This window comes from Echiichthys vipera, assembly GCF_963691815.1.
Source record: "Echiichthys vipera genome assembly, chromosome: 12".
NCBI lineage: Eukaryota > Metazoa > Chordata > Actinopteri > Perciformes > Trachinidae > Echiichthys > Echiichthys vipera.
The window spans coordinates 2,865,330-2,936,529 of NC_139837.1; the positions used below are offsets into that span (position 1 = coordinate 2,865,330).

Genomic DNA, 71,200 nt, shown 5'->3' on the forward strand with positions numbered 1-71,200 from the left:
TGTTGTGTTTTCATCAAATGAGGAGACGAGGCACTCGAGTCATCGTGTCTCGAGTCAAATCACGAGTCTTTAGCTTCCAAGTGGCGTCTCAAGTCATTTATTTTCTGTCAAGTCAAGTTGAAAGTCATCAAAACAGCGACTCGTGTCGACACGAGTCCAAGTCACAAAGTCTCACGTCAACATCTCTGAATACTTGGGCCTGGGAAACATCATGTTACAGTGTGATACGATCTCTGTGTCAAAAACAGGAAGAGGAAAAGAGGATGTGTTCACTGATCTGCATGCAGCAATTGACTCCAACCACCCACAGAGCTCAACCAGAGGTCTAGAAATGTGGGAGGGTGGGGTTGGTGGTTAACAACACCATGCTGTATCTGAAACCTAACATGGTTGAGCCTTACAGCGCTCTGTGCACTCACATAGAGGGGCTTCGGTTAAGGCACTGTGTTGCTCCCAGCTTGTAGTAAGATCAAAATCATACCTTGTGTCGTGTGCATCATTCATTCATCTTCAGCCTCTTGTCCCTGTCGGGGTCGCAGGGGTGCTGGAGCCGATCCCAGCTGACATCGGGCGTGAGGCGGGGTCCACCCTGGACAGGACGCCAGTCTATCACAGGACACATAGAGACGAACAGAGACAGACAACCATTCACACCTACGGGTGATTTAGAGTCATCAATGAACCGAACACCTGCACGTCTTTGGACTGTGGGAGGAAACCGGAGAACCCGGAGAAAACCCACGCAGACACGGGGACAACATGCAAACTCCACACAGAAGGGCCCCAGCCGGGATTCAAACCAGGAACCCTTATGCTGTGAGGCGACAGTGCTAACCACCATTCCACCGTGTCGCCCTGTCGTGTCGCCCTGTCGAGTGCATGCAAATGGTTAATATCGTTGCACGAGTGCGCTACAGCGTGTGGTGATGGAGCACGATACTAAGGTTTAACAACTTCTGTATATAAGTGTGATTAATGTTGTTGTTCCTGTTGCCGTGTCTCTACCACCTCTACGTGACCGATGAGGCACGGCAGGGTCAGCATCAGTGTGTCAGCATCATAAAGTTTGACAGTGAAGACACAGAGTTCTGTTCTGCTCTGATGCTTCGGGTCGGGCTGTGGCTCCACGTACGTTGAGCTCAATGGAGAGCAAAGGTAAATTCTTTGAAACACATGAAAGCCAACAAAGAGCTGCTTCCTGTCTCTTTTCATGCAGCCACTAAGCTCAGCCACGCACACACACACGCACGCACGCGCACACACGCATGCACACACACACACACACACACACACACGATGTTTCAGAGAAATTGAAACTTGACTCGATGACGACGGTTGGTTTACTAAAAAACAATTAGGCAGCCGGAGTGGGACATGACTGTGTGTATAACTTATAAAATCATCACAGGGTCTTTTTCTGCAAATACTCAAGAAACAAGTCACAGAGACGTTTTTTTTCATGTAACAACTGTAAACGGAGAAATCCCAGAGAGTCGCTAACAGTCAGTCACACCGGTTAGCTCGGGGCAGCGCGCTGAACGCACTAAAACACCCCCCAAAGGCACTGCACAACACTAATATGTCCCCTAAAGCGTAAGCATGGACTAAAATCCAGTCCGGCACAACGATCCGACTAAAACCAGAATTTAAAAGTTTACCTCAATGAAAGCCAAAATACAGTTTTCCCCGAATACCTTGCGGACAAAAAGTGACTTTGCATACGTAGAAAACCAGAGTCGCTAACAAATGTGTATCACAGAACGTAGCTACACAGGAGTTCACAGCATTTACATAAAACAAAAGTCAACCCAGTGAATAAAAGCCACTTGACCCTAGGCATAAAATGTTCAGTAGGAGGCTGCAGCATGGTGTCAGTGAAGTGGGCTCCAGCTCCAGCAGTCCCAGCAACCAGACATGTGCCTTTGAGCATCCAACCGTCTTTAACCACTAATGCTGCTGAAAATAACAGCAAACCTCCGCACCAGCACGAGAAGACTCTATAATTATTCATAAACTTTAACCTTCAATAAAATAAAAACTACAGTCAGCCGTAGTATTAGCTATTTGAAGCCTTTATTAAATGTTTCTGCATTTGAAGGCATTTAAAACTATGAGATCAGCCGAGTTTAGCTCGTTGTTTGGATGCCGTTGGGTTCAAGTAGCAAAGACTGTCTAAAAAATGGACGTAGCGTCTCCGTCGAGGTCCGTTATCTCAATTTGATCCAATCGTCCTCGCCTACGGGAGTCTCCATCTTGACTTTGACTCCGCCTCATTTCCTCTGACCAAAAAAGGGCATGTATGTGACGTTGGGGGGAGGGGCGTACGTCCATCTGGCTGATGTTTACCTCCGAGGAGAAGTGAGGGCCAGGGCTAGCTGTCACTCAAGAGGCCACGCCCCTAATTATTCATGAACTTTAACCTCCCATAAAATAAAAACTAGCCCCTCCCCCTCAGTGTTGTCATGGAGATATGAGCTAAACACACAGACTAGAATGTTCTTTTGTCCTTAAACAGGTTTAATGATGCTGTGTAAACGGCCTGTTTAACATGGGGCTCAATGAGAAACTGCTCTGTTATGAAACCTGCCCCTAGTGGACACTCAGAGAACTGACGCTGACGGAGCTTCCTGATTGGATCAAACAGGAAGTTACTGTCGTTAGGGGCTTGTAAGTGACCAAGACAAGTGCGAAACCTAAAAAAAAAAGTGTGGACTTAAGTTCTACAGCCTTGCAAAGCCGTATGGAGCTGGTGCCAAATGCAGACATCTGTTTGGGAAAGACTAAAATATGCGCTGTTCGCCTCATTGATGAGGGCTTTGGAGTGCCCTTCACCCGTCCCTGATCCCCCCCCTCTCCTGTCACTGATCCCCCCCCTCTCCTGTCCCTGATCCCCCCCCTCTCCTGTCCCTGATCCCCCCCCTCTCTTCCTTCTTTTTGTATTTGCTCCCTCGCCCCCTCTCCACCAGCAGACAAACACCTAAACTCAGGTTTCTCCTTACATTTTGAGGTGGGCGGGGGGAGTGGCTGGAGGACTGCCTTAAGTGGTCACACTCTGGCGGTCGACTAAAGGAGAACTCTCCTCTCATCACCTGACCGCACTCCAACGGCGTTAGAGTTACACTGCCGCGCCGCAGGAATGCGCTCTGTCAGGCCTCTTTAGGATTATGAAGTAGAGAGGGAAAGAGAGACAAACAGGGAAGATGGAGATCCACATCTACAACAGATGCATGTTCATGAGGAAGAAGCTGGGGTACCTGGAGGGGGGCTGGCTGTGGAGCAGATAAGGTACGGACAATGCAGCCATTGTTGTGTAATTAGGGTGGAATGCAACTCCCACACAGAGGAGTGGGTGCACGGGGGAGGGTGGGGGGAAACAGGTGAATTCCAGCAGTCATTCACAGATAGAGGGGCCTTTTGATGGAACAGCCCCTGCACCAGGTGGAGGAGGTGGTCTGGCCTTCCACCTTTAAATCACCCGTCCCTCTGTCAATTATTAAAGCACCCTTTTATCTGGTGCTCACATCCTTCCTTTGTGTGGGGAGAGAGTATTTACCCTGAAGACCCTGCAGCTCGAATGATGCGTTCGGTTTGAACTGAAGGGGGAATAAACTCGTAAGGTTTTAAGAGTCTGGTTCCCACAACAAAGCTTCACTTAGTCCTAAAACTGCAGCTCACATGCAAATGGAAAGGAATCCAAACATGCATGTGGACATTACTTGACACAAGCTCCCACTGTTCTCTGGATGCACATCACAACTAGTTTGGAATACAAGTATGATTTGAAGGCATTAAATTAGATGTGAGAGCTGAAATTTCCTCTCAGATGGAGCAAGAGACGACGTTGAGTGTTGGGTTCAAAGACAATACGAGGACTTCTCTACAAACCGTCAGTGACGCGACCTTGAATTTGTTCAAGGTGACGAAACTATTGATGGGAGGCTTTAAGTTATACCAGGTTGTCTGAAAATGAACCGTTCCCAGTAAGAGACAAGACCGTGCACGCACAAGCTGAAAGCATCAAATGTGGAGCATGTTCACGATAGTTGCAGCAGAAAGCCTGGACCCATTAGAGCGGCAGCTGCTAAAACATGATAGTTCCTCATGTGCAGACGGCAGGGATGCTTCCCAAACAGTGCATTATTCTGGGTTTACACCAGTGTTGGTTCCCTTGTGTCAGCACTGACATACGAGATCAGGAGCCTTAAGCGTTTGAAGCAGAGCCAGATGCAACCACAGCCAACCCACTTTGCGTAGCCTTCCTCTGGGAGGTGCTAAAAAATAAAAATCCCCTTTTAAGGTTTAACGGTTTCTAAAATCCAGCCTGAGTTTCAAACCATCTCATGTTACACACCTGCAGCAAGAGGGTAAAAATATACAAAAGCACGTTTATCACTTACAATCCAAAGCTTTATTGAAATTACAAAATTTAAGATTAAAACATTACTTCAAACTTTCACCTTACAAAACTCTATAGAACTTGTTTACAATCACTGTTAGGCCTTATATCGAGTATTAACAAGATGTGTGGGAGAGGCCTGAACCAAGCGGGGGTCTTCCTGGACATGGAGCGTTTTCATTTAGTCCTGGCACAGAACAGCAGGACGGCAGGGCGCGTCCCCGCTCCGTGCGTAAAGGGGAAACGGAGAGCGCGCTCCGGGCTCGGGAAGTGCGCGCTCCTCCGAACATGACGTGAAGTATTTGAAATCCAAAATGTGTTGATAGAAGGGGCTTAAAAAAAGAACTGCTCTGTAAAACGTCGTGTCCAGTTCAGCTTTTAGTCCGGTCCGGTCGTTAGTGCCAGCCGAGGAGGAGGGAGGCAGCGGCCGCCAGCGGGAGCAGCAGCAGCGCGGAGGCGTGCAGGCTCCCGGCGCCGCTCTCTTTGCCCGTCTCGTTCACGGTGGGAGCCATGCTGTAGTTGGACGCGCTCCCGGGGGCGGCTGTGGTGTTCAGGGCCAGGGCCACCTGCACAAACACATTACAGTGTGTTAGAGTGTGGAGAGGAAAGGAGAATTAAAAAGACCCGGGGAAAGAGAGGGGGGAGGGGGCGTTTCCAGAAAACAAGAGTCGCAGATTTGAGATTAGAGGCTAATCTACGAAAATAGTCAGAATTATGACATTTTAACGTTCTTTCTTTCTAAACTGTGTTTTTCAGTTGGATGCAGACAGGAGCACACATGGCACAGCAGCGTCGGGCCATACTGCAGCGATGGAGTTCAACAGGAGTGTAAAACACAATCAATCAATCTCATAAATCTGCAACTTCCCCCCCCGGGTGCATATTTGAATGTTTCCCATACGTGGCCCTGATGCATGAGTGCCCCGGACACGTGCGTAAATGTCATGGACGCCAGTAGAGAGCAGGTGAAACGAGCCTGGAAACAAACTCCGCCTCAAACTCACGATGCTTTTCGGATAAGCTCATGTTTTAATGCTTTGTTATAAAATTACACTTACTCCTCCAATGTCTGAACATAAAGGGAGACAATTGGGTGCACTGGGAAATACAGATTTTATAGTTAAACCTAAGTTTTTCTAAGCTTTCCCTTACTAGAAATTGATATAATGTACAGACTCAGCCGAACGGGCCCTTTTTACGCACCAGTCAGAAGCTTAAACATGCAACTTTTCCATTTAATGAGACATTTTCCAGGAAGTTTCACATCAACTACCGGTGTGTCACCCCTGAGGAGTCGGCCCCGTGTGGAACATCTGACAAATCACCGTAATTTCAGCGATCAGGGGTCACTTTAAAGACATTGTAAACGGGGGCTGATGTAATCCAGAGTGGACGGTCTATACGAAATTACAGATTACAGTTTTCAAAGAGTTCAAAGTCGGAGAAGTCACCTCCTGTGAGCATGGACTTACTTTTGGAGAATAAAAAAGATTTTTTTAAATTAAAATAGGCTAATAAACATGCCAAATGTTGAGACCCAGACCCACTTGAGCTGATTGAAACATGGAAAATATAAAAAACTGTCGATTTAGGAGCAGATTTGCAGCTTCAAGATAAATCAAACATGTGCCCAGACTGTTGAACTTCCTTCTATACCATGATGATGGATCAGTAACACGACATATGTGAAGCAAACACAGAAAAATAACAGGCCTATCGTGGAGAATTACGCGTAAAGTTCTCCAAAAGTCAGTGTACTACCTTCCCCATCACAGCTGAAACACACCAAACCAAGCCACTTCACGCCTTTACGCACTAAAAACCAAAGGTTAACATGGAAAGAAGTGAAAGCAGGACCCAAACGAACCTGTGATGAGAGGTGCAGAGCCAGCAGGAGCGCTCCCAGGTACGCTACACACACGCTGTTCATCTTGGTTCGGTTCGGTTCGGTTCGGTTCTGGTGACGGTCGGGCCTCTGCTCTGCTCTCCTCGGGTCGGTCAGCGGATGAATGAATGACTGAAGCGCCGCAGCCGTGCGCTTTATACCCGCCGGTGACATCATCAGCCACTCAATACCACCTGCTGGAGCCCGCGTCATGGTGCGTTCAAGGACCGTGGCATTTAATGTTTATCATCTCTAAATACATGGTTGATATATATATATTTTTATTCATATTTGATGACTTTTCCTAAGTTAAAGGGGACAACTGGGGAAATCTAAAATCCACATGATTATATGTTCAGTGTCCTTTCTGTCAATTTGATCCTTTTCAGTGGTTTAATCGATAGAAAATATTTAGAAATGTTTGAAATTGTTGGTTTTTCCTGAAGTCAAATACTTTAGTAATACATGTTAGTGTCCTTGGATTACTTTCAGATATTATACACAACATAAATCAGTACTTAAAAACAATATACATACCTGAGAAAATGTCACTTTGTCACTTTAGATCATCACTGCATCACTTTATATCACTTTGTATCATCACTGCATCACTTTATATCATCACTGCATCACTTTATATCATCCCTGCATCACTTTATATCACTTTGTATCATCACTGCATCACTTTATATCATCACTGCATCACTTTATATCACTTTGTATCATCACTGCATCACTTTATATCACTTTATATCATCACTGCATCACTTAAGATCATCACTGCATCACTTAAGATCATCACTGCATCACTTTATATCATCACTGCATCACTTTATATCATCACTGCATCACTTTATATCATCACTGCATCACTTTATATCACTTTAGATCATCGCTGCATCACTTTATATCATCACTGCATCACTTAAGATCATCACTGCATCACTTAAGATCATCACTGCATCACTTAAGATCATCACTGCATCACTTAAGATCATCGCTGCATCACTTAAGATCATCGCTGCATCACTTTATATCATCACTGCATCACTTTATATCATCACTGCATCACTTTATATCATCACTGCATCACTTTATATCATCACTGCATCACTTTACATCATCACTGCATCACTTTACATCATCACTGCATCACTTTACATCATCACTGCATCACTTTACATCATCACTGCATCACTTAAGATCATCACTGCATCACTTAAGATCATCACTGCATCACTTAAGATCATCGCTGCATCACTTAAGATCATCGCTGCATCACTTTATATCATCGCTGCATCACTTTATATCATCACTGCATCACTTTATATCATCACTGCATCACTTTATATCATCACTGCATCACTTTACATCATCACTGCATCACTTTACATCATCACTGCATCACTTTACATCATCACTGCATCACTTAAGATCATCACTGCATCACTTTATATCATCACTGCATCACTTTATATCATCACTGCATCACTTAAGATCATCACTGCATCACTTAAGATCATCACTGCATCACTTTATATCATCACTGCATCACTTTATTCAGTTGTACTGTCACTTATTACAGTACAACAGTGTTAAAGTGCTGCTACACTTTAACACTGTTATCACTGATCGCTCCTTATCACTTATTTAGTTTGTACTTATTTTATTTAACATGCTGATAAAGTGCACGCTGTGTGTTGTTGTATATTGTATAAACCTGCGTTTAACCACAATGTCTGTGACATTTAGTTATTGTTTGATTTATTTTACGTTTTATGCTTTAAATAAAACTTTAAAATTGTTGGTTTTTCCTGAGGTTAGTGTCCTTGAATTACTTTCAGATATTATACATAACATAAAACAGTACTTACAAACAATATACTTAATTTAAAACACACACACAAACATCCCTTGATCCAATTTTAGGTCAATCTGTAAGATATTTGATTTATTTCTGTATATTTCAGTCATGTCATACGTGACTGGAGGTATTCTGGGGGTATAAGCAGGTGTTTATGGTGCTGGGTTGGATTTAAAATGTTATTTAGGTATTTAACAAATCCATAAAAGACATAAAATAACTATAAAACAACTTTAATTCAAACTGACCCCGAGGATAAACTGTGTTAGAGAAATATGAGGGTAACAGGAGGGTTAAATGTACCACATGCAATGTACTGAAAGGCACGTCCAGCTGGGAGGAGGCCTCGGGGAAGACCCAGGACCAGGTGGAGAGATTAGATCTCCACACTGGCCTGGGAACGCCTCAGGATCCCCCAGTTAGAGCTGGTTAATGTGGCCCGGGAAAGGGAAGTTTGGGGTCCCCTGCTGGAGCTGCTGCGCCCGAGACCCGACCCCGGATAAGAGGCTGAAGATGAGATGAGATGAGATAAATTTAAAAAAAAACTTGATTAAATGATTGGTTTGAACCTGATATAAGTGCACTTCCGGTTACACTTTCAAAGTAAAACAACTGAAACCGGATATTACTATATTTTACGTAATATCCATATTTTAGGTAACATCCATTAGTGTCAGCACCCTCATGGAAAAGCCTAAACACAACAATATTCTCATTATTATCACCTTTAATGCATATTTCCATACAGACGTAAAACGCGATTCAATCAGAAACGGACGCATATTGACCCAGCCGTGTTTCCGTACTTGTCCGCGCTTTAATTTCTTCCGGAAGAAACAGGATTTCTCGAAAGGCGGAATATAACACCGCGGTAACTACGTGGTCCTAACCCCGACACGACCCGATAGTTTCCCGGTTCTGTGGTTCTCCTCGGTCCCGGAGTGCCTCGCCTCTCTCTCCATGCTGCTGTGCCGGGTCCCGGCCCTGAGCCAAGCGTTAGCGGGATGGGGACGGAGGTCACACCGGGCAGGCGGCCTCCTCCTCCTCCGCCGAGCTCTCTCCTTCAGCTCCACCCGCTGTCAAGGTGTCAGCTCAGGAGAGGAGGCCGGCTCTGCTCAGGGGCTGTACCGGGGCACGGTGCTCCTTCCCCGGACTGAGTTCCCCGTGAAACTGACCGGACAGAAGCTGCTGGACCGAGAGCTCCAGATACAGCAGGTACATGAAACAGGAAGTAGAGTTAAGTTAGTGTCCCCTGCTTGTTGACATCTGGGCACATTGTAGTTTAAGGGTCAGTCTTCAGGTCGACATGAGTCAGAAGCAGGGGCGCAGATCCGATGTCAGGGATTAGGGGCGGGGGGGGGGGGGGGGCAAAAATATATATTTTTGCAGCTCATACCATGCCACCATAAATCACTTGGTAGAGGCTCACCATATCATTCAAAAAAGTACTGCACATGGAGTGTGGTGGTTAGCGCTGTCGCCTCATAGAGAGAGGGTTCCTGGTTCGAATCCCGGCTGGGGCCCTTCTGTGTGGAGTTTGCATGTTGTCCCCGTGTCTGCGTGGGTTTTCTCCGGGTTCTCCGGTTTCCTCCCACAGTCCAAAGACGTGCAGGTGTTCGGTTCATTGATGACTCTAAATCACCCGTAGGTGTGAATGGTTGTCTGTCTCTGTTCGTCTCTATGTGTCCTGTGATAGACTGGCGTCCTGTCCAGGGTGGACCCCGCCTCACGCCCGATGTCAGCTGGGATCGGCTCCAGATGAAGATGAATGAATGAACCTTTCTTGTTTAAACTACCAACATATCACTGCTTTCTTAAGTTGTATATTAGTAAATCACCATTTTAAGGGTCTCGGGTGGGTAACGTCTACTCCCCCTCACTTCCTCTCACCATCTTCCTTTCCTCCCGGTGTATGTGACGACTTTATGCACGATTTACTGATAAGTCTCCTAACCAAGTTGTGTAAACTACGTGAACATGTGTAAATTATGAATACTGTACTTCTTCAGGAGTGTGGATTTGCAGATTTGTACTCGTGGCAAAGAGAGAGGAAGGCCAAGAAGGAGTTCTGCCTCCATGACGGACCCCCGTACGCCAACGGAGACCCTCATGTGGGACACGCACTCAATAAGGTGATCAGCCGACAGCATGCTTGTCATTTTCAGTTATTTCCTATTATTTGGTGGATTAGAACAAATAATAGTCATTATAGACTTATTATTTGACTGCCAGTACCATTGTAGTCGGGACGCCAAAGTCTCAAACGCTCAATAAAATGGGTTGAACCTGACATGGTCTGCCAAAATCTTTGTGTTTTTTCTGTTAACTTTGACCATAAGAGCCAATAATTGGAGGGTCTGCGCAGCCATTTTAGTGTATGCATCCATTATTTTCACGAAAAAGAGAGCTGAGGAAGGCAAAGCTCTGGATCTACCGCTCAGTCCTGGTTCCTACCCTCACCTGTGGTCATGAAAGCTGGGTCAGGACCCAAAGAACAAGGTTGCGGGTACAAGCGTGTGAAATGTGTTTCCTCAGGAGGGGGGCTGGAGTCTCCCTTAGAGAGAGGGGGAGAAGTTCAGCATCCGTGAGGAACTCGGAGTAGAGCCGCTGCTCCTTTGCGTTGAAAGGAGCCAGTTGAGGTGGTTCAGGATCATCTGGTAAGGATGAACCCTGGGCGCCTCCCTAGGGAGGTGTTCCAGGCACGTCCAGCTGGGAGGAGGCCTCGGGGAAGACCCAGGACCAGGTGGAGAGATTAGATCTCCACACTGGCCTGGGAACGCCTCAGGATCCCCCAGTTAGAGCTGGTTAATGTGGCCCGGGAAAGGGAAGTTTGGGGTCCCCTGCTGGAGCTGCTTCCCCCCCGACCCCGGATAAGAGGATGAAGAAGAGATGAGATGACGTCAGAACGTTGTGTGAATAGTTTTTACCGATGAAGTAAAGATGAAAATATTGGAAAAAAGTGAGAAACACCTCATTTTTCTGCATGAAAATTAAAGGATGCATTCACTAAAATAACCACAATTTGTTTTGTGGGCGGCAGTAGCTCAGTCCATAGGTGACTCGGCTGGGTCGCAGATTTGAGTCCCTGTGTGGACCATGACTGGAGTGTGGACTGGTGGCTGGAGAGGTGCCATTTTATCTCCTGGGCACTGCGGAGGTGCTGCTGAGCAAGGCACCGAGCCCCCAACTGCTCAGGGCGCCAATCCATTGGCAGCCCCCTCGCTCTGACATCTCTCCATTAACTGCATGTATATAGGTCCTGTCTGTTACGGCGGACGATGTCCGGTTCAACCCCTTTCTGCGACTTTGCCTCCCTGACTATTGTAGAAGTTCTACGCTCTCTGATGGTGATGATCGCTCCAACACTGTCAGAATAACGTACCTTGTTCGGTCCAGATCCTGAAAGATATCCGTAACCGTTTTGAGATGCTGAGGGGGCGGCAGGTCCACTACATCCCGGGGTGGGACTGCCACGGCCTGCCCATCGAACTGAAGGCTCTCGGGGAGTTGGGGACCAGCGGCCTCAGCCCCCTCCAGATCCGACAGAAAGGTAAAAAGGGACACAGATCTGGATGAATGTGACTGTGATTAGATTTGCAGCTGCGGTAACGTTTTCATCTCATCCAGCGCGGGAGTTCGCGGAGGGCGCCATAGCTCGTCAGAAAGCTGCGTTCCAGCGCTGGGGGGTGATGGCTGACTGGGACCAGTGCTACTACACGTACGACGGGGCCTATGAGGCGGCTCAGCTGAAGGTCTTTCAAGAGATGCACGGCAAGGTGAGCAAGAATGTGCTATTTAGAAACATGTTTGGCACGGGCTCTGTCAGACTGAGGCGCACTCACACTGTCCTTCTGCACCGGGCCAAAACCGTTTTTTCGGGTCAAGCCTAGTGCGTTTGACCAGTGTGAGTGCGCCCCCTCTGCACATAACTGCGGCCAGCTGGCCGTCCACGGACCGTTTGGGAGAGGTGGGCTTTAGTAAAGCGCGTTTGCACGTGTACTAGCACGAGCGTGCGCACGTGTACGAGCACGAGGCCTACGGCGGTTCTGAGGTCATTTCCTGTGCGCCTGTTGGGACGTAGAAAAAAGAAGGAGGGACCATGCGCGGACATTTCAAACAATGGCGGTGAAAGGTTCACGTTGGTGTGATGCGGAGGTGGAGTGTTTACTGCAGATTTGGTCGATGAAAAGATTCAAAAACAGTCGACAAGACGCACAAAAACTCAGAGGTCTACGGAAAGATCTGGAAACAAAGCCACGCATCGCCATGACGTCATCAATGCGTGTGACGTGTTACGGCGTGATGACGTATAGGCAGCAAGAAGCATTCTCCGAGGCCCAGGTAGTGTGAGTACAAACGGGCCTGGAGGGGGGGGACAAGGACCCTAAAGCACGGGGCACGGTGCGGAAGGACAGTGTGAGTGCGCCCTGAAAGGCTCAATAACTGCTAACCTAAACACATTAGTAGTTATTGCAACAGTGTAAATGTGTAGTAAGCGCAGCACAGGGGCTGAAACTGAAGTCTGTCTCTCAGTGGTTGTATATAATCAGGTATAATTAGTTTCTCTCCTGATAATCTAATATATATATTTAATAAAGGTCTTGTTTGTTCTCCAGGGGCTCATCTACCAGGACTACAAGCCGGTCTTCTGGTCTCCTTCTTCGAGGTACGGAGTTTGTATGCTTCTGCAGAGGTTGCTGCACAAAGGCATCGATATTTTTAATCTATTCAAGATCAACACATGACATGAGATGAGACGGGGCCTTGAGATTTGGTGACTTGGACTTGTGTCGAGTCAAGTCAAGTCGAGTCACTGTTTGGATGAATTACAACTTGACAGAAAATAAACGCCTCGAGACTTAAGAGACTTAAGAGTTAGAGACTTTTGAGTTAGAGACTTGTGAGATTTTTCAAAACAATTGTAACTTGTGTGTGTGTGCGAGAGCTGATGTTAGCAAACATAACCCAGATCCAGCCTGTTCCCTCACACACTCTGCGCCCCGTCTCCGTGCCCCTGTAGAACGGCCCTGGCGGAGGCAGAGCTGGAGTACAACCCCGAGCACGTGAGCAGATCCATCTACGCCACATTCCCCCTCAGCACTGTGCCACCGGAGATAGCCTCCAAAGGTAGCATGCATGCACACACACTAACACACAGTTAATTCAGGTCGTTAAATATATTCTACCTCTGACTGGATGAGAAATCTCCTAACAGTAAACGGGTGCGTGTGTGTGTGCGGTTTGTGTGCCTCAGCAGGTTTGGAAAGCATCTCTGTGCTGGTGTGGACCACCCAGCCCTGGACCATTCCTGCCAACCAGGCCGTCTGCTACATGCCCAACACCCAGTGAGTACCAACACCGCAGAACGACATTTATACAGAGGCCATTTTAGAACATCTCAGACTCTCTACGGACGAGGATCAGCTCTCATTCATCTATTTTAGTTTTTTTAAAGCATCTTTTTGGCTTTTTTCATGCCTTTATTGGGATGGTATAGATCAGGGGTGTCAAAGTGATCCAGTAAAGGGCCGTGTGGCTGCAGGTTTTCATTCCAGCCACACCTGACTCGACTTACTCAATCACCTGAACTGTCTTCACACAGTTGATTTGTTGGACCAGGTGTGTTTTTGATTGGTTGGAATGAAAACCTGCAGCCACACGGCCCTTTACTGGATCAGTTTGACACCCCTGGTATAGATGGAGAGTGACAGGAAATGGGAGAGAGAGAGGGGGCGACATGTCGGAGTCGAACTTGCGGCCACTGCAGCTCTCGTTAACCTAAGCTGTACCTTGGCTTAGCTAAACATTCACGTGCTTCAGGTGTCCTTTGTCTCCTTTTCATCGGCTTCATCAGCTCCTCTGTGCAGCTGGAACTCAACTAAATGATTTTCAGCTGCTGGATATTTTTCAGATTGTTTGATTTAATCCTTTATTCTCTAAACATCAGACGTTAACGACACAGATCACCTTCAAATGTCTAGTTCTGTCCAACCACCAGACGAAAACCAAAAAGATTCAATTTATCATCATTCAAGAGGAAGAAACTTGAGGGCAATCATTTCATTTAACTGCTAATTTCTGCTAATGTCTTTTATCAACTGAATAACACAATGTCAACAAACAGTCCTATATGTTATCTCCATTTATCCTCTTTGCCGTTCTCTACACTTCACGTATTTTATTTCATTTCCGTTTAATTGTATTTAACTTGTATTCTTATCTCTACTTCACATATATTTAGCGTAAGAGTTTGTTTATCTTATACTGTATTTTTTCTATACCTCCTTATTTTCTATACAAGTGTTTTGTAAGCTGCGGTAAATCCAATTTCCCTGCGGGACTCATCCCAAAGGGATTGATAGAGAAAAGTCTAAGTCTCGAAAACGAGCGATAATCCTTTACATCAGTGTTGTTTACTGTTGTCCCTGAAACATGAACGTTTGCTGTCATCATTCATGATAATGAAATCCTCATTCTTAAAAAGCCAGTGGTAAAAAGTATGAATGGACCGACACTACAGATCGCGTCTGTGGTATAAACGTGATGTGGTGCGTGTGACGTGCAGTGAAGGCTTCAGCGAGGGCCTTGTGCTCTGTTTGCAGGTACTCTGTGGTGAAGAGGGCGGACCACGCTCAGCTGCTGCTGGTGGCCACTGAACGGGTGCCCAGCACGGCAGCGCTGCTGGGCACAGAGCTGGAGAGTGTAGGCACTTTTACAGGTAGTGCTCACACACACGCACACTAACACACACACACACACACACACACACACGCTGTATACTTTGTTTATAAAAGGGAAACTAGAGTGCCAACGGCTGGCCTGGTTGTTACAGTGTCCTCACTTCTTAAATAAACCTTAAGGAAACGCGTTAAGTAATTCCTTTTATATTGAAAGTCCCCACACACACACACACACACACTAACACACAGGCACACAGGCGCACACACGCACACACACACACACACACACGGACACACACGCCTGTCTTGTCAGTTGCAAACATAACCACGCTCCTGTCCCCTCCCCGTTCTGTTCTAAGGCGCCCAGCTCGAGGGCGGGATCTGCAAACATCCCACCATTCCCGACAAGGAAGTGCCGCTCTTGCCGGCCAATCACGTGACCATGGCAAAGGGAACAGGATTGGTCCACACAGCGCCAGCTCATGGCATGGACGATTACAGTGTGGCTTCACAGTTTAAACTGTCCGTGGTACGTTCTGTCTTTAAAATGTCGACCTTTCGTGAAACTAGACGAGTTGTTGTTCTTGCCAAGCGGGACGACAATTGTGATAATTGGTGAATTAGTCGTTTAACAAGGATGTTTTTCTCCCGCCACAGGAGTGTATGGTGGACGAGGACGGGAGGTTCACTGAACTGGCCGGCCCCGAGCTACAGAATCTGTCTGTGATGAGGGAAGGCACGGACAAAGGTACAGCAAAATCTATGAACAGGGGACACTTAGAGGCACTGACGTGGCCCATGTGGACGTGTGACCCCACGTGTTGTTCATATGTGTGTTTTGTCCTCTTTCACGTTTGTGTTTGTGGATCGGCTGCTCGGCGTGTGTGTGTGTGTGTGTGTTAGTGATCTCCATGCTGAAGGAGTGCGGGGCTCTGGTAAAGGAGGAGCAGTGCGTCCACAGTTACCCGTATGACTGGAGGACGAAGCAGCCCGTCGTCATCAGGCCCAGTAAACAGTGGTTCATCAACACGGCGTCACTTAAAGACAAGGCCATGGTATGAGAACAGGCTCACACTGGTTTTTGTTCAGCGCCGTTTTAATGTGCGGGGAACATGTTTCGTCTGTGCCCGCTGCACTAAAGTGATGCATTGTGCTCTTCCAGGAAGGGACGTGGTTTGTGTTTCAATGTAATAGAAACCTGTGTGTGTGTGTGTGTGTGTGTGTGTGTGTGTGTGTGTGTGTGTGTGTGTGTGTGTGTGTGTGTGTGTGTGTGTGTGTGTGTGTGTGTGTGTGTGTGTGTGTGTGTGTGTGTGTGTGTGTGTGTGTGTGTGTGTGTGTGTGTGTGTGTGTGTGTGTGTGTGTTCAGGAGGCGCTGCAGAAGGTGCGTGTTTTGCCAGAGTCGGCGAGGGCCAGCCTGTTGTCCATGCTGGACAGACGGACGTACTGGTGCATCTCCAGACAGCGTAGCTGGGGCGTCCCCATCCCAGTGTTCTACCACAGAGAGACGGGAGAGGCTCTCATCAACAAGTGAGCGGACACACAACACGCGTGCAGACAAACGGGTCGGGCCACATGCTTGGACAAACACACAAACACTACGTGCACACACATTTTTAGAGCTATTGCAGAGTTACTTTTGTAACTTTGTTGTGAAAAGTGCGGTATAAATAGAGTTTATTATTGTTTCTTCACTTACATCTCCCCGTCTCTTCAGGCACACCGTGTCCCATGTCGCAGAGCTCTTTAAAGAAAAGGGCAGCAACTGTTGGTGGGAGCTTCCCATCGAGACGTTGCTGCCAGAGAAGGTGCTCAAAAAGGTGAGTGAGTGTCAACGCGAGGGTGAAGTTAAGTCACGGCCGAGCTGTGGGTTTGAACCGGCCTCAGATGATGCTGGTCCTTCTCTAATATGATGAATATTATAATTATTAATGCTTTTTAGCACGAGTACAGACACTGATCACTTAGAGCTGTTTGACTTTAATGAGGTCAAAGTAGGGCAGGGTTATAATTCAATATGATCTTTTATTATTTAATGGATTCATGATAAAATCATTTATCGATATATTGTGATAAACAATCATGTCGTCTAAATGAACAATAACAATCACATATTAACTCAAGATTTTCATTAAATCTGATGTGAAATATTCATATATTAGTTCTGATAACATGAGAAAATACTATATATATAAAAAAATATATATATATATATATATATTCACTCTCTCAGAGTAAAGCAGGTGCAGTGACTGACTACGTCCGCGGAGAAGACGTCTTGGACATCTGGTTTGACAGCGGAGCTTCATGGGCCGCTGTACTAGAAGGTAAACCTGACATTTCATCTGACTCAACAGATCATACGAAGCACAAACAGACAAATAGAGTTCATTTAATGAACCCTAACACTGATACAAGTTTTACTTTCCTATATCGCTGATGATGTTTTCTGTCAGAGAAGATGCGATTGTTGAAAAATGCATTGCCTGATGATCTCATCTTCAGCCTCTTATCCGGGGTCAGGTCTCGGGGGCAGCAGCTTTAGCAGGGGACCCCAAACTTCCCTTTCCAGGGCCACATTAACCAGCTCTAACTGGGGGATCCTGAGGCGTTCCCAGGCCAGTGTGGAGATCTAATCTCTCCACCTGGTCCTGGGTCTTCCCCGAGGCCTCCTCCCAGCTGGACGTGCCTGGAACACCTCCCTAGGGAGGCGCCCAGGGTTCATCCTTACCAGATGATCCTGAACCACCTCAACTGGCTCCTTTCAACACAAAGGAGCAGCGGCTTTACTCCAAGTTCCTCACGGATGCTGAACTTCTCCCCCTCTCTCTAAGGGAGACTCCAGACCCCCTCCTGAGGAAACACATTTCGGCCGCTTGTACCCATGACCTGGTTCTTTGGGTCCTGACCCAGCTTTCATGACCACAGGTGAGGGTAGGAACCAGGACTGAGCGGTAGACCCAGAGCTTTGCCTTCCTCAGCTCTCTTTTCATCACAACGGTGCGGTAGAGCGACTGCAGCTCCGCCCCCGCTGCTCCGATTCTCCGGCCAAACTCACGCTCCATCGTCCCCTCACTCGTGAACATGATCCCGAGGTCCTTGAACTCCTTCACTTGGGGTAAGGACTCATTCCCGACCTGGAGTAACAATCCACCTCGCCTGAGACCACTTTGCCATGGGAGACCCTACCAGGAGCACTAGGCTCCAGACAACACAGCCCTCAGGTTCACACAAACCTCTCCACCACGATAAGGTGATGGTTCCCGGAGAGGTGCCTGATGATTACTAATATAAAAACAATATGCTTTCTTAGTTTCCTAGTTGATATTGTACACTGATACGGTATTGTTGCTCCTTCACACTTGGACAGTCATCTACGTTGCACTCAGAGCAGCAGCAGTTAATTCGATGAGCGCCGGCTTTCAAAAGGCCTTTAATCAACTCTCCTTTCATTAGTTTAGTGTGGAGAAAAGCTCCTTAGACAGGCTGCTAATTAAGGCGCTTTACAGAGTGTGTTGTAAGCAGCGGGTTGCTGAGCACAAACGCGGATTAGAGGGAAGTGCGGCCTCAGCACTCGAACAACAGCACACGGTAACATCAGTGAACACATGTGTATCACTGATCCAGAGATCCACCTTCACCTAATCTGGCAGTAAAACCGCACACAAGGTCTCCACAGGTCCCCACAGGTCCCCACGGGTCCTCACAGGTCCCCACAGGTCCTTACAGGTCCCCACGGGTCCTCACAGGTCCTCACAGGTCCCCATGGGTCCTCACAGGTCCCCACGGGTCCTCACAGGTCCCAACTGGTCCTCACAGATCCCCACAGGTCCTCACAGGTCCCCACAGGTCCTCACAGGTCCCCACAGGTCCTCACAGGTCCCCACAGGTCCCCACAGGTCCTCACAGGTCCCCACGGGTCCTCACAGGTCCCCACGGGTCCTCACAGGTCCTCACAGGTCCTCACAGGTCCTCACAGGTGCTCCAAACCCTTGAACCTTTGTGAATTTGAGGGGGAACAAAATCAAGAACGTTTTTGAAAATAGACAAAAATATGTCATTTTTATTTTGTGCAAGAATAGAAGTTTAAGTTCTTTTGTTATTTTTTAATGTAACATAAATATTCTCAGTGTTTGAACACTAATTAACTCTGATCACCGTCTCAAACTATGCAATGTTGGTCCTTGAATTTGAGGGAATTGGAAAGTCCTTGAAAGAAGGCGTGGGAACCCTGCATACCTGCAGTGTGCCAGTGCAGGAAGAAAAACTGTGTTTTAAAATCTACAGCAACAAAGAAACTGTTCCTGTCAGTTTGTCTCGTAGCCTTTTAAACTCTGACGCAAACTGTGGAAAATTCACTTGTGTTTCCCTGTTTAGGTGGAATTTCCTAGACACTAGTGCATGTTAGCGGTTTCTGAAAATGACTTAGATGAAGATAAGGAATGCACCGATGGTTAAAATAAGAATTTGTCCCATTGCTGATGCAGACTCTGATGTTTTTGTTGTTCTCAATCTCCTCTTTTGGACCACGGAAACAAAGGAAAGTCAGTCAGCCCTTCATCACACCATCTTTAAATAAGCACACATCCACTCATGCAAACAAGCTTTAACAGAACTTTCTATGAAAAATATGAATTTACTGAACGATAACTGCTTCAAAAGCCTTTCTACCCTTTTAAGGAAACATTTAACCAGTTCAGAATAGATTCAACAGAGCAGATAAATTGCAATCAGTGAACATCGTCGTATTTGCCGCACGGCCGATGGCAGTAAACACGATGACTATTCCGATGTTCAACAGATAAATGAGTGCGTCCCTAAATGAAGGGAATGAGAGTACAAGACCGGATGAGTTGCTAACTGGACCTGTTAAATGTGGCTGTTTGGTTGTGTTGTCCTTTCCAGAGGAGACGGAGGGAGACACTGAGGAGCCTGAGTCACGTCTCAGCTGGCTCCCCGCTCCGCTCCGCAAACCTCTGGTCCCAGGTTATTTGATCCTCCACCTACTGGCCGACACGACTGCCTCTGTCCTCTCTGTGCTTACTCCTGTTGTCACTTTCTTCCAATACCAATGTTAGCTAAAGGTTGAATATGGAGAATGAGCAGAACACTGCCATCTAGTGTCCAAAGATCGTAGTCGCAACAACAAAAAAGAAGTCCAGCAGTGGGGTTGCCAGGTTGGTCAGACCCGGCCCAGTTGCCTCAGGAGACCGGAGTCTGTTTGAGCCTGTTTGAACCCGTCCCCTCCAGAAAATCACAGCATCAAAACAAGGATTAGAGGAGTTTGACTGACAGTTAGCGTTAGCCGTTAGCGTTAGCCGTTCCAGCTAAGTGCAGATGAAAGTGATGTTAGCATCAAGGAGAAGCGTAGCCATGTGGGCGTGCGTTTGAATGGCGTTCCTCTCCTTTCTCTCAGTCCATGGAGTGAATGCTCGGCCTATATTGACTCTGGTTGTTGCCCGTCTCCGCTCACTCAGCTGCTGGGACAAAGAACCATTTCACCCAGTGCCAGCCTACAGTAGCTGCACCCAACAACAGTCAACCCTGGCAACCATCAACGCCCAACGCTACTGGGACAGAAAGTCATTGTCAAACCCGTCAAAATTAAAAACATATATAAATTCAGACTAAATATATATTTTTAAATCTAGCTTTTACAAAAGATTCTACATATTCAACCTTTAAGACGTCTGTTGCGTGCATCCTGACTGCTCCTCCTCAGTATCTTCTTATTTCAGAAGCATTTCTAAACTGCGTCCTATCTTATCTCAGATCTCACCTGAACTTTCTAACAACACCTGTAAATCTTCAGTGGGCTCTCGTCACGTCATGAATCTGTGTTGAGAATGTACCGCTAAGCTACTCAAGACGGACACAGGCAGATATCAACAGCTCTCACTTATCACTAACAAGCACGGACAAAAAAAGACAGGTGTTTAAAGTGAGATGTGAGACGTGGGAGGTACTAATCATGTCAAGTATTGGCCCAGGACCACATTCAAATGAAGTGTAAACAAGATTAATTAGTTAAAATGAGGCGTAAATAAGATTAATAACACAAAGTGCATTTTAATTATCATGAATTCACTAAAGAATCAATTAAAATAATCCGCTATATAATTACAGCAGCCACTTTATACCGATTAACACATTAAATCATGGGTGTCAAAGTCGAGGCCCGCGGGTCAGATCCGGCCCGCAATTGAATGATCTTGGCCCCCGGGATGATATTTGATTAGTATTAGAACCGGCCCGCACGCCACAGCCGCCTGCTGGTGTTTTTCACGCACCAAAACTACATTACCCACAATGCAACGGTAGCCCACAAACTCACTGCAGCGCCGCAAGTGGGTTCATTATTCATCAGCATTCAGGGCAGATGTCAACTTTCAACCCAATTCCTGACAGAGCCGTACAAAAATATTGGATTATTCATTTAATCATTAAATAAAATACAGTACACTGTGTTAGGTCTTGGTTCAACAGGTTAAATGCAACATTTTAATGTGTTTTAATAAACATTGAACCAGTCCGGCCCTCGGCTTGTAGCAAATTTGTTTTTTTGGCCCTCTGATGTACTTGACTTTGACATCCCTGCTTTAAATAGTCATCGTAGGGTTTAAGAAGCCTTTAAATGATGTTGCAGCGTTCATGTTGTTTTCCATATTACTGTCATTTCCATACAGACCCAACAACACAGCTGCTGCCATTATGAGCAGGTGTTTTGAAGTTTGGACAGAGTCTGTGGCGTCCTAATGTAGGATTCCTAACCTAACGTTTCCCTAAGTTAGGAAGGTCATGTAACGGCTAAATTCATTAATACTCTTGACGGCACAGTTGGCATTGCCGTGGGACTCTGACAGCATGAATCTCAGCCCCTCCCTTTCATCCTCCTCTCTTTCTCTCTGTTGCAGTTTGTTTCTTTTTCCAGGAATGTCCCAAACTCTGCGCTTCTTTGCCGCCTCTTGTGTCTCTGGATAGATTCAGGGTAGAGACGGACGAGGCTGAAAGTTCTCTGTGCCCTGTCTGTCAGACGTCTGTAACCGTATTAGAAAAGTGCGGTCACTGCACACACATGAGAAAGCGTCTCTCCACTAACACTGGCTGGTCTCCCTCGTCTCTGCTAGACTTTTCTCTCCTCTGGGACAGTCTTCATAAACACTAACTATACTATACTACAAATAATACTAGAAATAACTGATTTACCCCTGTGTTCTCTGCAACCCGCCCTCGTCCACTCCTCCTCCTCCTCCTCCTCCAGAGTCCGACTCCAGAGCAGATGCATACGTGGAAGGGAAAGACCAGATTGGAGGCTGGTTTCAGTCGTCTCTGCTCACCAGCGTAGCCATCAGGAACAAGGCCCCTTACAAGTGAGTGCCTCGTTCACCTGCTGCGGCGTGAGCTGTGGACGTGTCTACCTCATGTATAGAGAAAAATACATTCAACTCAGAATCAGAATCCGGTTTATTGCCAAGGAATTGGGGGTACAGAGACGCAGAAGACCCAGAAACACTGACCAATCAGGGCACACTGAGCTTTTTCAGGAGGGACTCTTAAAGAGACAGGCGCTAAAACGGTTCAGACAGAGGGTGAATACAGGTTTATATTCAGACAGAAGGGAAAAAGGTGTTTTTTAACGTTAACGCATGAAAATATATTCTCGTAAAAACCCAAAATACAAGAATGAACCTGACCTATGAGCATAATATGGGACCTTTTTAAAACAAATGTTTTTTGTGTTTACAAAAATATGCTTTACCACTAAATGGTTAAAAATGACCCTTCTAGCCATTTTAAAAATTCAAAATCTTCAGTATACAGTATCTTTATTACCGTGTATGTGTGCGTGTGCGTGTGTGTGTGTGTGCAGGTCTCTGGTGGTCCACGGCTTTGCTGTCAGTGAGAAAGGAGAGAAGATGTCCAAGTCTGTGGGAAACGTGGTGGACCCTGATGTAGTCATTAATGGAGGGAAGGTACGGTCAGAGGAGAGCGGGTGAAATGTCCCCAACAAATACTGCCCCGCAAAGCCTCAGTACAGAAACTACGAAATCACTAATAACATGATTTTTGAACAATTTTGGGCCTGAAGGTATGGATGTTAGGCCTGAAGGTATGGATGTTAGGCCTGAAAGTATGGATGGGGGGGGACAAGTACCCAAAGCACGGGACGGTTGCACAGTGTGCACCCCGCACCTTAGATACTAAGTCTAGAAACGAGTGCTGTCTTTTTCAGGACCCCAGTACGCCAGCCTACGGGGCGGATGTGCTGCGCTGGTGGGTGGCAGAGTCGAACATCTTCTCTGAGGTTCAGATTGGACCCTCCGCGCTCAACTCAGCAAGAGACAGCATCAACAAGGTACCAGTGCAGTACGGCCACGGTTCAAGTGACTGGTTATTTTCTAGGAATGATTCTCACTGCTTTCACACTCCGTCTCTATTTCTATTTCTCTACCAGTTGAGGAACACTCTGAAGTTCCTGCTCGGCAACCTGCAGGGCTTTGACCCGCGCGTACAGGCTGTGGACCCCAAAGAGATGCACTACATCGACCAGTACATGCTGCACAATCTCCGCGAGTACAGCATTAAGGTGCGTTAATGTGTGTAACCGGTTCACCCCGGTCCAAACGGTACCAGCTGCAGAGTCAAACGAGGGAGCCTGTGAAAGCCACTGAAGTGTGTGTGTGTGTGTGTGTGTGTGTGTGTGTGTGTGTGTGTGTGTGTGTGTGTGTGTGTGTGTGTGTGTGTGTGTGTGTGTGTGTGTGTGTGTGTGTGTGTGTGTGTGTGTGTGTGTGTGTGTGTGTGTGTGTGTGCAGGTGACAGACGCCTACAGTGAGTTCGATGCCGGCAGGGCCATCCGTGTCCTGCAAGCCTTCATCAGCCGAGAGCTCTCCAGCTTTTACTTCAGCATCATCAAAGACAGGTAAAGTCTTGCCGCAACACGAAAACCACAATGGTTGTAGCTGCGCTTGTGGCTTTACTGTTTCTTTAAGGGCGCACTCCCTCTGTCCGTCCGTACCGTGCCCCGTGCTTTAGGGTACTTGCCCCCCTTGTGCCATCACACATCTGTCTGTCCCTCGCTCCATCTATTCCTGCACCATAAGCGCAGTCCCCACTAGAACCACAGAGACTTTTTAAACTGCAAATTAGAAGTTAATTACTGGTCAAGTAAACATGAATTATGCCGAACTAGGCTTTGTTTTGTTCAAGGCGAACAATAGCACGTGCATTATTCATAAACTGGTCATTAACCATTTAAAGGTTAATCAACTTTGAACTAAGAAACACGTAAAGAGCATTTGTGATAAGTCAACAGTAATTGTAATGATTAAATGATTTAAGAAGACAGTGATTTTCCACACAGAAACGTTTTTTAGGTGTAGACGCCCTGGCTGAGGATGAATTTCTATTGTTTAAACAAATCAAAATCCACAACACACGGATTTAATTGACCCCTAGGAGGTTCAGAGTGGGTCCCGACCAGATTTGAGGCAAACACTGATCAAACACTGATTATCCAAATGGCAGCCAAAATAGTGAACTAAAATAATAAAATAAAATGTATTAAAATTAATAAATAGACCTTTTCGATGTGGATTGTAAACCGATATGTCTCTACAAAGGTACTCAGAAGGCTGCTCCCTTAAATAAATAACATTATTACAGATGACATAATATGTTATTATTATTACACTGCCAAGAAGTTCTAGAAAGGAACACAGAGAAATTAAAGAATAAATAAAAATAAAAGAAATAGTTGAACATAAGGATGTTCAGTCAATTGTTGACCATTTAAATAAGAAAATATCTAAAAGTAGTATTGTACGTTCAGTATCAATCAATTGCTGCATCGTGGTTTTCTGCATTAAATGGTCTGTAAAAAAAACTGCAGGTCGCAAAACAAATACACTGATTATTTATATGTATATGAGAGAGAGACACACACACACCTGTAACATACCTGTATATAAAGTGCAGTCTAACATGATAAACGATACTGAATCAAAACCCCTTGTAATGTTTCCCTGCAAACAATAGAACCAAATTAAATTTTGATTTTGACACAACCACACAGATAATCGATTTTTCTACTTGCGAAACACAAGAACGGTCGCTCTCAATGAAAGACACTGACTGGGAATTTCCACAAAAAAAGAAATGCAGATCAAACGATGACTTTCTTTGATGCCAGAACCTCCATAACTCAGAAGAAGTTTGCGTAAAAACACGCTTTGACAGGGAGACGTGTGGGTGTTATTCAAACCCAGTTACGTGCACTCTGAACAGGTGCCCTGCCTCTTTCACTCAGGTTGTACTGTGACCCCGAGGACTCGCTGGGCAGAAGATCGTGTCAGACCGTTTTAGAGGAAGTTCTGGACGGCGTGACCCGATCCATCGCTCCCATCCTCCCTCATCTGGCCGAAGAGGTCTACCTCCACGCACCAGGACACGACGGTGTGTGTCTGTTGGTCTGAGTTGTGGGGCTAATGGAGTATTTCTGTTGTGTTTGCTTACTAACTGAGAGTAATTCGTAAACTGTGATCGTCTCTGCAGAGGGGGAGACCTTATTTAAGAGCGGTTGGATCAAAAGCAGTTCGGTGTGGAGGCGTCCAGGATTGGAGGAGGCGGTGGAAGGGGCCTGCGCCATCAGGGACTCCTTCCTGTCGTCCATCCCAGGCAAAAACGCAGCGCAGTACGACCTCACGATCGCCATTGAACCGTGTTTGCTGTTTGAACTCATGGAGGTAAATCAAATGTTGTTAGCAAGCGTCTCCAGAGGCCGAAAATGACTATGCATGTAGAAATGCGGAGGCAGTGGGCCCTGATTTAAATGACCACATTTAAGGATTTAAGTATTAGGGATTGTTTTATACAGATATAGTTATGGCCAGGCCTGAGATCATCCACGTCCATCATACTTCATCACTTCAGAGCACTAGAGTCAAACACATGTAAAACTCCAATAGAGTTACGTGCATTTGGAACAGGTGAAAGTTATTTATTTATGTTTTTGGGACATATTACATGACATTTTTTTGGAGAAAGTACACCATGACTGCTTTAGACAAGCTATCCTATGATTGATTTATGCATTTTTGGACATATTATAGTTTTTTACTTACATACACACACACACACACACACACACACACACACACACACACACACACACACACACACACACACACACACACACACACACACACACACACACACACACACACACACACACACACACACACACACACACACACGTATAATTATTAAATAACTATGATAAAATGTACTAACATTACTACTACTTAAAGTACTTGTGAAGTTGGATGTTTCAGCCATTTTAGCATTAGCTAACGGTTTTCAACTGTTTATCAATAAATGTTATTTTTAGCTATTTACACTATTTCAACTATTAATCTAAAACTTTAAGCTTTCTAAGCTTACCATCCAATATTTTAAGCTAGCTATTTCAACTGTTCATCATACTTTAAGCTATTTCAACTGTTTATCACACTTTAAGCTAGCTATTTCACCTGTTTCTAGTGTACTTTAAGCTAGCTATTTCAACTGTTTATTGTGTACTTTAAGCTAGCTATTTCACCTGTTTCTAGTGTACTTTAAGCTAGCTATTTCACCTGTTTCTAGTGTACTTTAAGCTAGCTATTTCAACTGTTTATTGTGTACTTTAAGCTAGCTATTTCAACTGTTTATTGTGTACTTTAAGCTAGCTATTTCAACTGTTTATTGTGTACTTTAAGCTAGCTATTTCACCTGTTTCTAGTGTACTTTAAGCTAGCTATTTCAACTGTTTATCGTGTATTTTAAGCTAGCTATTTCAACTGTTTATTGTGTACCTTAAGCTAGCTATTTCAACTGTTTATCATGTACTTTAAGCTAGCTATTTCAACTGTTTATAGTATACTTTAAGCTAGCTATTTCAACTGTTTATCGTACACTTTAAGCTAGCTATTTCAACTGTTTATCATACACTTTAAGCTAGCTATTTCAACTGTTTATAGTATATTTTAAGCTAGCTATTTCCACTGTTTATAGTATACTTTAAGCTATTTCAACTGTTTATCATACACTCTAAGCTAGCCATTTCAACTGTTTATCGTACACTTTAAGCTAGCTATTTCAACTGTTTATCGTACACTTTAAGCTAGCTATTTCAACTGTTTATCGTACACTTTAAGCTAGCTATTTCAGCTGTTTATCGTGCACTTTAAACTAGCTATTTGAACGGTTTGCCCAACTCTTTAAAGTAAAATCATCCCCGGGTCTTTTTAGGCAAAGTGGGTCATCAAATAAGCCACCGGGACATTTTTTTCGTGTACGAACTATTACCTGATATTTAATAACTGAGTCGCTAACAGCTAACACTGATTAGGCGGTGAGTTGAACGCATTAAAGCGTCTTTTTTTAACCACTAACACGGCTCAAAATAACACCAAACCTCTGCAGTAGCATGATAAGAGTCCTGACACATTAACCGAAGCACTGACAACATAATAGGTGAACACGGAGTGTGTTAAAAGACTTACCAACTGGCCCCGGTACCAGCCATTGATGGTTTATCCCGGCAAAACACGTAAATGTCGTCGGCTGCAGACCCGGTTCTCCCTCTGCGTGAGCCACTGGTTTGTCAGAGCACGGTGATCGTAGTGTCCGTGTTGTTTCATCTTTGTTTCGCAGTCGGGAAAGTTACAAACACGAACTGTTCCGTCTCTCGTCGCTTCAAGCTGCAGGCGAGTCGTCTTCATCCGTGCCGGCACTCACTGCGCGTCTTCCGGCAACAACACACGCCCCCTGACCCTGAGATCTCGCGAGATGTTGCGGTGCTGCAGGGAAAGCAGTGTGGGACTTTTCTAAACATTTTAGCATCTATTATTAACTTAGATTAATGCCACAAACCACAACGTTTACGTGTTTTGCTGGAATAAATCATCAGTAGTTAAGTTTAACAAACTCCAGGTTCACTAACTACATTGTCGGTGCTTCGTTTTATGTATAAGGCAGGGCAAGTTTAAAGGGATTTACATTAAACATTAAAAGCATTGGGAGGAATAACACAAAGCATAGAAAAGGTCAATTAAAACATATAAAATATTTAGAACACATAAAAGGTCATTTTTAAAACATAAAAGATTATGACAGTTGCAGAAGTTACAGTGCAGTTACAGAAGTCTTAGATTTAAAAGAACTGAGAGTTTCAGCAGATCTGCAGTTTTCTGGGAGTTTGTTCCAGATTTGTGGAGCATAAAAACTGAACCCTGCCTCTCCATGACCTGTCCCATGTTTGAAATCCCAACTTAATGACATTATGTGATGTTTATTCTAAGTGTTTTTATTTAAAGGGACAGTATAAACACTAACTCATATCCTCCTCCACTTCACCCCCAGTCCCTCCAAGAAGAACCCAGCTCCACGTCCTCCCAGCTGGCTGAGCTGATGATGGTGGCGCGGGTCAACCTGGTCAGCGTGCTACCCCGCGACCTGCCCTCAGATGCCCTGCTGAGCCACGGCAGCTTCCTCATCAACCTGGAGGGTAAGGAACATCAACGCCATGCTAGTGATGTAACAATGCAGAAGTTAACCAACCAGGACTGGAGAAGTGTTAATAGACCCTTGTCTGTGAAATTTTTTGAATTGGCTAAAACACATTTAGCTGCTGCCCCCGTCCACAGCAGCACATTGCTAAGCTTCCATACATGTCCCCCTGTCTGCTTCTCCAAACTGGGGGGTGCAGACCGCCATCTACTGTTGGTAATAGAGATGCACCGATCCAATACGATACCTGGGCTGAGCGTATCGGCCAATACCTGATACTGATCCGATCCTGCTGTTGAATGAATGAAGCGTAAACCTGTCCACGTGAGTGAAGGCATCAGAAGTGTGTGAAGTCTACTGCAAACAGATATTTTCAAATGTAATATAAAACCCTAACTGCTGTTGCAAACATAGAATCGAAGTGACTAGATCACTGGAACTGTATTGCTGCGTATGATAATAATACAAAAGATACAGCTAATTAGTCAATATCTGATCGGTATCGGATCGGTGCATCTCCAGTTGGTTACACACTGATTATGGAAAAGTACTTCACTCAAACACACTTTAAATAATCTGAAGTATCCCTTTAAGACATGTTGTACTGCTGATGCTTGTAATTGACCCTTCCTCCTCCACACGAACACACTGTCTGAAAGTGATAACTGAGCCAAGTGATGAGCATCTCTATGGTACCGGTTCTCCAGGATCACTAGTGTTGGGCTCAGTGAAGCCAGGTAACCCAAAGAGAGCCGGACGTGGTCGGACTCGGACAAAGGTTCATACCATTGTGGACGAAATGTGAAAAGCAGGGATGACATGTGTGTGTGCATGTTGTGTGTGTGCATGTGTCCTGACAGGTGGTGTGATCCGGGAGGACAGCGCGTACAGTATAGCAGCGGTGCCGACCTCTGCTGCCCGGTGCCCGCGGTGTCGCCGCTACACTGCAGATTCAGCAGACTGCCTGTGCCCACGCTGCCAGACCATCGTCTCACAGGCTCAGTGACGGTGTGGCCTGTCACCGTGACGACCCGCAAACACCCCCTTGGCTGTTTTCCGTTTACCTGGTTTAGGTGAAGCTTTGCACGGAGTCTGAACAGAGGCCAGGTTTTTTACAACGCCCGTCGACATCAGCAGAGAGATTTAAAACAGACTCCAGATCAGCTGCTGCAGCCTGACACAGGGCAGCAACAGGAAAGACGGACTTAATGGCACATAAAGCGTACGGTCACTAAATGTGCTTCAGGCTTCACTGCGTCACACACACTTACACACACACATGCAGCAGGTGTGAACTCTAAAACCAAAATGTTTGTGGGCTGCGGTGACTTGGTTTGATCTCGTAACAGTCTGCTGCAGCATGAGCACGATTGTTTACTGTGTTTAAAGTTGGAAACTGAAGATATCGACTAGGGGTGTGAATCACAAGTTTGATCACGATCTGATATTCTATCAACGTGATCCGAGCTGACGTCAAAGTGCGCCACGATGCAATTTGGGTTGAGTTCAGGGGCGTGTAACGGATGAGAGAGGATACGATCTGCCCGTTAAACAGTTACATTAATATCAACTCACAAATATAAAGTTAAATATGATTTGACAATTTTATCCCTGAGCTCTTCCAGACATTGTGAAAAACAAACATTAAGCAGGAATTTCAAAATAAAGGCGCATCCTAAAGATATAACGATGTTTCCAGTCTGCGTCGATGATGTCGGATCGTCGATTATTGGACGGATGTAAAGGGAAGGAGCCCGCTGATGATTTATTCCAGTAAAACACGTAAATGTCGTCGGCTGCAGACACGGTTATCCCTCTGCGTGAGCGTCTCCATCTGCGTCTCAGTGTCCAGGTTCACAACAATGAGCCACTGGTTTGTCAGAGCACGGTCATCGTAGTGTCCGGGTTGTTTCATCTTTGCTTCGCAGTCGGGAAAGTTACAAACACGAACTGTTCTGTCTCTCGTCGCTTCAAGCTACAGGCGAGTCGTCTTTACTTTACCCGTGCCGACACCCACTGCGCGTCTTCCGGCAACAACACGCCCCCTGACCCCCGAGATCTGGCGAGATGTTTCGGTCCTTCAGTGAAAGCTGTGTGGGACTTTTCTAAACATAATACCATCTATCATTAACTCAGATTAATGCCACAAACCGCAACGTTTACGTGCTTTTCTGGAATAAATCATCAGTATTACATATTATATATTGGATCGTCGAGTATCAGACGGATGCATCGATCCAGCGTCATCACACCCCTAATGTTGACTTCTTCTTTCAGGCTAGAAGGGATCAGAGTTTTTCCAAATGTGTAAATACGTGGCAGAGGAATTACGAGTGTCACTGTGTGACGACGGTAAAGCGTTTGTATCGGGTGTGGGAACGTTCTTGTAAACATTTACCTTGGTATAATAAATCCTCTTCCCTGTAAACCCTCCCATCCTAAGCTGAAGGTGTATGAAAAGAATGTATCTAACTTATAAATAAATGGAGTTTTATCTCTAAAGTAAATGGACTTGTTCTTATAAAGTGTCTTTCTAGTCTTCTGACTACTCAGGGCGCTTTCACAGTGTTTGTCACATTCACACAGACATTCACACTGATGGACATCTACAGACCATCTAATCTAACCATTCACATCACATTTACACACCCATGCACAGCACGAGGAGCAATACAGGGTTCAGTGTCTCGCCGAAGGACACTTTGACATGTGGACCGGGGGAGCTGGGAATCAAACCACCAATCTCTCGAGTGGAGGACGACCCACTCTGTGACTGAGCCACAGTCGCCCTGTGATAAATGTGTTACGCGTGTCAGCAGAGTTAAACACGTAGCCGCTAACGCTCCGATATCTCAACACACACACACACACAACATGGGAGCTTTTGAGAAACCTCTTTATTCTGTAGTGCAGCTGAACAGACCGCAGAACAGGAGGCGTACAGGCACGGCTAGCACAGCACTGTCCGCATATATAAATACAAAATAAGGTTGGTATATATTTTTTATGATACATCTCTCGTCTGTGAGTGGGGGGCTCTGATTTGGCACTCGCGACACCCACACACTGACGCCGGGGTTCTGAAGCTCATCAGGTTGAAAATGAAGGTGAAGAACAAAGAACAGACACTCCTTAACAACGTCTCATTAACCTATCGCCAAGACAACACTAATATTTATGTTACATGCTCAAAAATATGGATTAAAAAAAAGAGTTAAAAGCCTACGGTATCCACTGTTTATCGTTATCATATTAACATGAAAGACAAAACACAGAATCTCCGTGACGACAACCAAAGAGGGTGAGAAGGCTTCTACGTTAATCATCTGTGTCTTTGTTGAGCGCTGTGTGCGAGTGCACGTCAGGACAGTGGTGCGGACATTGTTCAGGTGTACCTCTCATCTCTCCGTCCGTCTGTGACCGAGCCCCCCTCCCTCCCTCCCTCGCTCGCTCTCAGGGTCAGTCCTCCGTGCTGAGGGCCTCCACAGCCTCCAGGAGGTGCAGGGCCAGGCTGTACTGGGCGTGGTTCTCCGGCAGGATCTCGACCAGGCGGCCGACCAGCCTGCTGGTCTGGGGCAGGGGCACCAGGGGGCACCGCAGCTCACCGGGGTCCTGCGGTATCACACAAGCCATTGTAAACGTTACATTGCGGGACGTGTTCACAGTGAAAGCGCAATCGTGCTGCTGCTGGAGTTTGGGTATTTGGGTCCATAATGTTTGTGAACGGAGTATGTTTGGGTCTTGTCTGACTGTACTGGGTCCCCCTTAGGATCGGGTCTCGCTTCTTTTGCAAATGTATTTATGCAAACGGGTCATCGGTGGATTTGAGACTGGTTGACCTTTAACCTCTTCCTGTTGACTTTACTACTTAAACATGCAAAAACACTTACACATGCAAAAAGGTCACAGAGAGAATCATGAGAAACCTTTGTCTGTCGGGTCTTTGAGTCTTTATCTGCTGAAGCCAGTAATGAAAAACGCTGGTTATATAAATGCATCTAGCTTCTAAGAACCTGTGTATGAAATGTTGTCACATGCACGGCAACAACCAGGAAATGGTCTTTCCCCGGTTATGGGAATAAGTAGATTGTTGGAGTTCACCGCGTACACATGAGTGGGGGAGAATGGGAAAGGAGGGAGTAACTCCACCTCTGGTTCTGTAGGTGGCGCCGCCAGGTTCACCTTGGTCAAAATCACAATAACTTGGAGAGTGGGGGGAAAATGGCCGACTTTTGGACAGAATTAGGACCTAAACGGGTCTTTTTGGTAATGATGTTACTTGTGAAGTCATCGTTGGTTTAAAGGACACGCTCGCGTTGTTGTTTTGTTAAATCACGTTTTTGGCGCCATTTCTTCCTGGTTTATTGTATTTCCAGGTCAAAAACCACTGGTGCATTGTGGGGAGGGGCAGTTATAACCCACGCAGCATGCACAGGCGTGTGCCCGGATCATACTCTGGGTACACTGTGTATATGCATGAATACTGGTTTTTACTAAAGGAGTAATCTAGGTCAGTTAACCGGCGTATGAAAACTCAAATTGTGTTTACATGGTGTTTGAGAAACCGGAGTACTGGTTACTCAACCCGTATATAATCTGTTTCTTTGAGTGTATGAGATGGCATTGTTTCGGTGTCTCACCATAGCCTTGAGCCACGTGCAGAGGGTGGGGGGCAGGCGGGCCAGCAGCTCCATGGCAGCCTGCGTCTGGCTCTGGCTGTGGAGCAGTGAGTAACTCAGCCTTTGACCGGTCAGCACCAGCAGCTGGGAGCCCAGCACGTCCTTATCCTCCACCTCTAACATCACCTGGGCGATGAGAGGAGGAACCAGAGCAGGACATTGTAAGAGTTAGTAAGCACTGTGGTCATAAAGGGTTAACAAGAAGCAGTATCATGTCTTTTTTTAGCTTCTCCTTCACACAAAGAAAAGCATGGTTTCCTTTACCTCTTCAGCCCGGAGGTCCAGGCCCTGGTTATAGAGCTCGCAGACGAGGTGCCGTCTCAGGATGTCCGGGTTGACCTGCAGCAGGGAGCCCAGCTCCAGACACAGTGAGGGCCACCAGTCGGCCTTGGGGCCACTAGAGGGTAGAGGTGGAGAGCTGGGGCCGGAGGCTGAGCTGGAAGGATCATCTATAGCCTGCACCCAGGAGGTCAGCACGCGGAGGAGGAACTGAGTGGGAACATGGGAAACCCAGCTGAGACAGTGGTTACGGAGACCGAACAGGAGATCGAACAACGGGCCGTTTGATTCAAGATCTTTATTTTCTCATTGACCTGAAGATGTGAATCCAGCTCTCACCTCTTGTCGCACCGAGACCAAGCCCGGGTCCATGTCTCCACTGGGCATCAGCTGGATGGTCGTCAGATCTCTGAAGAAAGCATTCTTACCCTGGGACAACACACACGCACGCACGCACACACACAGATAGATCAAGACTACAGTGTGTAGGTTTTTATTTTTATTTTTTTTAAAAGGAGGCTGACATGTCAGTCCGTGTCCTCACCTTGCTGTCAAACAGGCAGAGTGGTTTGACCTTCAGACTGAAGGTCATAGCAGCGTGTAGCAGGGAGGCTAACAGGCAGTGGTGCTGCACCAGGGGATAGTGGACGCCTTTCTGCTCCAGGGCGAGCTCGGCCAGGGAGGCAGGGCCCTCTGCCCCGCACCACACCTCCTCCACAGACAGCTCCGGAGCAGACACCTCCTCCACTGCTGAGTCCGCCTGCGTGACAAAGCAACAGAGGACACGGTGAAGGAGAAAGGCTTGTGTCCCTGGAAAGAACAGGGTGATTCAAGGTCAAGTGCAGAACACAAACGCATGTCCATCTTCACTCCTGGGGACGTGGATGTGCTTATGGTACGTCACTGTGATGTGTGGGCTTCACTGTGCAGGATCATGCATGTGTAGAAAGCCATTTTCACATTCAACTGCTGAAGGGGCGAATTTTGTCTGCGTTCACCTGAAATCCCATTTTAGTGTGTGTGTGTGTGTGTGTGTGTGTGTGTGTGTGTGTGTATACAAGCGAGGGTTGTGACATCACAACTAGCTTGCAGGCCAATCTTGGACCAGAATGCAACGTACAACGAAAATAGTGACTGAACTATTTTGTGGAGCAACAACATCAGACACACATTCGTATCGCTAGCAGCGAGCTACTGAGCTAAAGCATCAAATGCACAGCGAGTACAGGTGCGGTTAGTCGTGGTAGTGATAGGCTCCTCCATGCTCTTTGTTTTCCTCTTTACTTACATCGTAATCTATAAAAGACAAAGGGCTCTGATTCTTAACCAACACTCCAGTCACCTCCATGAGGATCTGCAGCAGCTGGACGCAGCAGCCCAGAAACGAGGTCATGGCTTTGTCTCCCATCCCGACGTCCTGCACACACAAACACTCCTCCTCAACGTTTGCATCTTAATACTGGGATTATACTTAAATAAATCTATCATATACCAAAGCTGGCATCATATATTGTAATATAGAGCCCCGTTCACACGTCTGAAATCATCTGGACATTACCCGTAAGCCCGTAACCGTCACATTATAGGGTGAACTTTTAGAATTTGTACTGAGACGTGTACTCACCCGTCGACACAAGCGATCTTTGGGTGCTTTCCCCACCTCGGAGAAAGGAGAGCAGACATTTTAGATATCGCCTCACGGACTCACCCACGCCTTCCCTCAGACACACACAGTCTTACTGCACACTGTGCGTGGGTGACTCACCTTCTCCATGAGGAAGGCTGCAGCGGAGAAACGCTTGACGATGAACGTGCTCCACATCATCGCAGAGATACCTGAGGAGGAAGAGTGGAACGTCAAACACCACGTCGTTTTTCAGAAGGCACCCGCTTGGAGATCGGGGACACTGACACTTCACATGGAGGACGTGTTGGAGCCGTTATTTGACACACAACTGAAGACGATTTCCCTTTCGCACAATTACAGATCATCATCATTAGATTAGACATCTCATCTCATCTTCAGCCTCTGATCCTGGATCAGGTCTCAGGGGCAGCAGCTTTAGCAGGGGACCCCAAACTTCCCTTTCCCGGGCCACATTAACCAGCTCTAACTGGGGGATCCTGAGGCGTTCCCAGGCCAGTGTGGAGATCTAATCTCTCCACCTGGTCCTGGGTCTTCCCCGAGGCCTCCTCCCAGCTGGACGTGCCTGGAACACCTCCCAAATACTTGCATACAATCTATGTAAGAAAAATAAATAATAATACGCACCCAGTTGGATATGCGGACTGGAGACCAGCTTCAAATGTTCCACAGCCCACCACAAGTGTCGGCCCTCCTGAAAAGAGACGCAGGTGTGAGTCCGGATTTAGGAATAACGTTTCCTGGATTCATGAAAACCTTTGGTGATACTATCCACATGTAATGAGTGTGTGCACCTCAGGGTCTTTGTTCCACTGCACCACATACTCCCAGCAGCAGTGGGCAAAGAGCAAGTCGGGCGAGAGGGAGTGTGGGAACCGCTGGCACACCGCCACCAAGAGCTCTGGAACACACAGAGGACAGCGTTTGACTCGAGCGCACACACGCACACACACAGACACACTTGAGCGGCTCCGTGACATACACAGTGTGTACTGGGGCACTAATGACGTAAGTAATGCTCTCTGAGTCTACACAGGTTATCAACAGCATTAACAGTAGGGCTCAAACAATTACTCGAGTTACACGATTACAACACACACACACACACACCTCGTCTCTCTCAGTCTCCCACACATACACACACACCTCGTCTCTCTCAGTCTCCCACACACACACACACCTCGTCTCTCTCAGTCTCCCACACACACACACACACACACCTCGTCTCTCTCAGTCTCCCACACACACACACACACACACACCTCGTCTCTCTCAGTCTCCCACACACACACACACACCTCGTCTCTCTCAGTCTCCCACACACACACACACACACACACACACACACACACACACACACACACACACACACACACACACACACACACACACACACACACACACACACACACACACACACACACACACACACACACACACACACACACACACACACACACACACACACACACACACACACACACACACACACACACACACACACACACACACACACACACACACACAGGCCTGAGTCCTGACCTGCTGTCCTGTCTGTGTCCTCCTGGCTCCTCTCCTCCGGTTTCTCTCCTTCTTCTCCAGCCTTCTGCTCCGGTTTTTCATCCGTATCTCCATCGTCTCTCTTTTGGAGAACTTCCTTCAGTCGCTCGGGGGCCAAGTTGTGCCTGAACACCCACTTGGAGACGCTGTCGGCGATGCCACCTTTAGGGGAAGACGGGGAAAGAAAACAACTGAATAACAGAACCTGTGTTACGTAGCCTCGACCAGAAAACTGATACTGATGGAAAGAAGAAAGGAATAACTGACAAAAAACTATATGAGGGAAGTGTGAGACAGAAATAATAGGATTCTTCCTCTTCTGTCGAGCTTACCTGTGCCTCCCTCCTGCAGCATTTTGATGGAGCACTGTGCCGCAGCGCCCCCTGCTGCTCCCTGAGGAGAGGGCGCCAACAGCAGAGTCTGGAGCACCAGCACGTCCTCCAGCTGGCGAACACACACCACCCACTGCTCCAGCTCTAAGGACACCGCCTCCCACTCTGTCAACTGTCACACGCAAAGACATTACACGGGCTGAGTGTGAGTGTGGGTTTAGTGGTTGATATTATGCGTATTGTTTGAACTTCCTCAGCTGCTGAAGAAGGTGAGGAAGCACCAACTACACACTTTCACAACACATAGCTACACAAACTGTGGACTAAACCATTCTTGTTCGCCATAATTTCATTTTTCAAAGCACTGCCTGATGAGTGCACTCATGTCATCTGTGTGTGTGTGTGAGAGAGAGTCTTCCCTACCTTGCTGTCCGCCCGGCTTGTGATGCTGGTCTTAGCGCCTCGGTGTGCCACCAGGGCAGCCAGCAGAGCGGCGGCCGCGTTGTGGGACTGGATGCATGTGGAGCGCACTTGCTGCCACCAGGGAGAGATGGACTGGGGGTCCCATGACTCCTCGACGGCCCCTGGAGAGAGGAAGCAGACGCGATGACGGCTCTTTTCATCCTTTTTAACACGCTCTCAGATGTGGAAAGACACAAACGAGTGAGCACACGCTGGCACAAGCATATACCTTTCATGTTGCTAAGGGCGATGAGCAGCGTGTGTAGATGTAGAACGGTTTCTTCTGGACGCTGCAGCACCTCCTTCTCTCTTTGCAACCACACACTTAGCAGCAGAGACTGAGAGAGAGAGAAAGACGGTGTGAAAATGCAATCATTCATTCATCTTCAACCGCTTGTCCCTGTCGGGGTCGCGGGGGGGCTGGAGCCGATCCCAGCTGACATTGGGCGTGAGGCGGGGTCCACCCTGGACAGGACGCCAGTCTATCACAGGACACATAGAGACGAACAGAGACAGACAACCATTCACACCTACGGGTGATTTAGAGTCATCAATGAACCGAACACCTGCACGTCTTTGGACTGTGGGAGGAAACCGGAGAACCCGGAGAAAACCCACGCAGACACGGGGACAACATGCAAACTCCACACAGAAGGGCCCCAGCCGGGATTCAAACCAGGAACCCTCTCGCTGTGAGGCGACGGTGCTAATCACCACACTATCAGACAAAGTCATTCTCATTCCTTCACATGAGTTATTTGAGGCAATAGGACACAGGCCTTTTCCAAACCCCAGATGATTAAATATGAAATAACAAAAACGCCACATCACTGTGACATTCATCAGCGGCTTCTTCTTCTTCATGTCTTCTCCTCCATCTTACCAGTAGCTGCTGTGGACTGATGCCGGCCTGCTGAAGTGTGTCACAGACTTTATGGAGTGGACTCTTTCCACACAGACAACCCCAGAACATGAAGTTCCCTGCAAAGGACACACAAGAGGAACGTCCGTCACTGGGATTCATGGATATCAAAAGGGTCACTTGCATTTATTTCCCCGACTTGGGATTTATGTGAATCCCACACGCGTTATTTTGCGTTTTTTTTCCTGCCATATACAACTGAGGAGTGCTTAACCGTACGAACGTCAGAACCATGTGGAGAGCGCCTGGACGAGCCGCTGCACGAGACGGGACGGTGCGCTGTAATTTACTGACGCAATATTCACGTCCCGCAGAAGCAGAACAAAATATCGACAACGAGAGCGAATCATCTACCGGTATATATATTACTCTGTATAGCATCATACACACTGATTGATTGTGTCATGGTTTCTGTTCGGGTGAATGTGCAAAGATCACGGCATACAATGTGCACACGTAAGTTGCCATACCAAGCTGATTCCACTCGGTGTCCGAGCCGCGGATCACCCTCAGCTGCTCGTCCTCGGTGACCTCCATCTGAGAGAGAAAGGCTTGGGCGGACAGGGGCAGGTCAGGGGAGTCCTGGGCGAAGGACACGCTGGGTCTCAAGGTGAGCTGGGCGTAGCGTTGCAGGGTCGGACGGACGCGGGACAAGTCTTCCTCTATGCCTTCCAGGGAGTCCTGCTGCGCGGGGAGAACATGTGAGTGCTATTTATGGTAGAGTCATTTTAATCACCATGTAGTTTTACAGCTGGAGGATATTAATGTGGGGATCATTAACAAGCTTTCTGTGTGTGTGGTGTGTGTGCGCGTGTGTGTGTGCGTGTATGTGTCTGTGTGTGTCTGTGCGTCTGTGTATGTATACGTGCGTGTGTGTGTCTGTGTGTGTGTGTGTATGCGTGTGTGTCTGTGTGTGACTGTGTCTGTGTGTGTATGTGTGCCTCTGTGTGTGTGTGTGCTTGTCTATGTGTGTTTGCCTATGTGTGTGTGCGTGTGTGTTTGTGTGTGCCTGTATGCGTGTGTGTGTGTGTGTGTCTGTGTGTGGGTGCATGCATGTCTGTGTGTGTGTGTGCGTGTGTGCGTGTCTGTGCGTGCGTCTGCGTGCATATGTGTGTGCCTGTGTGTGTGCCTGTGTGTCTGTCTGTCTGTGCGTGTGTCTGTCTGTCTGTGTGTGTGCATGCGTGTATCTGTGTGCGTGCGTGCGTGCTTGCATGTGCCTGTATGTCTGTTTGCCTGTGTGTATGCGTGCGTGCGTGCGTGCGTGCGTGTGTATGTGTGCGTGTCTGTGTGTATCTGTGTGTGTGCGTGCGTGTGTGTGTCTGTGTGTGTGTGTGTGTGTGTGTGCGTCTGTGTGTGTGTATGAGTGCGTGCGTCTGTGTGTGTGTGTGTGTGTGTGTGTGTGTGCGTCTGTGTGTGTGTGTATGCGTGCGTGTATGTGTGTATGCGTGCGTGTATGTGTGTGTGTGTCCTCTCTCACACTCTGAGAGCAGGCCTCCACGTCTGCAGCAGAGTGCAGCTCCTGGATGTCGGTGAAGAGCTGCAGCAGCTTTTGCTGTGAGGAGCAGAGCTGCAGTAACGCTGGATCCACTTCCTCAGGGTCTGTAACGCACACACACACACACACACACACACACAGTACATAAAAAGACAAACACTGCCATACATGTCATATGTAGGCTACAGAATATTACTTAACATTTAAGCCATTTAGCTGAGTAACTCGTTCATGACACTGTTAATGTTGTATCTTAGAGGTCCTGCACACTGTCCGCTTACTGCTGAAATATTTATTTACCACAACGCTTCTGCATTCCTGACATTTATAAAGTATATGAGCAGCGACGTGACACTTCAACATACACACACATAAATGAGCTGCCTCAACGAACCAAACAGCGCCGGATAGTAGGATGTCAATGCTTGTGATCCTCAGACGTCTGATACAAAGGCAAAGCCCCCATCTTACATAAAGAGTGCATAACACACGTGCAGAGGTTTCTTTTCTCTAAATATGACATTGTTTGATATTTTCTCTTAATAATCAACGTTATACTTTACCTTGTTGCTTCAGACTGTCGTATAAGGCGCATGTGACGTTGGTGAGACATGAGACGGGAGCGTTCTTATTTGACAGCAGAGACTCCAAAGCCTGAAAGGGAGCGTGGAGACCGCAGTTAGAGATGAACCGCACAGACAACAGGCCTCTCTATTAGGCGAGGCATCTTTATTTATACAGCGCATTTCATACCCAGGCAACTCAGGGCGCACTCACACTGTCCATCCGTACCATGCCCAACAAACAGGTTTTACTAAAGTCTAGTTCCTTTGACCAGTGTGAGTGCACGGCCCGTTTGGGAGAGGTTGGCTTTTGTAAAGCACGTTTTTACATGTACGAGGCCTACGGTGGTTCTGAGGTCATTTTCATGTGACGTGTTACGGCGTGATGACGTATAGGCAGCAAGAAGCATTCACTGAGGCCCAGGTATTGTGAGTACAAACCGGCCTGGAGGGGGGGACAAGGACCCTAAAGCACGGGGCACGGGACGGACGCACAGTGGGAGTGCTAAGAACCGCCGTAGGGCTCGTACACGTGCGCACGCTTGTGCTCGTACATGTGCAAACGTGCTTTACAAAAGCCCACCTCTCCCAAACGGGCGGTGACCAGCAAGCGGTTGCACTCACACTGGTCAAAGGAACCAGACTTTAGCTGTGAAGCGTGCTTGGGCACGGTACGGATGGACAGTGTGAGTGCGCCCTGAGTCTATCAGCAGACCAAGGTTTCAGACTTGGTCTTTAGTTTCTAAAGACAGTGACTCGAGGTGTCACTGACAGCAACCCTTTTCTCTTTAGTGTCAAAAGCAATGATCTCAGTCTTTTCTTGATTTAACTGAAGGAGATTTGGGTTCATCCCGTGTTTGACTTGCTCTAAAGTAAACAGTGACAGGATGACTCTATCGGACTGCAGTCATGTGTGATGCAACTGTCTCTTTGTGTCTACCTGCTTCTTGATGGCGGGGTGTTTGATATCCAACAGCACACTTTTGGCTTCGCTCTCCAAAAGATCTAAAGAGAAAAGAGAAGTGAGCACAGAGAGAACATCTACATCTACATCTACATCTCATACACTGGGCTCTCGCTCTGGTGTCTCTTACCGGGCTCCACCCCTCTGCTCCTCAGTATAGTCGTCAGTCTTTTTAACAGGTGCATGTCTTTGGCTCGCTCGCTCTTCTTGTCACTGAAATGGAGACGACAGAGAAAGACGGGGTTGGGATGATTGCTGGCAGCCCTTGTATGTAATAACTTGTAGACCAGGGACAAAATACTGCAGCCTAAGATGAACCCTTGGAGGTAAACTGTTTTAAGAGTATGAGGACTTTTGAAGGTGATGTCTCCCCTTCTGCTCCTGAGCTATGGTGTTGAATAATGCACAGGAACATCGTGATGTCACAATGTAGTCGACCTTTGGGATAGAAACTTCATCACTTCCTGTTAGACATTTCAGTGAAATGTTGCTATTCTTGGGTTGTGGCTAAAAACGTGTTTTGTGATTTTGTCCTCCAAATGTGAGTCAGTTCGTCTTTGAGTCCAAGTCGATATTTGCATTTTCCACATTTGAAGACTTTCACTCGAGGCGTTCACAAGAATGGGACAAAGCGGAGGTCACAGTGACCTTGACCTCTGACCTCAGAGTCAGTCAGATTTTTTAACAACGATAGCTAACTAACGGTTGCTTGTTACTTTTAACTTCTGGAGGTGTTTATTCATCTATTCATTTAGGTCTACTCTCTTTTGTTGGGTACTCTGTCGTATATAATGTCTGAATTATTGAATCATGTCGAAGCAGCTCTGCAATGGAACTGTATGTATTGTATGTCATGTATGTGTTTTTTCTTGTGGCAAAGGATTCATAAAGCTAATCTCATCTTTAAATGTGCTGTTTCTTCAAACAGTATCTGTAATGTGTGTGTGTGTGTGTGTGTGTGTGTGTGTGTGTGTGTGTGTGTGTGTTTGTGTACCAACCTGAGGGCCAGGTGGAAGGGAATGTTCACTGTTCTCAAAGCTCCTGTGATGGGATCCAGCAGACACACCTGCTGGGTGTGGAGCCGCCAGCCCTGACTGGTTACACTGTTCACCCCCATCAGACGGTAGCCAGCATACAGCAACCTGGAAGTGCACACACACACACCACACACACACACACACACACACACACACACACACACACTTTCAATATCTGACATGTATTTGATCTTGTGTTATTCCCCAGTTTGCCTACCATAACGTGTCTTAGAGTATAGTATATGCTTCTGTGAGTATGCTGTATATGAAAATGCACAGGTGTTTCTTTGTTTGTGATGCTGTTGACGAACCCTGGTTTGTAAGTGTGTTTACCTGCAGTGTTTGCCCACAGTGAAGGCTCCGACTCGAGGTCCCTGCTGCATCGCCCACACCTCCAGGATCCCCCTGCGCGGTGCGTAGATGACCAGGAACAAAGCATGGCGCCTGGGAAGGGAGGCAGAGGGGGAGAAATCCCGATCACCCCGCTCCTCTGGAACCTGCAGCCAACCCAGCTGTGCATCTCGGTAACCTGCAGATTCACATTACAGGGACATGGGAAACCACTTTCAAGCTGAACGCACGACTCAGCATCACAACTGATTTAAAAAGGGAACAGTGGCTGTGGATGTTTAACGTAAGGGTTCGACGTTCTGTGCTCTAAGGGCGCACTCACACTGTCCATCCGTACCGTGCCCAAACAGGTTTCACGGGTAAAGTCTAGTTCCTTTGACCAGTGTGAGTGCAGTCCGACCACGGCCCGTTTGGGAGAGGTGGGCTTTTGTAAAGTATGTGTGCACGTGTACGAGCACGAGGCCTACGGCGGCTCTGAGGTCATTTCCTGTGCGCCTGTTGGGACGTGGGTGTGATGCGGAGGTGGAGTGTTTACTGCAGATTTGGTCGATGAAAAGATTCAAAAACAGTCGACAAGACGCACAAAACCTCCGAGGTCTACGGAAAGATCTGGAAACAAAGCCACGCATCGCCATGACATCATCAATGCGTGTGACGTGTTACGGCGTGATGACGTATAGGCAGCAAGAAGCATTCTCCGAGGCCCAGGTAGTGTGAGTACAAACGGGCCTGGAGGGGGGGACAAGGACCCTAAAGCACGGGGCACGGGACGGAGGCACAGTGGGAGGGCGCCCTTAGGCCGCATGAATACTTCTGACATGTGACCTATCTACCTAGCTACCTATTCAATCCTTTACAGAACCTCAACATTATTCACTTCTTTTCTCTCTGCTCACCTTTCCACATGCGGATGGCGATGCCCCTGGCCAAGTCCAGCAGCGTGACTCGCCCGAAGTCATCCGTCACTCCAGCCAGCGTGTTGCAGGGGGACAGACAGATGGACTCGCCGTGGCGACGGGAGTCGGGGAGACCATATCTGGGCAGAAGAGGTATAGAATCGAAAATTTGCTCTGTTCTTATAAATAAAATAGAGATCATAACGATGCATAGAAATAATGAATATAGACATTCTGCTGCAGTAAATACCAACTTGTAAATGTCAAAATAAGCAAGAAATAAAAATAAAACATGTGTACTATATTACCATAATAGTGATATGTGGAAATACGTGAAATAGATGTACTAAAATACTCTATACACACAAGTTTACATGAAAAATAGTGCTGAAATAAAAAGTGTAATGTGGGTAAAGTGGGGTTCTGCACAGTGGCATTAGTTTTGCACACAACGATAAACAGTTGCAGATGGTAAACGGACTTGTACTTATATATATATATATATATATATATAGCGCCTTTCTAGTCTTCTGGCGCTTTAACACTACTTGTCACATTCACACATTCACACTGATGGCAGTGGACATCTACACACCATCTAATCTAACCATTCACACCACATTCACACACCCATGCACAGCACTTCGACGTGCAGACAGGGGGAGCTGGGGATCAAACCGCATATCTCTCTAATGGTGGACGACCCACTAATCCACAGCCGCCCAGATATAAACAATGAATAAATAATTCTGGGTTAAAGCAGCTGACAGGTGTAAAACAAGTCCAGGGGCTGAGCACCTGACACTCTGAGGGACGACTTGAACAATTTAACAACTTCATGTGGCGGATTTAGGACATTTAAGAGAAATGGAGGAGGAGGTGTGTGTGTGTGTGTGTGTGTGTGTGTGTGTGTGTGTGTGTGTGTGTGTGTGTGTGTGTGTGGGCATCAGCAAGCTTCATATCGCCAATATCACTAAGGCACAGTCGGGCGCTGCTGCATTCGCGTTGAGTTCTGGTGCTTGGTACCTGATCCCCAGAGGTGTCGCGGGCTCCACCTTGGGCTTCTGTTTCTGAACGGCCTCCTCTTCGTTCTTGTGCTTGTTCCAACCTAACCACCCGCTGAGAGGGAAAACGGCAGGAGAGAGTGATGAAAAAGAGAGGATTAAGGGAAAGGAAGTCATAAAAGAGAGGAGGCGACTGACATACAGAGACACACTAGAAGGAGAGTGAAAGGAGACCCAGGGGGAGGGTGAACACAATCCTTCCCTGTATGGACTGAGCCGATGACAGGCTCTGATTCACAGTATTGATCGGGCTTCTTTGTGCTGTTGTTGCAGCAGCAGCAGCAGGGTGTTCAACAGTGCTGCATCCTGTCTTCAAATGAATGTCCGTGCAGGAAACCACTGGAAAACCCTATTAGGCCTTTCAAACAATCTTCTACAGCAACTGAAATGTGGTTGTTAGTTTTTGTGAGCGCACTGCAGAGCCAAAGTCATCTCCTCGGTTGGTGGCTACCCTCGATAAATTGCATTAAATCAAACAAGGTATTAGATGATTAACATTTAGGTATGGTTCTTCTAGGTGACAAAGGTCTAACGAAATACCTAATAACCCTGCTGGCAAACCCTGCTACAGAGCAGGAGCGCAGGTTCAACAGTGCACACACGCACACGGGTCACAGTGGAGCGCTGCTTCGGGTTGACTGCCTCCGTTATTCTTTTCCATACAGCGTTTTTATGATGGGCCCCTTTTATTCCACTCTTAAGACAAAAAGCATCTTTATTTTGCTCCATGTCGGATGTCAGGAGCCGATCTGTGTGTCGGAAAAGTGTCTTTTCTTACCAGCGTTCTTCCTCTCCGTGTTTGACCTCAGTGGGCGAGGCCTCGAACCAGGAATGTTTAAGGGCGTAACGTGTTAATGACAATCAAAATCAGCCGCCGCATTTATCAAAGCCCGCTCATTCGTACGCTGAGATTGGTCAGGTACAAATGTTTCATAAATCACACGTGGGTCCTGTCCTACGACCGATTCTGCGCTCAGATCTGCGCCCATTTCCACGCAAGATTGATGAATGAGGCCCATTGTGAGGTATTTTGTGCGTACAAACACAGTAACGTGTCCACACATAGAAGATGAACAGCACCGTGTGTGCGACTGATTTAATGAGACACAAACCAGACAGAGGTGCTAATAAAGAGTGTGTTCTTACAGCGTACACTACTGATGATGAATGACCAGGTCATTTAGAACAAACCAATATTTTCTCTACCTCGTTTCTTTCACTATTGTTCGTCTTTCTGGCATTTTTCCACTTTTCTATTGTAATCTTAAGATGCTCCTAATAAACGTACGGCACTTAAATGTAAAAGAAATCCACCAGGAAAACTCAAAACTATTTAATTTTCATAGATTTCTGATAAAAGTCCGACCAATCATTTAATTTGGTCCGAAAAAAATGATTTGCAGAGCTTCCTGCCCGTCACCCATCGCTCTGTTTTACTTCCCCTGCTCATGCTGCGCTCCAGTGCCATGGGAAGTCCGTAGTTTCGGACCTCCAACTGGGCAAAGTGCACTGGAATGGCTGTCAAAGTTGAACCGCCTAATAGCGAATTCGTTGTAGGTCGATCTCCCTTGAATTTGCACTTTGCCTAGTTGGAGGTCCGAAACTTCGGACTTTCCATGGCACTGGAACGCAGCATTTCTCTCTCACCGCACGTGTCGGGGGAGGAGGGAGCGTCAGAGTTCAGGCAGAGGGGAAGCGCTGTGCGACACGCAAGAAAGGTAAGAACTGCTTTAAGTTCTGTGTGTTTTACAGAAGTTCTACTCAATTATAAGTACACTTGTGAATTAGATCCGGTAATATTGCTTATATACAAACATAGAAACACAAAATAGATTTACACGCATGCACGCACGCACCTGGCAGCACTGAAGAGGGCGGATGTGAGTTTGCTGGCCACAGCCATGGCAACGTGAGAGAGGAGAGGCTGGGAGCTTCCCTAAAGACAAACAGACAGAGAGACACAACAAACAGCTGCATTTACTCTCCACAATGCATTCATTTGCTCACTCTTTTACATGCACTTGTGTTTACGTGCACACCAGTCAACGCAAAATGGCCTTACCCCGGTAAAGGGAATGATTGGATTAATGACGTTCCCCACATAGAGGGAGTTGAATGGGAAAATGACGGGAATAGCTCGACCTCCATACAGTAGGTGGAGCTCCGCCAGCATACAGCTGGTTGAGATACGCCTTTTTTCCGATTCACCTTTGTCAAAATCACAAACGGCCGACGTTTGGACAGAAGTACGACCGAAACGGGTCTTCGTGGTAGTGATGCTAGTTGCCGTTGCTACGTCCTCCTTCGGTTTAAAGGGAAAGCTCTATTGTTATTGTTTTTCTCAAGTTGTTTTCGCTTCCTGGTTTATTCTATTTCCGGGTTAGAAGCCACCGCCGCGGAGTGGGGAGGGGGGAGTTATAACCCACGGAGCATGCGCAGACGAGTAACCCGACAGTAATCCGGGAACGCTGTTTACATGCATGATCGGGGAACTGAAGGAGTTCTCTAGGTCTGTTAACCGGGGTGTGAGAACTCCGATTTTACCCGGGGTACGATGTTTACATGGTGAAACCGTGGTATGCCCTTAACCCAGTGTAAACGCACTGAATGTCTCTTGTAGGGTAGTTGCAGCATTCGTGTAGGTGCGTAACTTTACTTAACACAGATACACGGTTAAGTTGCCTGTACAGTAACCTCTCATTGGGTAACAAACAGCCTGTCATGCTCCACCTCGCTCTCACTCACCTCTACAGCGTAGTAAAAGCCCGTGTATGGCCCAGCTCCCACAGTGACATACTGGCTCATGGCGGGGGGGTTGCCCTTGACTGACGCATTGAACCCCCCCAGGATGGACGCGTTCTTCATCTGGTCAAACACACACAGCGTCATAACGCCTAACAGCAGGAGGGATGGAGAGAGAACGGGGATGAGAGGGCAGAAAATCAAAGAAACAGAGTACAGCACTTTCTTTCAGTTATAATTTAAATAAAAATGTTATTTATTATAACGCATACACACATGCATACATAACAGAGGTCCATTTTGTTTGTTGCTTCCCCAGGAAGTTTTTGTTTTGGGGTCAGTAAGTCATATTTGTATAAAAATGTTATAACACTAATTGAGACTAACCTCTGTGTTGTTGTATTAAATCAGAAGAAGGGTGAGCAACAAACACCAACCATCATACAGCAATTAACCTTCCAGTACAGAGCCTACAGTGGATCTCCAGGAGCAGGATTGCCCACCCCTGCTTTAGTGTCTTACCCACACTACAGTGGTCCGCAATGGAGTCCATTTCCTGCAGACCCCACTTCTTATAGGCCAGAGGAGGAGGCTGGATCACGTCGCTGCCTGCTGCCGCCGCTGGATGGAAAAACACAGTCAGTCGTTTGATTACAACATTTTTTTTTTGGGGGGGGTTTCATCATCTACGGCAAGCAGGCACGTCTTGCACTTAGCCACATTTCAAACTGGAGCACTGTGCTTTAATAATGGAAAGTAATGGTTTAGGCCACTAAGCACATCCATGGGAATATGCATGTGTGTGTGTGTGTGTGTGTGTGTGTGTGTGTGTGTGTGTGTGTGTGTGTGTGTGTGTGTGTGTGTGTCAGTGGTAGTTTTATGATTGTCATTAGTACCTGAATGCCTCGTGGCAAACCCTATCCACCCAGCGAGCAAGTGAAGAACACATCTCCAGTTAACACCATTCAAACGAACACATTTAACACTTTACTCAATACTTCACACACACTGAATACACACAGTTGGATGCACACATGTACACACACGGTTACACACACAGCAGTAGAGCAGCCGTACCTCTTGCCACCTGGTTCCTGCAGGCTCGCAGAGACTGAAAGAGGCTGAAGCCATCGATGGTGACCAGAGCAGCAGGGTAGAGGATGCTCAACTCTTCGTGCTGCGACAGGACAACATCAATAATTATACGTTTGCTGAATGACGCGTTGGGAGTCAGTGGAAAGCTCCGGAAAAGCTAGTGAGTGACTGTTGAGTTTAGATCAAAGTTAATGAATTCATCTCCACACTCGATTATACAGTTAAAGGAATCGTTTAAATTCGGGCATCTGATAAGGATGAACCCTGGGCGCCTCCCTAGGGAGGTGTTCCAGGCACGTCCAGCTGGGAGGAGGCCTCGGGGAAGACCCAGGACCAGGTGGAGAGATTAGATCTCCACACTGGCCTGGGAACGCCTCAGGATCCCCCAGTTAGAGCTGGTTAATGTGGCCCGGGAAAGGGAAGTTTGGGGTCCCCTGCTGGAGCTGCTGCCCCTGAGACCCGACCCCGGATAAGAGGCTGAAGACGAGATGAGATGGTGTGCGATGCGTGCATTACCTGCTCAGTTACTCCAGGATGACGAGGGATCTCGTACGTGCGACACTTGAGCCTCAATACGGGGTTCTCGTGCAGCAGCTGGGCCAGGAGGAGAACCCCGTTCTGACGAGAAACAAACAGTTAATACTGCTGTTCTTGACTATTTATATATATTTAAAGGCCATATTGAATGACATCACGTCTTTCTGCTGATGATGCAAAAGTATTGTGGTACATAACTAGGAAGATAAGATGGGCAAGGTACCTCTGTGTAGAAGCGGACGTAGCCAGAAGTGAAACCCACTACTACACAAGTCCAGTCGGGTCGCCCTGTGGAGCTCCTACACACACACACACACACAAGTACACACGCAGAGTAAAAACGGCTGTTGTCATGTACACAAACACAAAAGCGTTAACATCTCCTCTATTTCCAACACAAGTCATTCTTACCTCTTCTGGCTCGCCAGTGGTATACAGATAGAGCTGCTCACACACTCCCTGTAGTGAGAGAACACACACAAGGTAGGATGTTGTTCATTGTTCATTGTTCATCTCTCTCTCTCTCTCTCTCTCTCTCTCTCTCTCTTAAGACCCTTAGGTGCAGCACTTATGCATCAGCTCATGTCTCGTTTGATTCCCCACTGTCAAACAACTCTCCCTTCCAAATGTGACCCTTCTTTATCTCGTGTGTCGTTCTTTTCATCCCTTCTTCTTTGACTCTCACCCTTCGTCGGTGCTGAGGGTTCCAGTCCAAGACACAGCCAGGGTCATCTCCTCCCTGCCGCTGTCATCTGTGCGCCACTTAGCTGGAAGAATCAGCAAACGTTAACGGCAATGTTCAACTCCTCTGTGTACTTAGATGATGTGTGTGTGTGTGTGTGTGTGTGTGTGTGTGTGTGTGTGTGTGTGTGTGTGTGTGTGTGTGTGTGTGTGTGTGTGTGTGTGTGTGTGTGTGTGTGTGTGTGTGTGTGTGTGTGTGTGTGTGTGTGTGTGTGTGTGTGTGTGTCCCACCTGAGAGAAAGACAGCCTTCTGTTCGCGGGCCACTACCATCAGGTCTGAGCAGGGTGACAGGGACACGACGCAGTCCTGCATCCAGGCTGCCCTCTGCCCTGTGGGCTCCTCCTCCACCTGCGGGTGAAGAGTTTGATTTGATTCATTACAGGCCTGGGGTGCAGCCCTGCTGTCTCTGAACGTTGTCGGGAGAAAAGAGAGAAAGAGAATAAACACAAGAAGACAGACCGTTGTGGCAGGAGTGGCTCCCTCCTCTTTGGTTTCTCCACTGTCCCATGAAGACTCCCAGTCAGAGGTGTCCCAGGACAGCTCATTCTCTGTTAGGGGACAGAGGGACGGGGGGAGAACATTGCAATGGTTATGGATTTGTGACAACTGGGGGGGCAGTAGCTCAGTCCATAGGTCCAGTTCATCTCCTGGGCACTGTGGAGGTGATGTTGAGCAAGGCACCGAACCCCCAACTGCTCGGGGCACTGAGCCATTCACAGCCCCTCGCTCTGACATCTCTCCATTAGTTGCATGTATATAGGTCCTGTGTGTGTGTGTGTGTGTGTGTGTGTGTGTGTGTGTGTGTGTGTGTGTGTGTGTGTGTGTGTGTGTGTGTGTGTGTGTGTGTGTGTGTGTGTGTGTGTGTGTGTGTGTGTGTGTGTAACCTGGATAATAATAATAACAGAGTGAAAAAATTGAATTTCCTCTTGCGGGATAAATAAAGGAATTCTTCTTCTTCTGCTTCTTCTTCTTCTGCTTCTGCTTCTTCTTCTGCTTCTTCTTCTTCTGTCAGGTCGGTTGACATTGTGAGCAAACACACAGCGACGGTAGTGTATGGAAGTGTTAAAGCGGACAGCTGGTGATGATATTCTACCCAACCACAGAATAACTAAATGAAAGATGACAGGAGGGGAAGGACCGATGAAGGTCGTGCTCCGGGGAAATTACTTTTAAAAAAAAAAGACAAAGCGACAGCGCAAGTAGCAAATCCCTGTTGCCATGGACGTCTACAAAGCCTTTAGCCTCGGTGCAGAGCGTGTGTGGGGGTCGATGTGACGAGACTGAGGCAATGACATGTTCTGTACGTCGAAACGCATCAATGTGAGATAAAGACTTGAGGCAACTCAGCGCAGCAAGTACAAGTGACCTTTCAGTGCGCGCATGTGTCTGTGTGTGTGCGTGTGTGTCCTCCTTTGTTGAGCATCCTGCAGTGATGTGTTCAGGTGCCTCATGTGCGATGACTCATAGCACAAAGGGCAGACGGATCTCTCCTCAGTGCCTCCCCGGTGGTGTTGCAGAGCACAGATGAAGCTCTCGCCATCGTTCTTTATAAAAAACAACAACTAACCGTTGAATGAGTTGCCTTTATTATTACGGCGAGGTCACTGGAAATGAGTTATTATCAATGGGACTCATGTAAAATGCATTTTGGTCACATCTCACATCCAGGCATGAGTCTATTCTGTCCCACACACACTCACACACCCGTTATGCATTAACAGGGCGGTTACTTGACGTCGGTTAAGTTTATTTAACGTCATTAAAAGTGACCTGTGAGCACCAGAAGTGTGCCGGCCTCGTGCAACATGCATGAACTCTTCTGTGACATTAACGGCATCCTCCTTAGGTCGCTAAGCAACAATGTCTTTAACGCAGAGGTGGGAATATATTAGTGTTGTGGTTATCGTTGTGCACACATGCATCGGTCCACGGTCACACCGGGATTAAGTCTGTTTAACATCCACAATAAAAAACTATTATGAAGAAGAAGAAGAAGAAGAAGATGAAGAAGAGGAAGAGGAAGAGGAAGATGAAGAAGAAGAAGAAGAAGAGGAAGAAGAGGAAGAGGAAGATGAAGAAGAAGAAGATGAAGAAAGAAGAAGAAGAAGAAGAAGAAGAAGAAGAAGAAGAAGAAGAAGAAGAGGAAGAAAAGGAAGATGAAGAAGAAGAAGAAGAAGAAGAAGAGGAAGAAAAGGAAGAGGAAGAAGAGGAAGAAGAAGAAGAAGAAGAGGAAGATGAAGAAGAGGAAGATGAAGAAGAAGAAGAAGAAGAAGAGGAAGAGGAAGATGAAGAAAGAAGAAGAAGAAGAAGAAGAAGAAGAAGAGGAAGAAAAGGAAGATGAAGAAGAAGAAGAAGAAGAAGAAGAAGAGGAAGAAGAAGAGTCCCTTTTATTAATCCCGCAAGGGGAAATTCAATCGTTTCACTCTGTTATTATTATTATTGTTCAGGTTACACACACACACACACACACACACACACACACACACACACACACACACACACACACACACACACACACACACACACACAGGATCTATATACGTGCAATCAGGCCCGGAGTGGCTAATCGGGAGGACCGGGACAATTCCCGGTGGGCCGGTCTGACTTTTGGGCCGCGAGGGCCGGTGTTCAATTATTATTTTTATTTATTTTGTGCCGGTGTTCAGTCATGGCACTGAGTGGAGTGGGGATCACGTGTATGCTGTTACCGCTGTCCCATGTCATATCAGGGAGCTGGCGGTCTGTTAGATCATGCCAATGAAACTGGGACGCGGACGCACGTTAAGGGCACGGCCACCAACAAGACACAGACGCAGACGCAGCCTGATGTAACGTACGTGTCGTGCACTAGTCCGCACACTTCAGTGGTGTTTGCCTAGCTCCAACCACAGATGTACAAGGAAAATAAAAACCCAAAATGGAAAATAAAAAGAGCAAGGGTGGCGCAGAAAAAGCGAGGATTAAAAAGAGAAAAGCCCTGGAGACAGATGCAGCCAAATGTGCAAAAATCGGCAACTCTCCTCTCACACTCGGTGACAGCGCCTGGCAGCGCGCAAATTCTCGGTGACAGCGTCTTATAACGATCATATAATAGTATAATATAATTTTATATATAATATCACGGCCAAAAGCTCTGTGCGCCTCCGGATGGCCGTAGCACGGGGAGCTCTCGTAGGGATTGGGCTTCGCGGGGTTTGTTTACCGGCGTTGCTGTGTGGAACCGGTCTTCCGCGTTCCACACAAGACCGGATTTTTTTTTTTATTACTGGAAAAAAATAATACAAAATAACTCGGTGTTGGCCTCAACCACTGGTAATACCGCATACCGTGGCAACCCTGAATGTTACTAATAATTGGCATAATAATTTCTTATAGCCTGTCTAACCTAACGTTACATAATTTAAATAATATTATGATGCAACGCCACATAACTGGCCACAAACTTTAGGGGATTTGTAGCCCCTCAGATACAAGATGCATCACCAAGCACCAGCCATCAGCCCACAGGTCCAGAGTGTGCAGGTAGGATTGCTCATTAAGTGAATATTGAGGTGGTTCAGGATCATCTAGTAAGGATGCCCCCTGGGCGCCTCCCTAGGGAGGTGTTCCAGGCACATCCAGCTGGGAGGAGGCCTCGGGGAAGACCCAGGACCAGGTGGAGAGATTATATCTCCACACTGGCCTGGGAACGCCTCAGGATCCCCCAGTTAGAGCTGGTTAATGTGGCCCGGGAAAGGGAAGTTTGGGGTCCCCTGCTAAAGCTGCTGCCCCTGAGACCTGATCCAGGATAAGCGGATGAAGATGAGATGAGATGAGATGAGATAATGAAGAGCATGGTGTAGACCTAGCCTGGTCCTACCAGACTCGTACTTCATTTCATTTGCACAGAGAGTCTGGACCTACTCAATTGATAGACTTTAACTAACTTGGAAGGCAGGTGTCTGTTGAAATTTAAAACTATTGGATCTGCCCAGTGCCACTCTGGATCTGCCATAACCAATCGCTAACGTTTGGCCGGGAATCACGTTGCACGCAGGCTGTAAACAAACCAAACACTGCATGAAGATGTAAACGAGAGCTGATTGGACCCAGATTGCAATTGATGATGATAGAGGATTCAGCACTACAATAATGAAACTGACTTGAATTTTTGACTTGAAAAAGGGGAGATTTGTGACGAGATTTATGAACATTTTTATGATTTAGAGTCAGAGGCAGAGCCAGGAGCCAGTGGTGAGGAAGAAACAGGTGAGCTAGTGTGTGAACAAGCAAGCATCAGTTCCAATAAAACCACTTTCTTTGCCCCAATGATAGTAGTGGCCAGTTATACTTTTGATCATAAGTAATAGTAAGAATTACAGTAGGAATTACAAGGCTTTAGAGAACAGTGCGCTATTGTTTGCTTAACATGTAAAGTTATAATTACATCATTTTAATATAATAGGTCGTGATCTAAAGTGGGCCGGTCTGAGGTATGAAACTCCAGGGCTGAAAATGAGTCCCACTCCGGCCCTGCGTGCAATCAATGGAGAGATGTCGGAGCGAGGGGACTGCCAAATTGTTCAGTGCCTTGCTCAGAGGCACCTCAGCAGTGCCCAGGAGATGAACTGGCACCTCTACAGCCACCCGTCCACACTCCACTTAAGGTCTACACGGGGACTCGAACCGGCGACCCTACGGTTCCCAGCTCGGTGACGTTAAACCACTTGTGCAACGTAAAGACGAACAGTCAAGTGATTTGGCATCATAATAGATTTTAGTTTAGCAAAAAATCACATTAAAGATCATATTGAAAAAGCATTATAAGCCTTGTTATGCATGGGGAACACCAGTCTTTATGTTGCACCAGTGGTTTGACATAATACTGGTCCTGGTCCTGGTCCTGGTCCTGGACCTGGACCTGGTCACTCACCGGTCTGGTGCGCCTCCGCCGGCTCGGGTGTCGGGCTCTGGAACAAGTAGTCCCGGACCGTTTTGAGCTCTTGGAGCCGACAAAACTCCAGTAAGCTGCAGGACATGTCTCCGTCCCGTCCCGTCAGGACTCACGCACACAGGGACAGAGCCAGTTAGCCTCTGTAGCTAACAGGACCCCCGCAGCTCCGCACTGTAGCCCGCTGTCTTCACTCTGTGACAGCCGGGACACGGACACGGTGTGACCCCCCCTGTCCTAAACTGACCCCTGAATAAATGTTAAAACCTGCTCTGGTGCTCTTATGTTCCCGACATCTGCAGTTTCCACCCTAACGTGTCGATGACACATCGTTAGCATAATAACATCAGTGTGCTTCCGGGTTAGAGCTGAGTCGGAATTTTCAAAATAAAAGCGGTAAGAAAATGCTTAATGTTTATAAATGAGAACTAAAATAATAGAGGTGTTTTTTCAGTACATTCAAACACTGGTGTCCACAGGAGGGGTGCTCGCCCTCCCTCGTGGCACCATTGTTGAAAATGTGTGTGAAAAAAGTGTCCTCCAGGAGCCAAAGGCGTGCAAAAGTGCTCTAATAGGGGCCAAAACGCGTGCTAAAGTGTCCTCTAGGAGCCAAAACGTGTGCTAAAGTGCTCTCATTGCAGCCAAAACGCCCCATTGGCAGCCAAAACACATGCTAAAGTGCCCTCTAGGAACCAAAACGTGTGCTAAAGTGCCCTCTAGGAACCAAAACGTGTGCTAAAGTGTCCTCTAGGAGCCAAAACATGTGCTAAAGTGTCCTCTAGGAACCAAAACGTGTGCTAAAGTGCCCTCTAGGAACCAAAACGTGTGCTAAAGTGTCCTCTAGGAGCCAAAACATGTGCTAAAGTGTCCTCTAGGAACCAAAACTTGTGCTACAGTGCCTTCATGGCAACCAAAATATGTGCTAAACTGCTCTCTAGGAGCCAAAGCATGTGCTAAAGTGCCCTAATGGGGGCCAAATTGGTGCTAAAGTGCCCTCTAGGAGCCAAAACGTGTAATAAAGTGCCCCCTGAAAGCCAAAACGCCCCATTGGCAGCCAAAACGATTGCTAAAGGTTCCTCTAGGAGCCAAAACCTGTGCTAAAGCGCGCCCTAGGAGCCAAAATGCATGCTAGAGTACCCTCTTGGCAGCCAAAACGTGTGCTAAAGTGTCCTCTAGGAGCCAAACGTGTGCTAAAGTGCTCTCCTCAGTGGCGAGGACTCGCTATGTGTCCTTTTTTCCCTTTTCGCCCCTGCCCTTCAAAAGCCAGTGCACGCCCCTGCATTCAAATTTGAACCCTACAAGATGATTTCATGGAAACTGAAAAAGTGCATTGTTGTGTTTTTCCTCCAGAGGGCGGCAGAGTACACGGATCAGGCGGCTCGCTGCTGGACGCTGTGTCTCTGCCACAGATTTCCCACAGTGCTCAACATCATGGAAGCCTACGTGTGATTTTTCACCATTATTGTATCGTTATTTAAACATTCATTGTGAGTATGTCTTCATTTACATCATATTCATATTCTTTTATGTTTTGCTTTATGGCAACTGTATTTGGGAGATTGATTTCATGCACTCATCATTACACAACACCACACACAGGCTCAGACAGAGGGTTAGATAATGAACATACAGGTAGATGCATTACTGTATATCAACGTGTGGTGTTTCCCCAGGGGTGCTGTATTTGTGTTTATTTGTTCCTTTCATGAAAATGCCCTTTCATTACATTGTAAATCTCATCTCATCTTCAGCCTCTTATCCGGGGTCGGGTCTCGGGGGCAGCAGCTTTAGCAGGGGACCCCAAACTTCCCTTTCCCGGGCCACATTAACCAGCTCTAACTGGGGGATCCTGAGGCGTTCCCAGGCCAGTGTGGAGATCTAATCTCTCCACCTGGTCCTGGGTCTTCCCCGAGGCCTCCTCCCAGCTTGACGTGCCTTGAACACCTCCCTAGGGAGGCGCCCAGGGTTCATCCTTACCAGATGATCCTGAACCACCTCAACTGGCTCCTTTCAACACAAAGGAGCAGCGGCTCTACTCCGAGTTCCTCACGGATGCTGAACTTCTCCCCCTCTCTCTAAGGGAGACTCCAGACCCCCTCCTGAGGAAACACATTTCACACGCTTGGACCCGCGACCTCGTTCTTTGGGTCATGACTCAGCTTTCATGACCACAGGTGAGGGTAGGAACGAAGTCTTCACACAGTGGTAGAATATTCTGAAATACTGTGTCTTTACCGCTGCTGTGCTAGCATGTTTTTATAAATAACCAGGGCACTTCAACAAAAACTGTAGTGGGTTTCTTTGCCATTACTGATTTCCCAGAGATTCTCTATGGGGAAGTACAGAGGCAGTAAAGCCACAGCTGATATTCTACCACATTATGAACAATAAAGAATATAAATAAACCAGTATTTCAGAATAAATCAAGTCTTTCTGAGTTCGATCTCTGGTGTATTTGTTTTTCTTTAAGTGATCCCACACACTGACTGACTGACTGCCTGGGTGGCTTCAGTAAACAGGTCATGGCCTACTTCTCCGTCCTGTTGCCCCACATACTGCGGTGATTTATTACTGTCCTGTAAGAAGTTAAAGGCTCAGTGTGAATGTTCTCGGGGCCGACACACACATTCAGTTCTTTCTCAATAGTTTGTGACTGTCTCGGCTCCGCGTAGAGTTTCGTATCGGTGGAGTCCCGCGGGGGTCAGGGGTCAAGGTCACTACTTTCTTTCCTCTGTGAACGTACCTGTGGTCAACACGGCCAGCTGTGTGTGTCATTGTTCCACGCCGCTCAGTGTCTTTCTTTCCCATCCTTTCCCCTGTGCTTTAAAAAGCAACGGGCACGTCGCCAGTGTACTTCCTGCATCCTCACTCAGACTCCCACCTCGCTCTCACATCCAAAACACAACACAACCGTACGCACACGCACACAGTAACACGCAAGGTCTCTCCGGGGGTGCCCAAAAGTTTCCGGTCCGGAAGGCCGGACACAGAAACTCAGGAAACAATTGGGTGTCAGAGAGGCCCTGTGCCATTGCTTATTGAGCTGTTGTTGCATTGGCGGTTTCAAAGTCCACAGAAACAACCCTCCATCTGGTTCCCCCTCTTCCTTTGTTGACAAAGAAGTGGGCTGGCATCGTTCTGTCCCAGGATAGACGTGTCGCGCAGGGTGAACAGACGTCCCCGGTTTTCACTGGGACTGAAAGATCCCAACGTGGAATACAGGAGACATGTCGACCAGGAGACATGTCGACTAGACGACGCGTATAGTTGCCCACTCTACGACTCTCACAGGCTAAAGGCAGCAGCCTTAGAGTGGGTTTAGAGTGGGAGCCAAACTGTGTGCTAAAGTGTCCTATAGGAGCCAAAATGCGTGCTAAAGTTCCCTCTAGGTACCAAACCCTGTGCTAAAGTGCCCCCATGAGCCAAAACGTGTGCTAAAGTGCCCTCATGGGAGCCAAAATGCTTGCTAAAGTGCTCTCTAGGAGCAAAATGTGTGCTAAAGTGCCCTCGAGCTGAAGACGTGTGCTAAAGTGCCCTCTAGGAGCCAAATGCATGTTAAAGGGTCCTCTAGGAACCAAAATGCATGCTAAAGTGCTCTCATAGGGGCCAGAACGCGTGCTAAAGTTCCCTCTAGGAACCATAACGTTGGCGTTCCCTTTGCGAGAGGCAGCTACAGGAACGGATACTTTCATAGATTTCATGCCTCCATCAGCCAGCTACAGTGCAAACAGCAGAGTTGTCATGGATTGGATAGTCGAACCAAAGGTGTTAGCATTTATCATCTGTGTTATTTATACCTTTATTTATTATCTACAACTCTCACTCTCTGTCGCCACAGCTATTGGGTTTAGAGTGGGAGCCAAAATGTGTGCTAAAGTGTCCTCTAGGTGCCAAAACCTGTGCTAAAGTATCCTCTAGGAGCCAAAACCTGTGCTAAAGTGTCCTCTAGGTGCCAAAACATGTGCTAAAATGACCTCTAGGAGCCAAAACCTGTGCTAAAGTGTCCTCTAGGTGCCAAAACATGTGCTAAAATGACCTCTAGGTACCAAAACCTGTGCTAAAGTGTCCTCTAGGAGCCAAAACATGTGCTAAAGTGTCCTCTAGGAGCCAAAACATGTGCTAAAGTGTCCTCTAGGTGCCAAAACCTGTGCTAAAGTGTCCTCTAGGAGCCAAAACATTTTCTAAAGTGTCCTCTAGGAGCCAAATTGCATGCTATAGTGCTCTCATAGGGGCCAAAACGTGCTAAATTGGCCGGCGTATGCGCTGACTGTAAGTGTGTTTGCTAACTGCCTCGCTGCGACCTCTTCACAAGCACACTCTACATCTAGGAAACACAAACTTTGAAGGAAGTAGTGCGGTGTGACGGACGGAGGCCCGCATGCTGACTCCTTTCAGGACTCTGCGCGATCTGACTTTAGTACACACACACACACGCACACACACACACACACACACACAGTCGGTCCTTGAGCGTGCTTCATTAGGCTTCTTGTCTCAAACTCGCAGAGGTGATCAGATGTTTGAGCGTGATAAAGTGTTACATAAGCGAACCGATTCAAAGTAGTTCTGACGGTGGTGTGGCATGATAATGTGTGTGCTTTGGCCCGGGGTCGCCGGCCGCGTTGTCATTCAACACGTCCGTGTCAAATTTCAGCAGCTCATCGCACCGAGGGTTCATTTTCCTCGCTGCTTTTTCATCTGAAGGGAATTACAGTCCTTTCGCATTCCTGCGTGTTAGCATTGATGCTTTAGCGTATCCCATTATATAAGAATAGAGGGTATTTAATAGGGCTGCTGTGAAGGGTACACCTTGTGTCCATTACTGCATGCGTAAAATTATATCCAGGTCTAAATTGAACTTACTGAACTCTATATTCTCTAAGACTGTATAAAAATGGACGTAGCGTCTCCGTCGGGGTCCGTTCTCTCAACTTGATCCAGTCGTCCTCGCCTACGGGAGTCGCCATCTTGTCAGACTTTGACTCCGCCTCATTTCCTCTGACCAAAAAAGGGCACGTATGTGACGCTGGGGGGAGGGAGATACGTACAGAGGTACACACACACGCACACACATACACACACACACACACACACAAACACACACTCACATACACACACACACAGATACACAGACACACACACACACACACACACACAAAGGTACACACACACACACAGACACATACACAGAGGTACACACACACAGAGACACACACACACACAGACACACAGACACACACACAGACACAGAGACACACACACGCACACACACATACACAGAGACACACACACACACACAGAGGTACACACACACACACTCTCTCACACACACAGACAAACACACACACAGACACAAAGACACATACACAGAGGTACACACACGCACACACACACACACACACACACGCACACACACACACACACACACACACACACACACACACGGACACAGAGACACACACACACACACAGAGGTACACACATACACAGAGACACAGAGGTGAACACACACGCGCACACACACACACAGAGGTACACACACACACACACACACACGCTTAATCTGGTTTGGACGGCAGCTTCCAGATCTTATCAGCAGGATTCAAATCCCCAAAATGAAAGGAGGCGTATGATCTGGGATGAACAACCGTCTCCTGATCCCCTCGTCCTCATCTCATCTCGCTTCAAAAACTCCCCCGACCAAACGAAATCATCAGCGCTGACGTGGTCAAATGTATGAAGTTAAAGTGCTGTGAAACTGGAGACACGGGACCCTCTGATCCCCCTTTACCTGGGGTGGTTGCGAAATGAGCATGAGGGTATTCATGACCATGAATCAAGTGCAGTGTTGCTGCCTCTTTGAGCTCACTCTCCGACAACACTGGCTCTGAATCATCCCTTTGAGCTTAATCACAAAGTGTGACTGAGACTAGTTAAAGACCAAATGACAACTTTCACTGTCCTGGGGCGTCTTCCAAATCCTACTTGATGATGTGTTTTTGAAGATGAAGCCAGACTTGCGTGCCCACTTGTTCAAACGTCCACTGTGGCGTTCTGCACCTAGTGCACGTCAAACACCTGTTAGCGGTTGAACTGATCCGCGCAGGACGAGCAGAGTAAAAACAATGCGAACATTTGTTTCAAAGTTCACAGGAGGGATAGTTTTAACCAGCTTTCTGCGGCTGCACACTCAGTGGGGATGTTATTCCAGGCTAATTGTGCGCTGGAGGAATATGCTCCCTATGGTCAAATGAAATTCCTACAAATTAAAAGGTACGGTTGTACATTTTCTAACAGTTTGAGGTTATTTCCATTGAAAGATTCCTCGTTTTTCTGCTTGTGCTCTCTCACTGGTTAGATGTTGGTGATGTCACCTACTTCCATTAAGTAATCAGGATTTAACAACATTTAAACGTTATTTTCAGGCCTTTATTACACAGGAAATGGGGTGTGTGAGGGTGGGGGGTGGGGGTATGCAGCAAAGGACCTTCAGCTGCTTTACATGGGGCGCCTGCTCTAACCACTAAGCCACCAGCCGCCACCAGCAGTTGGTGTTGCCAGGCTACTGTCAATCACATATGAACCCAAGCCCTTAAAAAGTTGGACACCGTGTCTCCATTTCCTCCCACTGATCAAACATGAAGTCAAAATATTATATAATATATATAGTGTGCATGCCATAGACTGTATACAAAATGGATTAGCGTCTCCGTCGGGGTCCGTTCTCTCAACTTGATCCCATCGTCCTCGCCTACTGGAGCCGCCATCTTGTCAGACTTTGACCCAGTCAATCAACGCTATGGATCATGACGTTTCGATCTGTTCCTATAGAATCTAACTATTTACAACCAATCCCTGAAGCAATTTCTGTCCAAAGCAACTGGACTTGGTTCTTTGTCTAGGAAGACGTTTCACCTCTCATCCAAGAGGCTTCATCAGTTCATGTACGCATCTGACCAGGCTGGGACTGGACCAGGACCAGGACCAGGCTGGGACTGGACCAGGACCAGGACCAGGACCAGGACCAGGACCAGGACCAGGACCAGGCTGTGACTGGACCAGCACTAACAAAGTCCAAACCAACTTCCCACCAAAGACTGTCACTCTAACGACGGTCGTTGGCACTTGGAGCACAAAGGGTTCCAGTGACATCATCGGCCTTGTGAGATGTTAAATACGTGGATCTCCACACCAGATAGTTGGTCCAGTCCCAGCCTGGTCCTGGTCCTGGTCCAGTCCCAGCCTGGTCCTGGTCCTGATCCAGTCCCAGCCTGGTCAGATGCGTACATGAACTGATGAAGCCTCTTGGATGAGAGGTGAAACGTCTTCCTAGACAAATAACCAAGTCCAGTTGCTTTGGACTGAAATTGCTTTGAGGGTAACGACGACCTGGACGAATGAGAACATTCACAGGCTTATTTACAACCAAACGTGTCAGAAAGTGGACACTCGAACAAACAGCAGCCTGATCAGAACTACTTATAATGACAGAAACCATCACTGTACTATTATTCCTTTCAAGTACTTTCATGGAGGGGGTGGAGCAGCCCGCCACCAGGGGGCGATGCAGATGTTTCGGCTTCACTTTCAGGAAGTGTCAAGCCGTCCATCTTTTAAATCATAATCATATTTGACCTGTTTTTAACTTTATTGACACACATTCACCTCTCTACTTCCAGTCCATCCCCTACACTCTGTGTTAACCTCCTGAATCCAGTGTGCCCCTCATCCCTTGACTTCCTCCCTTGCTCCGGACGCGATCTCTACAGTATAAATACAGAAATGAACATGTGGAAATTCACACAAATTAAAGCGCATTACCTTGCGTTACTATATGTAGGAGTTGTGTATAAGGACAGCCTGAACTGTGTCCGCCCTGATCCAATCATATGAAGGTAAAATCACCTTCCTGAATCATTTTCATACGAATTTATTGGAATTGTGGCTTAGAGGTTAAGACGCTGACCATAATCTACAATGTGACCACTCCGAGTCAGGCCGAGGAGCTTTATTGCATCCCTCTCCCTCGGTTCTGGTAATGTCATTACTGTGCGGTTGAAGTAAAAGCCCAAACAATCCCAAAAATATCTGTTGACATTGGATTGATAGAACAACAATGGCCTCTGTATCCCGAGTAATCCATCCGCGCGTACCAGATCACACTTTGGAGTGAGGAACTCGAAGACACGGAAGAGGGTTGATTTATGTTGCGCCTGGAATCCCACAGTAACAGGAGACATTCTGGTTTCCACCACGCTCAGCACATTTTCACAGTGAGCCCTCGCTGTAGTTTGCTTCAGTGACCGTCATCAGTTAAGTTAACATTTATAAGGGGTGAAGGTTCTCTCACGCCACCGCTTCTAGTGAAACATTGATGGTGGAAACGCAACGCATTGCATATTTAAAAACTGTGAATCGGTGTTTCACACGACATCAGGCTGAGAAACAATAAACTCCTTAAGGTACTTCATAAAGTTATAAAAAATCAGTGTGTTGCTGTCGAATTTAATCTGTCATTTATATGTCACTGCCAGTGCCTGAAGCCTGGACCTCAGTGGCGTGCACACACTTTTTGGAGGGCAGGGGCGAAAAGGAAAAATAAGGGCACATAGCGTGTCATCGCCACTAAAGAGGTCACTTTAGCACAAGTTCCGGCTCCTAGAGGGCACTTTAGCACACGTTTTGGCTCCTAGAGGGCACTTTAGCACATGTTTCGGCTTCTAGAGGACACTTTAACACATGCATACTTGTGTCTACAGGCTGATGTTTGGTACAAGTACAAGATCCAAGATCACATAGTATTACTAAAGGAGAAGCCATCCTTCCAACCCGTAGTCACCATACAGAGGCTCTGGGTGGTTTTGATCAGGAGGGCCTGAAGGATCTCCAGGAACCTGCCCTCGAAACCGCGTGCCAGGTTGCTACGGCAATGTAATGAGGAAACAGGAAGAAAGACACTTGTCTGTGTGTCTGTAGAGTGTGGATGTGTGAAAACCATATCTAAAGCAATGTTTACTCCAAACTACAGTGAGCCCATACAAGAACTATCACCCGGTGGTTGCAGTTCACATCCATGTCTGTCTAGGCTTATATGTATATGTAGCATAGACTACAAAGGTACGAGGCGCAGTCTTGGTGAACTGTGGATGCTTTGAGTTGTGCTGTAGAGTGCAGTCAAATGAACAGAGAGTGAAAATGAGAGTGAGTGAGTGATAACATGGAGATAGGAGACAGAGATACTATTATAGTGTCATCCCTGTACAAGGATCAGTGTCAAGATTCACTCTCCAGATGTCTCCCCTTCTGTTCTTAAGGAACAGAAGCAGTGACCTTTGACCTTTGGGATATTAAACGTCATCCCTTCATCTCATCTCATCTTCAGCCTCTTATCCGGGGTCAGGTCTCGGGGCAGCAGCTCCAGCAGGGGACCCCAAACTTCCCTTTCCCGGGCCACATTAACCAGCTCTAACTGGGGGATCCTGAGGCGTTCCCAGGCCCAATCAAACCTCAGAACCACCGAAGGCCTCATGCTCGTACACGTGCGCACGCTCGTGCTCGTACACGTGCAAACGTGCTTTACTAAAGCCCACCTCTCCCAAACAGGCCGTGGACGGCAAGCGTGCCGCTCCTAGACGTGGTACGGTTGCACTCACACTGGTCAAAGGAACTAGACTTAACCCGTTAAACGTGCTTGGGCACGGTAAGGATGGACAGTGTGAGTGCGCCCTAACATGAACGTGTCTCAGGACTTTGACCTTGTGTGTCTTTGTTTATTTTTTTAAGGTCATGCTGCGCTAGGCAATTTTGCCTGCTGGCAGCTTCAGATGACACCAAGTTTATCATCAATCAGGTCAGTTCACCAGATATTCTTGGACTTTGACAGGATTGGTTGCTTTGTTTGGTTGGTTTGGTCACATGGTGTGTGAAAGCTCGACTGTCGTTGGTTCAAAGCAGGAAATGAGCCATGACACTGACTATTGACTAGGCTGATTTTGCTCATGCTGTGTGCTGTAGCATATAAAGAAACACGTTAACATGAAACTTGATTTTCATCGGAGGGGTCTTTAATAAAACTTAATGGGGCGGCAGTAGCTCAGTCCATAGCTGAGTGTGTGTCACCTGTTTAATAATAACAAAAAAAATTGAATCTCCCTTGCGGGATAAATAGAAGGAATTCTTCTTCTAATACTTTAACTTCTCTATCTTTCCCTCTCATAATGTCCGTGTCTGAATGCTGAAAACTCATATTTGAAAGGTTGGCTTTCATGTTTGATGCACAGCTGCCACGAATAATGAGAACAGGGCTTAAAATATATATAAAATAATGATCTACGGGGACTCTTCTGTGTCCCAGCTACTTAATAAATGCTTATGAAAAAGCCTGTATTGTATATTTAGTGCGTATATGGCCCATTTCAAATGAGTTTAATTCGCTTTTTAAATGTAAAACTAAAACAAATAAGAATAAAACAGACTTTTTAGCACGTCCGTTAAACAAGTGGACCAACAAGAGGATGATTAAAAACTAAACAGCCTTAATATTCAGCCGTTAAGTCCCTGAAAACACTTGATCCTGCTTTTTGCACGACTCAGTAGCGTCTTTCATTCGACCCTCATTTCTATCAAAAGAGCAGGAAACAAAGTGGACGCTTGTCTTGTTGCAGTGTCCTATATTCACCCTCTTTGATCCCGTTATGGCCGCACAGTTTGATGCTGTTGACTGTTCGACACGCACCGACGTGCGCACCGCCCCTTTAATATTCTAATGATCACACAACATCACTCGGCTGTTATTAAATGTTTATTTACATGAAAAATACAGTTTTGTTCGGAATTCACATGCAAACACGAATAATTTAATCTTAAAAAAGACGACTAAACACACAACTCTACTGGAGTTTCACGACGAAGCGACATTAAAAAGGAAAAACGGGACGATGCGGTTAAAGCGGCCTCACCTGTTCTTAGTTAATGATGAAGAGAGATGAGTCGAGGTTCAGTCCACACTCGTACCACGGCGTTATAACACTACTGAACTCACACATGGAGGGGAACCGGTGAAAAGGAGCCAGACAGAGGAATGTGCTCGACTTAAGTGAGTGAAAAATAAAAACACCCAATGTGGAAGATCAGCGAATCATAAGTAAATTCAATAGATGTTACGATGCACTGTGTTCACAGCTTTGCAGCGGATTTAAGGCATCTGGTCATCTGTAAGGCAGAGTTAGGAGCTAGCAGGGTTTGGTCCCTGTGTTCACAACAAAAGACCTACAAACACTGGACTGTAGTTACAGTATATTACGGGACTGGCTCGTGTGACACTGCCGTCTTACCGTTGTACACTGAAACACTGTTTTAAGTCTTTGTGTGCAAAAGGCAGCGTTACTAAAAAGGCCCTTTCACAAGTGACACTGTAAGAAAAGGGAACGGACGTATTACTTTGGTCCCTGGAGTTCACGACTGTGCTCGCAGGAAACAAGGGGGGAATACTGTACAATCATTCAGAGCACCAATACCGCTGACTCCATGTCTCATGAGTGAAACGTACGTCAAGAGAGCATTGATCCGGCGCCAGTTAACCTTGGATGCCGTTAAAGCGGTACTTCTTTCATGCCAGTGCGAGCCCCCGAAGGCAAACATGAGCAGCAAGGCCATGTCCTGAGCGGAGCCGTTTGTGGCTCCTGATGGGCTTTCAGCCAATATTTACACGGCAAATACAATGATGTGAACGGGTGCACAGAGAGAGACAAAGAGGGAGCATATTGTTGCTGTGGTTTCACTCTCATTATGTGCTGCCATTGCCCGAAATCTACAGAGCGCCACTTGACACGCGCTGTCAAGTGTGTGCTCGCTAAACCAATTTGCATGTCACAGCGGGAGGATCGTTTCCAAAAGCGGATCTTTGACAGAAGTGGAGAAAAGCTTGGAACAGGCACGTTAAATAAAGAGGAAAGCAAATCTTAGTTCAGGGTGTCAGTCAGTCAGGATATCGATTCGTCACATATTAATGATTTTCCTCTCCACGTTCATTCTCAGCGGGTTCTGGACACCCCGTTATGTCGCGATACGCCACTGATAACATCTAGTGCAGTCACAATTCTATTGCTCACAGTCAAAATAAACAGAAATCTCAGACACAACAAGTTCTCGAGGACTTCACGAAAGACACAAGTGAAATACTAAAGAAAATCAGGAGATTCATTGGCCCCTAAACCTCCTTCACTTTCTTTAAAGGACACATTTGGCTCAGGTTTTTAAAAAGACAGTCTGCACGGAAATGGACTTTGAACCGTCCTCGTTTGATGAAATTGTGCAATGGGAGACATTTAAACCCACGTAGCCAAGGAATAAAGCTACCACGTCCTTCATTTGAATAAATAATATAACACCAATATGGTGAATATGCATAGAAGACACTATGGGGAATAGAGAAGAGCCTATGAGTAGATTAAAAAAAGCACTCATGGTGAAGAGCTCTTAGTTTGGGCGTCACAATAAATGAGTGGCATATAGTTTCTCAAAGAGAGTAGATGTTAAAGACTCATGGGGTTACGTGTCCTTCTCTGTAGTCCTCATCCATCGAGGTGTTTGATCAAGAGTTCATAGGACGCTCAACTCTTAAACAGTCACGATGCGGGTGTTCATTTCGCAGCTACGGACAAAACATTCGTCCGAAATTTGATCTTGGCTTTGCGGTCTTTCATCATCAGACCCCCCCCCCCCCTCCAAAAAATGCAAGGGGACTTCTCATTAATTCAAGAAATTCACATTAAAATACATATACTTCAATGCCAACAACAGAGGACCGAGAAGAAGTGTTGACTCTACGTAGTTCAAGACCCTGCGATATCTCAGGATTCGGTGTTGTCTTCCTTTGCGTATTCCTCTACGAGTTTCTCATAAGAGTGGCTGTGTTCTGACCCGTCAGTGGTGAACACAGACCCGTCAGACTCAGAGCTCTGCTCCTCCTTGGAGTTTGTTTCGATGTTCTCGTCACACGTAGTTATGGATAGTTTCGCTTTAGAATCGGCGTCATCATCGTCGTCGTCCTCCTCCTCTTCCAGGTTGTTGCTGAGAAAGTTCTCCTCGTCTATAAAAGTGATGTTTGCATTTTGGAACGAGAGGGGATGGTACTCCTTAGAGTCCCATGTCCTTCGACCACCTGCGCCGCAATCTCCCGCCGCTCCGTCCTCCAGATCGACGTCCTTGTCAAGCTGGTTCTCATACATCCGGCCCTGATCGAGTTCTAAGTCGCCCTCTACTTGGTCCTCTGTTAGCAGCAAACCGTTGTCTGAGCCCAGGAGGTAGTTTTTGGACTTTGAAAAGGCAACAGTGACGCGATCACTGAAGCTATAGCGTCTCTTTTGGCGTGGTGAGCGGTCCAGACTGAGGATGGTGTGACCATTAAACATGGGAGCGTCATTGCAACTCTTGGAACGACCCATATCCTTGGATTTATTGATGGTGTTGGCAATGCCACCGTTGCTTCTGCCATCTTTCTTGGTGCCGATCTGCTTAATCAAATCGTTGTAGCCTTCCTGCTTCTTGGACAGGAAGCTGAAGATGTTGACATCATTAGGAGTGGGTGGCAAGCGGAGGGCAGCCTTGTGGGACTCTTTGTAGTGCCGGAGCTCATCGAGAGATAGCTTGCGCAGCTTGCGGCGTTTCTTCAATGCCTTGTGGGCCTCGATCACCATTCGCACTTTCCAGTTGAAGAACAAGGAAAGCCACGCCAAGCCCAGATAAATCCACACTTCCACGAAGTAACGGTACAGGGTTGGGTATTCCTTATTTGGTTCCACACCTGCAAGGACAACAAGATGGACAGCGGTCATTTTGAATCCAAAAAGTCTGGTTTTATTTGTTTGGTTCAATCAAAAGAGTGTATTTCTCAGCTTACCTGCTACCAAGTCCCCAAAACCAATAGTGGTCAAGGTGACAAAGGAGAAGTACAAGCCTTCGATATACGACCAACCCTCTTGGTACATAAATACAAAAGGAGGCAGGACTAAATGGATCAGCACACCCCAGAGGAGAAATATAGCTGTGCAGGTAAACTGGGCCTTTCTCTGGAAAAGGAAAAGAAGAAAGTTACTTGACAGGTGAAGGTTTTTTGATACCACAGAGAGATGCAAGTACGTTTCCCCAGAAGTGGACAAAGGCTCATCAACTTACCAAAGAAAATCCTTTCTTGGTTAGGTACTGGCCCAGGTGCTTGGCTCTGCCGCCGAAGAACTTTCCGAGCTCGCTGATCCAGGTAAGACACAAAGGCACACCAAACAGCCCATAGAATATGCAGAACACACGGCCTGCTGGCGTTTTAGGGGCAATGTTCCCATATCCTTAAAAAATAGAGAGAGAAAACAAAGTGGTTGGGATTAGGATGCGTCATCCATGTACATCAGTTCAGTCACTTAATTGTCCTGAATGGGAAACTGAATTTGTAGTTAGGTTTACAAGACAACATCCCACCAATATGGGTTGTCTTAATCCAAGTCCATCTCATCTGTGTTCTGTAAGCTTTAGCAAAACCAAACAACAACAATGCCGTTGGACCACCCATCAGAACTTGATCCGCCACCGTCGAACCTACAAAAGTACTCACCGATAGTGGTGATAACCGTGGCTGCAAAGATAACAGCATTTGGCCAGTTCCAGTTGTTGAAGGTCTTGCTGCCAGTAATGGTGACCCCTTGGCCTGCAGCCTCAGACACCGCCTGATGACAAAGAAGAAACGCAACTTAGTGGAAGCTTGAATTCAACTTGCAGGGAAAGAGATGGTTTAAAAAGCGCCAGCTATTAACTGGAAGTTATCACGGCAATATTCCACCAGATGCTGATTTGGTCCGGAAGAGCAGCGGAGCCAATAAGTTTCATTTAAAGTCAATGTTTGTGCTTCAACCAACTCCAGTTAGACTTTGTTCCGGTGACCCCTCCTGAGCTGATACACTTCTATTTTTGCCAGAGCAGCAATTCGGCACAGAGCAGATCATGCGGGACAGGAAGTAGAATACAGAAACAAATTAAAACATCTGGTTATTTAAAAAAAAATACACTAAGCTCACGATACTGTACTAAACCATAGTAGAATCACAATAATCTTCATAGAAACTACATCGTGTTATATCGCGCTGTCCTACGCCGGACAGATGCGGACCACGAACGCAGCCAGGGGGTGTTGACGGATGGCGGAGCCGGGAGCAGACACGCACAGCTGTTCCGCAACAAACCTGCATCTGGTGGAGTCCCGATGTAAGAGTCCAATCTGGCTAAAGTAAAAGAAAACCACCACACTAGATCCTCGTATCCCCAGTGGTACGGATGAGCTGAAATAATGTATTATGGTCCCGACCGCTGCTTATATCGGTAGGGAAACCGTAAAAACACATAATCCCATGATGATGCAGAGATTAAAAGCACACTCGAGGGGTCTTGAGTGGTTGCTCTTTGTTGTTGGTTTACATATAAAATAATTTCTTCAGGACAAAAGGGGATTATTTTGTGCTTGATCCACAGGCACCATTTGTCTCCCACCACGTAGAGAATGGTATAAATCAGATCACGCTTGCCTGGAAGTTTTAGCGTTGACATTGAAAGGAGACAGAAAATGCTTAATCAATCATCCCCAACCATATGTGTGCTTAAACAGCCCCAACGGAAACTGGACACTGCATCCAATCCTCCACAAAAAAACAACAAAACACCAAAGTTTTCCTTTGTCCTAATGTAGTTTTAGGGGGGGAATTTGCAGGGGTCGGCAAAATCCACATAAGCCCTGAAATACTGTAAGATGCTTGGTTCTTTAATAATAACAGGTCTGTGACAGCTCTGCTCTGTAATTACCAGCCCAGGGCGGGCCGTTCTTTTGTTTGCTAAAACAACACGGTCCCTCCGCGGGGACGGCAGCAGTGAAGGCCAAGTCTGTGTGTGTGAACCGTTGCTCGAAATTAAAGAAGGAAAACGTCACGAGTGACCGACCGCTTATGCACGCTCACATTTGACAGTCCAGAGCATCTGTAATTACCGGTTACATTCATATGCATGATTGACTGGCTTCCTGTCCAGGGTGGACCCCGCCTCACACCCGATGTCAGCTGGGATTGGCTCCTAACCCTAACCCAAAATGTTCCTGTAACACTTTTGCACAAGAAGAGACACGACAGGCGGAGTGTGTCAAACCGAACGTAGGTTACTCTGATAACGTGATAAAGACAGGCCTCCCAAGTGTCACACATTGAGCGTGACAGTCACTCTTTTTTCAATCTTTGGTCACGCACCCCCCCACACATTGTATTTCACATGCGGTAAAGCAATTTTGAATATGCCGCAGTGGCCAAAATGCCTCTGGAACCGGCTAGATTCAAGCGCGTCTCTTAGCCGAGGCCGACACTGAGCTGCAGCCTGCTATCAGAAAAAGAAAGGGGGCTACACAATAATTCAATTCAGTTTTATTTATAGTGCCAAATCATAACAAAAGTTATCTCAGGACACTTTACAGAGTAGGTAAAGACCACACTCTATGACTTATTTATGATTTA

General features: G+C 46.9%; 3 protein-coding genes across 9 annotated transcripts in view; 1 reads left to right on the forward strand and 2 right to left on the reverse strand.

The window, feature by feature from the left end:
• Positions 1-8,988: 8,988 nt before the first annotated feature.
• On the forward strand, positions 8,989-30,855 carry iars2 (isoleucyl-tRNA synthetase 2, mitochondrial). 4 transcript variants are annotated; one of them, XM_083923694.1, is made up of 24 exons: positions 8,989-9,360; positions 10,155-10,277; positions 11,542-11,695; positions 11,773-11,921; positions 12,762-12,811; positions 13,166-13,272; positions 13,400-13,490; positions 14,748-14,863; positions 15,185-15,354; positions 15,483-15,573; positions 15,729-15,880; positions 16,192-16,352; positions 16,540-16,642; positions 17,056-17,149; positions 19,728-19,808; positions 22,084-22,192; positions 22,693-22,795; positions 23,056-23,178; positions 23,278-23,409; positions 23,636-23,742; positions 25,129-25,274; positions 25,374-25,564; positions 28,221-28,365; positions 29,228-30,855. In XM_083923694.1, the coding sequence occupies exons 1-24, from the start codon at positions 9,106-9,108 to the stop codon at positions 29,371-29,373; spliced, it is 3,099 nt and encodes a 1,032-aa protein (XP_083779820.1). In that variant the 5' UTR covers positions 8,989-9,105; the 3' UTR covers positions 29,374-30,855. The 4 variants fall into 4 exon arrangements, with proteins under 4 accessions (XP_083779820.1, XP_083779821.1, XP_083779822.1 ...); XM_083923695.1 differs by having other exon boundaries at positions 13,403-13,490; XM_083923696.1 differs by lacking the exon at positions 19,728-19,808.
• Positions 30,856-31,246: 391 nt separating this feature from the next.
• Positions 31,247-54,989, reverse strand: rab3gap2 (RAB3 GTPase activating protein subunit 2 (non-catalytic)). 4 transcript variants are annotated; one of them, XM_083923796.1, is made up of 35 exons: positions 54,645-54,989; positions 50,192-50,280; positions 49,963-50,080; positions 49,676-49,757; positions 49,402-49,449; positions 49,214-49,289; positions 48,970-49,071; positions 48,436-48,535; positions 47,881-47,979; positions 47,362-47,510; positions 46,473-46,552; positions 44,579-44,671; positions 43,553-43,692; positions 42,639-42,834; positions 42,267-42,410; positions 41,399-41,481; positions 41,245-41,309; positions 40,305-40,395; positions 39,724-39,845; positions 38,717-38,927; positions 38,208-38,305; positions 37,554-37,662; positions 37,286-37,446; positions 36,863-37,034; positions 36,513-36,692; positions 35,765-35,871; positions 35,598-35,664; positions 35,091-35,161; positions 34,950-34,985; positions 34,668-34,742; positions 33,870-34,085; positions 33,665-33,754; positions 33,311-33,535; positions 33,008-33,172; positions 31,247-31,979 (listed from the first exon to the last, which is right to left on the reverse strand). In XM_083923796.1, exons 1-35 carry the CDS (start codon positions 54,748-54,750, stop codon positions 31,827-31,829), a joined length of 4,119 nt encoding a protein of 1,372 aa, XP_083779922.1. In that variant the 5' UTR covers positions 54,751-54,989; the 3' UTR covers positions 31,247-31,826. The 4 variants fall into 4 exon arrangements, with proteins under 4 accessions (XP_083779922.1, XP_083779920.1, XP_083779921.1 ...); XM_083923794.1 differs by having other exon boundaries at positions 34,614-34,742; XM_083923795.1 differs by having other exon boundaries at positions 38,717-38,930.
• Positions 54,990-66,915: 11,926 nt separating this feature from the next.
• The window catches only part of LOC310954435 (potassium channel subfamily K member 5-like), a 17,213-nt gene continuing 12,928 nt past the window's right edge, over positions 66,916-71,200 (reverse strand). Inside the window, exons 2-5 of the mRNA XM_083923880.1 lie at positions 69,268-69,379; positions 68,838-69,004; positions 68,563-68,731; positions 66,916-68,466 (exon numbers count right to left, since the gene is read on the reverse strand). Of these exons, the coding sequence (XP_083780006.1) occupies positions 67,514-68,466; positions 68,563-68,731; positions 68,838-69,004; positions 69,268-69,379 (1,401 nt within the window). The 3' untranslated portion in view covers positions 66,916-67,513. The remainder of the gene's footprint in view (positions 68,467-68,562; positions 68,732-68,837; positions 69,005-69,267; positions 69,380-71,200) is intronic.

Excerpts from the sequence above, each read along its gene's own strand:
- iars2 (XM_083923694.1), top strand. The coding sequence starts at position 9,106 with ATGCTGCTGTGCCGGGTCCCGGCCCTGAGCCAAGCGTTAGCGGGATGG. Across the intron at positions 9,361-10,154 it reads GAGAGCTCCAGATACAGCAG|GAGTGTGGATTTGCAGATTT; the intron begins GTACATGAAACA and ends GTACTTCTTCAG. Across the intron at positions 22,796-23,055 it reads TAGTCATTAATGGAGGGAAG|GACCCCAGTACGCCAGCCTA; the intron begins GTACGGTCAGAG and ends TGTCTTTTTCAG.
- rab3gap2 (XM_083923793.1), bottom strand. The coding sequence starts at position 54,750 with ATGTCCTGCAGCTTACTGGAGTTTTGTCGGCTCCAAGAGCTCAAAACG. Across the intron at positions 39,846-40,304 it reads CGACAGTCTGAAGCAACAAG|ACCCTGAGGAAGTGGATCCA; the intron begins GTAAAGTATAAC and ends TGTGCGTTACAG. Across the intron at positions 37,035-37,285 it reads CAAGCCGGGCGGACAGCAAG|TTGACAGAGTGGGAGGCGGT; the intron begins GTAGGGAAGACT and ends TGCGTGTGACAG.